Below are 69,204 nucleotides of genomic sequence, written 5' to 3' on the forward strand. Positions count from 1 at the left end.
TCGAAAGACCACGCACTTTGTCCTTTTTGAAATGGGGGGTCGCACATCTCCATCGCGGACACTTAGAACCAATAACCTGAGATAAACTTTAGCAACCGATATTAGTTCAACTAACAACATTGTCATCACACCAAAATATAGCTTAAGTGCCATTAGCACTTTTAGGTGTCCTTAGATTATCTTGGGGGTGCCATGGGCATCCCCAAGCTTAGGCTCTTTCCACTCCTTGTTCCATAATCCATCAAATCTTTACCCAAAACTTAAAAACTTCACAACACAAAACTTAAACAAGAAAATCTCATGAGCTCCGTTAGCGAAAGAAAACAAAAGACCACTTCAAGGTACTGTAATGAACTCATTTTTTATTTATATTAGTGTTAAACCTACTGTATTCCAACTTCCCTATGGTTTATAAACTATTTTACTAGCCATAGATTCATCAAAATAAGCAAACGACACACGAAAAACAGAATCTGTCAAAAACAGAACAGTCTGTAGTAATCTGTAGCTAGCACAAGATCTGGAACCCCAAAAATTCTAAAATAAATTTCTGAACGTGAGGAATTTATCTATTAATCATCTTCAAAAAGAATTAACTAAATATCACTTTTCAAACAAAAATGGCAGCAGTTCTCGTGAGCGCTAAAGTTTCTGTTTTTTACAGCAAGATTAACAAGACTTCCCCCAAGTCTTCCCAACGGTTCTACTTGGCACAAACACTAATTAAACACAAAAAACACAACCAAAACAGAGGCTAGATAAATTATTTATTACTAAAAAGGAGCAAAAAGCAAGGAATAAAAATAAAATTTGGTTGCCTCCCAACAAGCGCTATCGTTTAATGCCCCTAGCTAGGAATAACAAGCAAGGATAGATCTAGGTATTGCCATCTTTGGTAGGCAATCCATAAGTGGCTCTCATAATAGATTCATAAGGTAATTTAATTTTTTTCTAGGAAAGTGTTCCATGCCTTTCCTTAACGGAAATTGAAATCTAATATTTCCTTCCTTCATATCAATAATTGCACCAATCGTTTTAAGGAAAGGTCTACCAAGAATAATAGGACATGAAGGATTGCAATCTATATCAAGAACGACAAAATCTATGGGCACATAATTACTATTTGCAAAAATAAAAACATCATTAATTCTTCCCATAGGTTTCTTAATAGTGGAATCCACAAGGTGCAAGTTGAGAGAGCAATCATCAAAATCACGGAAACCTAACAAATCACACAAAGTCATTGGAATCGTGGAAACACTAGCACCCAAATCACACAAAGCATAGCATTCATAATCTTTAATTTTAATTTTAATAGTAGGTTCCCACTCATCATAAAGTTTTCTAGGGATAGAAACTTCCAACTCAAATTTTTCTTCATAGGATTGCATCAAAGCATCAACGATATGTTTGGTAAAAGCTTTATGTTGGATATAAGCATGAGAAGGATTTAGCATGGATTGCAACAAGGAAATACAATCTATCAAAGATAAATTATCATAATTAAATTCCTTGAAATTCAAAATAGTAGGTTCATCAATATTTAAAGTTTTGATCTCTTCAATCCCACTTTTATCAATTTTAGCATCAAGATCTAAAAACACCGAATTCTTGGAATGCCTTCTAGGTAAAGGTGGGTCATATTCAGTCCCATAATTATCAAGATTCATATTGACAAACAAAGATTTAATAGGGGCCACATCAATAACTTTTAGATCTTCATCTTTATTATCATGGAAACTAGAAGAACACGCTCTTATAAAGGAATCTTTCTTAGCATGAATCCTAGTGGTTCTTTCTTTGCACTCATCAATGGAAATTCTCATGGAATTGAGAGACTCATTGATATCATGCTTAGGTGGAATAGATCTAAGTTTCAAAGAATCAACATCAAGAGAAATTCTATCAACGTTCCTAGCCAACTCATCAATCTTAAGCAATTTTTCTTCAATCAAAGCATTGAAATTCTTTTGCAAAGTAATAAATTATTTAATATTAGATTCAAAATCAGAGGGCATCTTATTATAATTTCCATAAGAATTGTTGTAGGAATTACCATAATTATTAGAGGAATTACTAGGATAAGGCCTAGGATTAAAGTTTCCTCTATACACGTTGTTACCAAAATTGTTCCTACCAACAAAATTCACATCCATAGATTCATTATTATTCTCAATCAGAGTAGACAAAGGCATATCATTAGGATCGGAAGAAACACTTTTATTAGCAAATAATTTCATAAGTTCATCCATCTTTCCACTCAAAACATTAATTTCTTCTATAGCATGCACTTTCTTATTAGTAGATCTTTTAGTGTGCCATTAAGAATAATTAACCATAATATTATCTAGGAGTTTAGTAGCTTCTCCTAAAGTGATTTCCATAAAAGTGCCTCCCGCGGCCGAATCTAAAAGATTTCTAGAAGCAAAATTCAATCCGGCATAAAATTTTTGTATAATCATCCACAAGTTCAAACCCCGAGTAGGGCAATTATGTATCATTAATTCATCCTCTCCCAAGCTTGTGCAACATGTTCGTGATTAAGTTGCTTAAAATTCATAATATCGTTTTTAAGAGAGATGATCTTAGCGGGAGGAAAATACTTAGAGATAAAAGCATCTTTGCACTTATTCCACGAATCAATATTATTTTTAGGCAAAGATGAAAACCAAGCTTTAGCATGATCTTTAAGCGAAAAAGGAAATAGCTTCAATTTAACAATATCATTATCCACATCTTTCTTCTTTTGCATATCACACAAATCAACGAAGCTATTTAGATGGGTGGCGGCATCTTCACTAGGAAGGCCGGAAAACGGATCTTTCATGACAAGATTCAGCAAGGCAACATTAATTTCACAAGATTCGGCATCGGTAAGAGGAGCAATCGGAGTGCTAATAAAATCATTGTTGTTGGTATTGGTAAAGTCACACAATTTAGTATTATCTTGAGCCATCGAGACAAGCAAGCAATCCAACACACAAGCAAACAAGAAACGGGCAAAAGGAGGCAAATAGAGAAAGAGAGGAAGGATAGAGAGAGAGGGCGAATAAAACGGCAAGGGTGAAGAGGGGGAGAGGAAAACGAAAGGCAAATGGCAAATAATGTAATGCGGAAGATAAAGGTTTGTGATGGGTACTTGGTATGTTGACTTTTGCGTAGACCTCCCCAGCAACGGCGCCAGAAATCCTGCTTGCTACCTCTTGAGCACTTGCCTTGGTTTTTCCTTGAAGAGGAAAGAGTGGTGCAGCAAAGTAGCGTAAGTACTTCCCTTAGTTTTTGAGAACCAATGTATCAATCCAGTAGGAGGCTACGCGCGAGCCCCTCGCACCTACACAAAACAAATAAATCCTCGCAACCAACGCGATAAGGGGTTGTTAATCCCTACACAGTCACTTACGAGAGTGAGATCTGATAGATATGATAAGATAATATTTTTGGTATTTTTATGATAAAGATGCAAAGTAAAATAAAAGCAATGAGAATAACTAAGTATTGGAAGATTAATATGATGAAGATAGACCCGGGAGCCATAGGTTTCACTAGTGGCTTCTCTCAAGAGCATAGGTATTTTACGGTGGGTGAATGAATTACTGTTGAGAAATTGACAGAATTGAGCATAGTTATGAGAATATCTAGTCTAGGTATGATCATGTATATAGGCATCACGTCCGAGACAAGTAGACCGACTCCTGCCTGCATCTACTACTATTACTCCACACATCGACCGTTATCCAGCATGCATCTAGAGTATTAAGTTCAAGAGAATAGAGTAATGCTTTAAGCAAGATGACATGATGTAGAGGGATAAATTCATGCAATATGATAAAAAAACCCATCTTGTTATCCTCGATGGCAATAATACAATACGTGCCTTGCTGCCCCTACTGTCACTGGGAAAGGACACCGCAAAATTGAACCCAAAGCTAAGCACTTCTCCCATTGCAAGAAAGATCAATCTAGTAGGCCAAACCAAACTGATAATTCGAAGACTTGCAAAGATAACCAATCATACATAAAAGAATTCAGAGAAGATTCAAATATTGTTCATAGATAAACTTGATCATAAACCCACAATTCATCGGTCTCAACAAACACACCGCAAAAGAAAATTACATCGAATAGATCTCCACAAGAGAGGGGGAGAACTTTGTATTGAGATCCAAAAAGAGAGAAGAAGCCATCTTGCTAATAACTATGGACCCGTAGGTCTGAGGTAAACTACTCACACTTGATCGGAGAGGCTATGATGTTGATGTAGAAGCCCTCCGTGATCGATGCCCCCTCCGGCGGAGCTCCGGAACAGCCCCAAAATGGGATCTCGTGGATACAGAAAGTTACAGAGGTGGAATTAGGGTTTTGGCTCTGTATCTAATCGTTTGGGCGCACATAGGTATATATAGAAGGAAGAAGTACGTCGGTGGAGCAACAGGGGGCCCACGAGGGTGGAGGGCGCGCCTGGGGGGTAGGCGCGCCCCCCTACCTCGTGGCCTCCCTGTTGGTTGCTTGATGTAGGGTCCAAGTCTCCTGGATCATGTTCGGTGAGAAAATTACGTTCCCGAATGTTTCATTCGGTTTGGACTCTGTTTGATATTCCTTTTCTTCGAAACCCTAAAATAGGCAAAAAAAACAGTAATTCTGGGCTGGCCTCCGGTTAGTAGGTTAGTCCCAAAAATAATATAAAAGTGGATAATAAAGCTCAATAATGTCCAAAACAGTAGATAAATAGCATGAATCAATCAAAAATTGTAGATACGTTAAAGACGTATCACGGTGGTTCGAACAATGCAACTGCCGAGTTTGTGAATTTGTTGGACACCAACGTCGTTGACATCGATAAAGCCCCGTTCGCCGTATTCGACTACAATGAAACAGGCGCAATCTTTTGCAAGGCCCTCTTTTGTGTTTGTCATACTGAACTTGACTTTTATTTGCGCGTAAAACTGTGTCATTAGGTTTGAATTTGAACTTATTTGTGGAAACCTATGTCAAACGCGAGAATTGTCGTTTTCTGTTTGCGGGCCGTCGCCGCTGTGTCCGAGCAGAACCCGCAGAAGCCGACCCGTAAAAAAGTATATTCCGCGAATATACTTTTTTACGGGTCCGTTTGGGGGTCTGCATCTGTGACAGCCCGAGCCAGCCCGCAAATGCGGTTTTGCATGAACTGCAAACGCGTTTTGCGAGCCGGCTGGATGCGGGGTCTGCTAGAGTAGCTCTTAGAGATGGAAGAACCGCATCCCCCCCCCCCCCCCCCCCCCCCCCGCGCGGCCATTGTCACCATCGATCTAGTCATGGCGGCGATGGATCAGAGGTCCTTCTCGTGCATCTGTGGTCATCAACACATAGGACGACGACCATGGTTTCCATTCTATCTCCCATGACAGTTCAGATATGTCAAAAACTATCCGCTTTTATGTAAAATTATTCAAGTATGAATGGATATCGCTTGGGTTGTTTAAATATGCATCAAATTTGTTCAATTTCATTAAATTTTGATCGAAATACAACCGGGCATATGAGGCCAGCTTTACGGTCCGCGGACCGGTGCGGTGTGTATAACAGTGAAAGTAGAACGAGTATGTGATCACAGCAAAATAAGGAAAAAAAAGCTAGTAACCTGAACTGAATTGTCAGTTACCCGCTAAGTTCAGGCGGGCCCCCGATACGATGCTCGTCGGCGGGAACCTGCCCGCGGCAGATCGCAGAAACTAGAGCGACCGTGCGACGGCGTCGTCGGGTACCGTCTCGACCCTGCGCCTCCTTTCGCCTCCGACATGATGGCGGCCGCAGCGCATCCCGGGCAGCCGGACCTGGGCGGACTGGTGGACGCGCTCTGCGCGTCCGGCCGCTCCGCCGAGGCGCACCACCGCGTCGCGCTCCTCCTCTCCTCCGCATCCGCATCCGCGTCGCGCCGCCTCGACGCGCCCACCGCCAACGGCCTCCTCGCCCGCCTCCTCCGCGCGCGCACGCCCCTCCTCACGCTCCGCCTCGTCCAGGCCGCCCCGTTCGCGCCCTCCCTCCCCAACTACAACCGCCTCCTCGCCCTGCTCTCCTCCGCCGCCGCGCCCTGGCTCCTCCTCCTCGCCCACCGCCTCCTCCTCCGCATGCGCGTGCCTCCGAGCGCCGTCTCCTACGCCGCGCTGCTGGACGGCTACGCGTGCGCCGCGGACCCTCGCGCCGCCCAGAAGCTGCTCGACGAAATGCCCCGCTGGGGGCTCGCCCCCAGCTCCCTCGCGCGCACTTTCCTCGTCAAGGCCTTCCTCCGCAGCCGCGACGTCGGCGCGGCCATGGACCTCGTCGACAACCGGCTCTGGCCCAGCATGGAGCGCTGCCACGACGAGGACCAGGGGCTCAAGAACGCGGCCTTTGCCAACCTTGTGCAGTGCCTGTGCGTCGAGGGGTTCTTCCACATTGTCTTCCGCGTCGCCGAGGAGATGCCGCAGCGGCGCTGCCTCGTCCCGGACGAGTTTGCCTATGCCCAGATGATTGACTCTCTCTGCCGGGCTGGACAGCACCATGGCGCCTCCAGAATAGTGTACATCATGGGGAAGAGGGGCCTGTGCCCAAGCACCCTGTCCTACAACTGCATTGTTCACGGGCTATGCACCAGCCAGAAGCCCGGGGGACGCCTGAGGGCGTACCAGCTGGTGATGGAAGGTGTGCGTTCCGGGTACCGACCGAGAGAGGTAACATACAAGGTACTCGTCGAAGAGCTCTGCCGGGAGAAAGAGCTTGCCAAGGCAAAGGATGTCCTGGAGCTGATGCTGCAGCCCCAATGTGGGCATGACAAGCCTGACGAGGAGACCAGGACTAGGCTATACAATATGTTCCTTGGGGCACTGCGTGCTGTGGACAACCCAAGCGAGCAGCTCAGTGTGCTCGTGTCCATGTTGCAGGGGGACTGCAAACCGGATGTGATCACTATGAACACTGTCGTTCATGGCTTCTGCAAAGTTGGGCGTACCCAGGAGGCTAGAAAGATTTTGGACGACATGATTAATGGGCAATTCTGTGCTCCTGATGTTGTCACCTTCACCACACTCATTTCGGGATACCTGGATGTAGGTGAGCATGCAGAAGCCCTCCATGTGCTGCACACTTTGATGCCCAGGCGCCGGTGCGCCCCTAATGTTGTCACTTACAATTCTGTCCTCAAGGGATTGTTCTGCCTTGGGCTAGTTGACAGAGCAATGCAGGTCATCGATGAAATGAAATCAAGTAGCATCACTGCCGACTCTGTAACTCACACTGTGGTGATCAAAGGGTTGTGCAACGCGGGGCAGCTTGAGAAAGCAAAGGCATTCTGGGACAATGTAGTCTGGCCATCAGGGATACATGATGGTTATGTGTACAGTGCAATCTTGAGAGGCCTCTGCAAACTGGGGAAACTGGAGCAGGCATGTGATTTCCTATATGAGTTGGCAGACTGTGGGGTTTGTCCCAGTGTTGTCTGCTACAACATACTCATTGACACTGCCTGCAAGCAGGGATTGAAGAAGTTGGCCTATCAATTGGTGAAGGAGATGAGAAGGAATGGCCTTTCACCGGACGCTGTGACTTGGAGGATTCTTGAGAAATTGCACCTTTATGGCAATGAAGAGCAAGAGGAGCACCAGGTCCCCACTTATCATATCGATCAAAGTTCTGCAGATGACAGAGTAGAGCCTCTCGTCTCAACAAAAAATGAGATACCTTCGTTGTCATCGTCATCATCGTCAGAACCTTTGGATGAAGTATACAAGAATAACAACGAAGCTAAGGTTGAAGAAGCTGGAAGGTCACCAGAAAGGACTGAGAACCCATCAGATCTTACTGAGCCAGCAAAGGAGCAGAACTATCTGATAGACAGTTCAGTGGTTGGACCAACAATGGACAAGGATCATACAATCAGTGATGATGGCTTCAACAAGCAGGATGAGCAACCTCTAAGAGAACCACTTTCTGGAGTAGCCAGAAGGGTTTTTGGCTTGCTCTAGAACAAGAACAAAGTGTTGCTGGTTAGAAGGGGCACATATTAGAACATTGTGCAATGAAGGCTAAATTTTTATTGTTATTTTGGACTTGTCAATGAAGGCCGAGTTAGTGACAGCAGCAAAGCTGGTTACCTGTCCACCTATTGGAGAATAAGGCTTGAGCTTGACTGACACGACTGATTTTTAGCTGTACTTGACATAAGCTTGTCGATAATAAATCTGACATGTTTTATAAGTGCATCTCTACTCAGTACTCACCCAACAACTGAAATCCATAATTTTGCAGAAACCGATGGAGAGTAAAGAACACTGCATGTAGTGCCTTCAGATTGCTCCAGTTTTGCAATTGCTCGCCACTGTCAGGTCTTGTTGTATTTGTGATGCATATGAAGATACTTGGGAGCATGCTCTACTTTATTCTACAATGTCTAAGTGCACCTGGGCTCTTTTGGATGAAGACCTCATGGAGATGCTTGCAAGCCTGTGAATCATTGATTCAAGACATTGGGGTTTCAATATATGTAAGAGCATGTCAAAAGGTGAGACGGCCAAGGTACTTATCACTTCATGGGCGGTATTGTTGGCGCGTCGCAAGGTATGAGAGTGTTTTGACAAGGACTGATGCTACTGTCGGACTTGTTAACTGTATGCTGCTGGCCTGGAGTTCATCTATGAAGAGCGGTTGTTGGAGTCCTCGGAGCGCCTCATCTACGCCGGGATCTCTGAAGAGACCTCCCCAGCGTCGGTCGTGCTCCTGATGATTGACCGTGGGCGTACCATAGTCTACGCCAAGCCTGGCGACCAGCGGTGGGCTGTGATTGAGCATGACGAGATCGGGAGACCCAATCGCTACGCATCATATCGGCTATCGTCGGCATCAACCCTGCAGGGGCGCTTCTACTTTGCGACTCTTGAGGGGAATATAATGCATGTGAGGCTCTGCCCTGAGCCTCAGTTGGTGCCCATAGTCGTGAACCAGCCCAAAACCAGGGGAGAAGTGTCCTCCTACCTTGTCCCTCCCGACGACCACCGCTGCGGCGGCATGCTCATGGTGCGCTACTACCTCGACCTTGATCACCTCAGCGCTGACGAGCGGAGAATAATGACGCGCAGGAGGAAGCGCATGGATGTGATCAGGGTGGAGAACAGGCTGAAGGAGTGCTGGTGGAACCTGATCCAGGTGTTCGAGGTGAATGTGTCCGGAAAGAGGCTCGTCCCGGTGGAGGACATTGGCCGCCACCACGCGGTGTTTGTCGGGGAGACGGCATGCTTCTCCCTCTCTGCCAGGACGTTTCCGTGCGTGGCTGGGAACGCGGTGCACCTGGGGGCGACCGGTGCCCACTACCCTCCCGTCGGTGTGCGGTATCTGGCGGACAAGAGTGCGGATCCACCGTTTGAGTTCACCACTGACGGGCCAGCTTCTCCCGATGAACCAATGAAATAGTACCACCGACATAACAGACCAGAGCTGAATCTTTTTCTTGACACTGGACCAGAGCTGAATCTGGTGCCTCTTGCTCGCCCCTGTACACTGCAAGAGTACCTCGTCTGTTGCGCAGGCCTCCCTGGCGGCCTAAAGGACTAATCAAATCCTGAGCAAGTTAGGTATGCCGTCTGTCCGTTATTGGGTTGTGTGTTCTTGAGAAGTTTAAACATCAATCCTACCTATAGCTCCTCGGTTCATTTCTCCCTTGTGTTGCCCCAAAAAATTATGAGAGATGGGCAATAAAGTCTAGAATTATGCAATAGCAGTTGTTACCTCTAAAGTTCAAGCTGATGTATTCTTCAAATACTTGCCTCGGTTAATTTCTCGTGTGTTACTCCAGGAAATTCTGAAAGATGAGAATACAATCCAGTGTAGGATTATTTATGCAAGATCGCTTGTTTTCTTCCTTCCAAATTTTAAATGATGTGTTATTGAAATACTATGTGGTTCTGAGGATATATATAGAAATTGCATAAGAACCTATGGTGCTAATCCATACAGCAGGAACCAAAACCTACATCAGGATATAACTTTTAGCTTTTGTGTGAACTCCATGCCCATCTTTGTGTGTAAGCATCAATTGTGCAATGACTAAAGAGCGATATGCGTGCAATCTTTTTAGCTCCTCGGGGGCAACTGTTGGGTGAGGCATGAACATGTAGGAACATACAAAACTTAAGAAACCTGACACCAATACACAGAGGAACAAAATTGGATAAAAATACCAAAGGTATCCATGAAAGCTCCTTATCTTGCTAAGAACTACGTTGAATCATTTAGAGATGATGAGAAAGATGGCCATAGGCTCATTTTCAAAGACTACAAAAGAGTACAGCCCATGCAGCTCCCCTGTTTTCTTCTTTTTTCCTTTTGGCCTCTAGGCCTTTTTTCCCCTCCTTTTCATCTAGACACTCTGTTTGCTGACGATTCTCTAATTTTGATGAGAGCAGATGTTACTAATGCAAATACTTTGAGAGCAATACTAGATGAGTATTCTGCTGCATCAGGCCAAATGGTGAGTGAAGCCAAGTGTTCAACATTTTTCAGTCCTAATACCGATGTTGAGGTGAAGGCAGAGATGTGTCAAGTTCTGAATATTATGACCGGATCTCTCTTGGATAAATATTTGGGCCTCCCATCTATGATTGGGGTGGACCGGGTGGACTGTTTTAAACACCTAATAGAGACAATTCAGATTCTGGTTAATGGATGGAAAGAGAGAACTCTATCCTATGGAGGAAAAGAAGCCTTGCTGAAAGCGGTGGCCCAAGCCATCCCTACATATGCGATGAGTGTGTTCAAATTCCCAAAAAAAGTTTGTAAGGGGATCACTGATGCAATGTCGCAATATTGGTGGGGTGACGATGAAAGCCAACGCCGAATGCACTGGTTTGCATGGTGGAAAATGTGTGTCCCCAAAGATAGGGGTGGGATGGGTTTCCGAGATATTCATTGTTTTAACTTAGCCATGCTTGCTAAGCAATGTTGGAGGCTTATCGATAACTATGACTCTCTTTGTGCTAGAGTGTTGAGATCACGTTATTACCCTTCAGGAGATATTTTGAATTGCGAGTTAAAGAAAGGATCATCCTATGTATGGCAAAGCATATGGGCAGGAATCCAAACCTTCAAGAAAGGAAGCATCTGGAGAGTTGGGGATGGTACAAAGATTGATATTTGGGAGGACTGCTGGATCCCGAATAGTTCATCAAGGAAGATTTTAACAGTGAGAGGGAACAGAGTCCTTTCAAGGGTGAATGAGTTGATTGACCCCTACTTGGGTGAATGGGATGAAGATCTTATTAGAGAGAATTTCTGGCCTATTGATGCTGATCGTATCCTTCAGATTCCCTTATACCGTCAAGGGACGGTAGATTACATTGCCTGGCATTTGACAAAGAATGGTGTTTTCTCTGTTCGATCCGCGTATTACAAACAATGGGAAGAAACCTATGTTACTGCTTCGGGTTCTGTTGGTTATGGAGGATCATCATCGCATCCAGTGTGGAAGAGTTTGTGGAATCTTAAACTACCGGGGAAGGTTAAAATCTTTCTATGGCGATGCCTACACAACGCCATACCATGTTTATCTGTCCTGGCAAACCGCCACATTGGGAACAACTCACAGTACCCTGTATGCTCAAGTGGAGCTGAGGATATCATGCATGCACTCTTTAATTGCCCCCGGGCAAGAGCTATCCGGGAGGCTCTCGGGGTAGGGAAAGAAATGCAGAACGCAGTTCTGGTTGATCGAGCTGGTTCTGCAGTGATCGAATTTTTTCTATGCGACAAATCTTTCCAACGCCCGTTTATGGAACCAGTGCAAATCCCTGAATTATTAGCGACTGCATGTTGGTTTATCTGGTGGCAGAGAAGACAGCTGGTCAGAGGAGAACCAGTGCAAAATTCTGAACAAACGGCTCTATCGTTGCATGCTCTAACACTGAATTTTGTGAAAGCTCGTGGTAAGGTGGCACAACCCCAGCGAATTAACAAATGGAGACCATCTCTAGAAGGACAGCTGATCCTTAATGTAGATGCATCTTTTTCAGAGCTTGATTATACACGAGCAAGTGGAGCAGTCATTCGTGATAATCGGGGCAGATTTATCAAGGCAGCAACAGCTCGTCTGTATCATGTGCCGGACGTGGTCTCAGCTGAAGCTGCTGCACTTCTGGAAGGCCTCAAATTACTTCAGAGCACTGGTTGTAACAATGCTGTGATTAGGATGGATGGATAGTCTGACAGTGGTGGAGGCGCTGCAGAACAATGAGGGTCACTCGATGGTGGCGGCTCCCATTCTGGAAGACTGTCGAGATATAACTTCGAGATTTCGGGAAGGTGGTAGTTGAACATTGTTTTAGAGATTTAAATGTAGTAGCACATGAGCTAGCTAGATGGGGGAGTTCAAATAACCCTGAGATTTGGTTAGATATCCCTCCAGATTTTATCTTAAGACCTCTAGCAGTGGATGTAACCTTGGTGTGAGTTAATAAAGCTAGCCTTCCCGTCAAAAAAAAATGCTGCTGCTGTAACTTTTTCTCCCTCTGAAATGCATCGTCAGCACCACTGTCTTTTGCCTCAAAAGAGTATAATGCGAAGCCTAATAGGATCAAGCTAATGAGCACTGAGAGGGAGCTCTGAAGGTTGTCTATGGAGATGAGCTAAAGCAATATCGTGTGCTTTTGGACTATGGCAGGGAGCTAAGACACACCAATCATGCAATAGCTTGTATCTAAACCTAAACAGTGGTGCCTTGAGTACATTGTACTTCTTTCAAGAGGCTGTTTTCTTCATGGATGTCACAGTGAAAATAACAAGGGCCAGGCCTTGACTGCATCCAAATGATTGTATATTCCTAGTTTGCTATGGCAGTGGTTGAGTGCGGCGCAAGTGTAGCTGGAAATGGTTCTTCGACACCTTAAAGCAAGACCTTCGGATAAACAACACGGCTGGGTTGCCATTTTATTTTCTTCTTTGACTAATTTGGAATTAAGACAAAAATGGTATGTGTGCAATCTGGGGCTTACAACAATTTTGCTTCGCCCACACCGACCTGTTTCTCATATTCAAGCTTGTAGAGGTTTTTATAGTGTACATTTCTATGTAAAAATATAAAGCTACAAAATATGAAATGTGAGCTAATAGGTTTTACCATTGTATCAGGAATAACCAGATGGATTAAGGATCACGCTCTAGATCACTGATTACAATTCTACATCAGTAGCAGGTTTAGCAGGTCACTTATTACAATGCTACGTCAGTAGCAGGCTTAGCATGAACATCCAAGAAACTGAGAAAACGTTCACAATGGTACGTCAGTAGCAGGTTTAGCATGGAGGTCCAAGAAACGGATAAAAGGTTCGCAGGATTAAAGCAGGCTTATTATAAGGTGCACCTGACATCTCCTTTCGCTCTGAATCAGCTAAGCCTGCATATTCTAAAAAAGCTTCATCTGAATCAGAGAATCAGCTAAGCCTACATATTATAGAAGAGCTTCTGTATGAAGTACGATCTTGCGTTTGTGAACAGCCAACAGTGAAAAACAAACACCAAGAAGCAAATCAGTGTTGATCCACTGCCAAATCTGATGTCCTACAGTTGGCCTTAAGCCCTTAATGGTCAACATCTACTGTATCTCCTTAACTTACACTAATTTCTTCACCAGGGCACCAGCTTGTGGATTATATTCCAATGGATCTTTTTGATTCCTGCTGTTATTAACGTGTCTCTACCTAGCTTATGCACTTGCCTGTTCCCCTCTTGGAAGACACCATTACCTTAATTAAGAGCACTTCTTTTCTCTCAAACCAGAACCAAACTTGGCCATATAAGATCTGCAACATATAAGGGCTCAGCCGTGGCGACCACAGCAAAGGTGCTTGGCCATATAAATTTGCTATATGGAGACGCTTAGTAGTGGTGACCGCACGGAAGGCCTTGTATACACTATAAGTAAGGTAAGTGACGTCCGGGGCTTGCTCTAGAAGATGAACTGCGAATGAATCACCACAAATTGCCACTGTTGATGCAGCTGCATCTATTGCTGCACCTCGAGCAGAAGCTGGGCATGAACCACCCTACACATTGAGGAGATGGAAATCTGATTTAGGTTATGATGGGCAAAAGTGTGGTTATCTTTGAACATGAGTTTACTATGGATGGCAGAATGGAAGATTATTCAGTACATGTGAACAAAGTGTCCAGGTCGAGCCAGATAAGTTTTAAATTCGTACATGAACAATTCCAATCATAATGAAAGGAAAATAGTACCTCCTATTGCTGAAGTCCTTTATTCTGCATATCCAATTTTTCCTGTATGGATGAGTCTTCTCTTTCCATTTCTTCATCAACTACACCTGGAAAAGAAGGGTGCTTATTAGAGAAAGTGTCAAACACATGGTATTGTTTCAGTAACTTACTTAGCACTTTGAGTGCTCCTGCTTGACAACCTGAATCTAGATCGTCCATAAGCATGCCCTTATACAGTGAAAGTTGATCATGCAAACGATATCTGCAAACAATGTCACATGTTTGGCTCTCGAGCCTTGAGCAAGAGAAATCAAAACAGAAAACTGGGGAAAATTAACATATGGCCCATGACAATCAAGACCACAGCAATATGTATATTTGAAGTTCAAACAGATTACCTCTTTAGTACAATCTCCATCAACACTTGATCTGATGCATTTTGTGCCTGCTTTTCATCTGAAGTTTGCTCGCAGAAGGCAAGCAAAATCCCATAAACCCAACACGTTACCGATGGGGTTAAATATGCAAGTCCATGATACTGTAACTCATCTCAAAATAGAATGGCCAGGCTCAAGATTTACATAGGGAGAAGATGACAAGTCGTGTACTGAATAAATTAAACTGCTCCAGATGGAAGGGCATTAGAAAGAGTAAAAGAGTAGAGAACTTCTGTAGTGTTACTTCAGCTTCCAAGTGCTGAATCTATAATAAGATCCACAATCCGCTCAGAAAAAAAATCCACAAACCCAGCAGCTGCTGCAACGAATTTCTTTTATCATCAGTTATGGTATGCATCACGTTAAGATGTGATTCTGATTTCAAAGGGATGGTGCAGTTACAATTAGCTCCTCAATTTTCTAGTATCTCATAGCCTTGAAATTCACTAACATCCATTACTCGTAGTCTCGTACTCATACTCGTATACATATGGCAGACTTGCAAACCAGCATCTGATTAAAACAATCGACCAACCGGCAATACCCCATAATATGTTCCTCACTTTCTTAACATCATAAGAGTTAACTGGATTGTACAAAAGAGAACGGAGAGGCAAAGGATTATCTTTCTTTTTTGTACAGAACGGAGGAGGGAAAGAGAGCCTGCCGAGGGTCAGACAGCGGCACCGGATAGCGGAGATTGGCAGGAGAGCCAGAGAGCGACAAAGGCAGCGCTCTCGGCTCAATCCCTCCATGGATGCCTGCTTCTCCTGGTTGGTCTCGTGGAGCCGTGGACGTCGACGAACAAGATTGGAGCCATCCCAACCTGGCAACCTCGTCCGCACCACACCCTCAGGTCGTAGGGGGAGACGGCACATGGCGAGCCAGGCCGGGGCGCTCGGACTGCCGTGGCCGGCGGAGGCCTCGGCCGTTGTACCCGGGGTGTGGGTGGCGCACGCAGGGCCGACCTTAGGCAGCGGCGGTGCGCCCCCGCCATCGATGTTGTAGATTTTCGAGGAGAGGTCAATGGCGGCGTGAATATGGCCATGCCGGCGGGGCCGATTGACGCCAGCGCTCTCGAGGTTGGGCTGGAGCTGGGGGGTGGCAAGGGGATCGGAGCGGCTGGAGGGGAGGATGCTCTGGGCGGCAAGGGGATGGCATGGGGAGGATGTTGTAGATCATGGGGATGGCAACGGCTCATAAATATTCTAGTAGAAGTGCGGCACAAAAGTAGCTGTCTTCAACACCTTAAAGCAAAACCTTCGGATAAACAACACGGCAGCATGTACTATCATGTCATATAAGCCGATCACGCAACACAAAAAGAGTTCCTAGGTCTTGGATGTGTCTTTGACCATGATCAGCCATCGGTCTCTCAGCTTACCACCACTATCAAAGACGAGGAGCGCCTCTGGGCCAAGGCAGGTGCCGCAGGGATAAGAAATATCATCCCCGAGAGTTAGCCTTTTTTGTTTTTTGGGGATGAGCAACCCCTTTGATTTGTTTGCTCCAACACCAGCAGACTTGCCTTGCGGGTGTGTGTAACCTCATGTTGAAACTCTTCTTGTATCAATTAAAAGACACGCAACTTGTGTATTCGCGCAAAAAAAAAAAGAATTCCTAGGTTCAAAGCATCATGTTTTGTGTTACGCACTTGTACCAGAGCTTTCACTCAGTTCACAAGAGGGTTGTTCTAAAGAATTGTTTGCTGGCTTGTGCAAGGACCGGTTACCTACCACAATTTCGACGAGACGTTGATAGGCTAAACATTACGATTAAGAGGGCGATCTGAAACTAGGTCTTGGAATTTGGGGGAGAAGAATGGGGTGGTGGATGCTGCTGAGTCAGTAGCCTTTCGTCCGCAACTCCTGCCATGATGCCAGCAAAGGAAATTGCTTCTGCTTCTCTCAGAAAGAAAATTCGTGGCTTTCATGTTGTTTGTACAGGATATTAATATCATGTTAATGTTGTCGCGCATGATGAACAATGAGATGTTGGAAATTGGGACCAATGCACATATATTCATGCTGTTTGGATAAAAGCATAGCCTAATGATATCTTCCGTAGTTCCGTATCAATACTGTAAATTTGGTACGTCAATTTGACAGCAGCAGACATCATACTCAAATTCCTGGAGGGTCGGCGTTATTGAAACATGCTATCAGGATCTTAGAATGGGAGAGAACTCAGCCGTGCAGTGGCAACTGCAGACCATCACGAAAAGGTCTCTAAAATCAGACAGGAGAAAACTTCAGAATGAAAAGCAGCACCATTTCGCACAGCAGTTCAGTACTTGCCTTTGGAACCATAGTTGAGGCGGCAAAATATAAGGATTCTTCAAGCTAAACCATCAAAACTCAATCAAGCCCAACATAAAATAGGTGATAACTGGAGGTACTCAGATCGAGTATCAAAATTCAACAACCTCATGTTCCACATAACAAAGGAGCAAAGCCATCGCTGACCGGCGGCTCAAACAGTGGGAGAAGGGTCGCAGGGGCAGGGTTTTTGGGTGTGGTCGGCCGAGCCAGGGCAGGCGGAGTCAAGGGCAGCCAGCCGGTCATGCCTGCTCTGAGTCGAGGTGTTTGGAGTCCAACATTACTGGCATCCAGATTGTAGGATTTCAGAAGGTCGGACCAGTGATAGAGAAATTAGAGGTATAGCAAAAATAAGCAAGTGGCAACTGTACACATAAATCCACACTAGTGGAGTAGGTTCGAAATCAGACTGAAGAAAACTTTAGGAGTGAAAAGCACCACTGCTTCGCACCGCAGTTCGGTGGAAACAGGAACAAATCTCCATAATACTCGTCTATTAGGTTCAGACATATGGATACACAGCAGACAAAATATAAGGATTCTTCGAATTAAACCATCCATGTTCAAAGGGGCACAACATAAGATAGGTGGATAACTAGGAGGTACTCAGATCAAGTATCAAAACTCAACAAGCACTACAATATAACAATGCACTCTAATCCTCCTCCTCGCCCTCATTCTCAGCGATGTTGAAGTACCGGAGCTCGTACACGTTGCGCTCCTTGTTGGCTGCGATCACGCGAAGCCAGTCCCGCACGTTGTGCTTCTTCAAGTACTTCTTGGTCAAGTACTTGAGGTACCTGAGAAGATCAAAGAATGATGCAATTAGGCTAAATGGGAACAACCGATGTAATTTGTTGTACAGCCAGAACGAAATAGCCGATCATCTATCTTTCTTGCAAATGTTGGATAATGAATAGTATAACTGGCCTGGATGTTCAGTGTTTAGGCAAGGTAAAAATAAGTTCCAACGCCAAGGCAATGATAAGTTACAACATTCAGACAAATCAAGTTATCACGTTTAAGGTTCCAATGGTGTTATCCACAAATACCCAAGCTGCACAAACAAAATAAAGTGTAAACAATACACTTACAAGGATCACGATATATATTGTGGCATTCAAGTTTTGAATAATGTTGACGATCGAAAAATATTCAGCTAATTGAGTTAGACATTTGCATTTAGGAAAAGCTAGAGCGCTCTGTACAAAGGTGAAAGCTAGAACGCTCTGTCATGATATACTAGTTCTTCCTGCAGCTACAGACAACAACCGAAACAACAGACATATTGACCAATCGCAACTACGTCACCGCAAAATGAACCAATCCAAGCTCATGCTTAGTTCTCAGATCTATCACGCACAGGCAAAGGGATGATGGGGCGTGGAAGGGCGCGCGGGGTATACCTCTTGGAGAAGGCGCCGTCGGAGGTGACGGTGACCTTGCTCTTGTCGCGCGTGACGGTGACGGAGTCGCCGAGGTTGCCGGCCTTGCCGCCGGCGACCTTGATGCGCTCCTGGAGGAACTTCTCCAGCGACGCGATCTCCATGATCTTGTCCTCCACGGGCTTGGTGCAGTCGATCACGAAGGAGACGGACCCCTTCTTCTTGCCCTTGGCGGCCGCCGCCGCCGCCGCCGCCGCGCCGCGAGCCATCTCACCTTCTCTTCCTCCTCGGCCGGTGCTCGCTCGGGTTGGGTGGGGGGTTCGTGTGGCGGCGCGCAGGCGGCTAGGGTTAGAAGAAGGGCAAGCGAGAGAGGGGTCGCGCGCTATATATAGGCCTTGTGGGCTGCCATTCTCGTGGGGCAAGTGCTGGGCTGGCTCGTTGGGTCTCCGCGAGATTGGAATTACGGGGATAGAGAGGTTGGGCTTAGGTTGGATCTTTGAAGGTACCTAAGGCCCATATAGCAATTGAGCATTCAATGTGAGGAGGTGCTTTGGGGAGCAACTAATTAAGGGGTGCCTTTTACAAAATAATAATAATAATAATAAGGGGTGCCTTTTGAATGACTCCCGTGGAGGTCACTTTTTTTTGGATAAAAGCCAACATGGCAGTTTATATTTCATGTGTAAACATGATACATCGTTTGTCAAAACATCAACCAGAAACCCCGGAGGCTCCGATTTCCAAACAATAGTTCGAGAGACCTCTGAGTTCCTAGCTAACAAATCTGCCACCATATTGGCCTCCCTAGGACAATGAGAAAAACTATAGATATAAAATTACGAGCTAGAAAAGAGCATTCTTCGTAGATTGCCGCTGCCGAGCCAAGAGAATTCCCGCAGTTTTGCATGATGTCGATAACTTCCATGCAGTCCCCTTCCCCGTGGAGGTCACCCTTGGGATTTTAGTTTTTTTACTTTCCTGCACGCTTTTTTTGGCTTTTCGATTTTTACTTGATTTTTTCTAAGTTTTGGCGGGTTGTTTTTATTTTTCAAAAAACATTGCTTATTTGCGAGAAGAGCACAGGCTATGCTTTCGCGGGAAACTCAAATGTGCTTCCTAAAAAGGGAAAAGCAGAGTTGTGCTTCTAAAAAATAGAAAAGTATAGTTGTGCTTTCAGGTTTTTGGTTTTTGATTATTTTCTGTTTTTGTCTTTTTACCTTTTTGGAATTTTTTGCCTTTTCTAGGTTATTCTATTCCCAAATTTTGCGAAAAAAAGTTCGTTCGAACCTATTAATATGATATCTAGTTTCAAATATCTCAATACAAAAATCCAACGGTCAAAATGGTTTGTGATTTAAATGCATGGTTTTAGCGATAAAATGTTTCGGTAAACAAAATATATGGAAAAAGGGAAAACTCTAAGGTTGCAATAAGTGGCGTACAAGAAGTGCACTATTGTCAGCAACAGCGAAGGTGGGAATGACCTTTGCAAGGGGTAACACGTAATTAGTTATTTTGACAAATACACCACGACCAATCCTACCATTCCCCGCATAGTAACGCCGGAATACCACACAAACACACACCCTCCAAGGGTACTGCTGCTACATGAACTGACCCATTTGACATTTCTCTTGTGTTTTTCCATCGGAACAGGTTTCCTTCGTTGTTTCTTTCTATGATTTTCTTCGGATTCCTTTTGGTCTATTATGTTATTAATTTTTATGTATTCATTTTAAAAATTTATGAATATTTGAACATTTTGAAAATACACGAGCATTTTTTAAATTGAGTATATATTGAAAATTCAGAAAAAAATTGAATTCACAAGCATTTCTTAAGATTCATAGAAAACGAAAAATTCATAAATTATTTCTATTCATGGAATTTTCCAATTCACGATTTAAAAAAATCATGAATATGTTTGTAATTGGGAAAATTTCTAAAATTCATGTATATGTTTTGAATTCACATATATTTTTAAAATTTGAAAAGATTTTTCTTGATGCACGAACAATTTTTAAATTTTGTCAAGTTTTTTTGAGTTTGCAAACTTTTTTCAATTCATGAATTGTTTTTTAATTTGTGAACACTATTTCAATCAGCAAATATTGTTGAAATTAGGGACACCGTTGGAACTCATTTGTAAACATTTTCTCAATTTATTATTTTCCTAATTTTGAACCTTTTAAAATTCGGTAATATTTCTAAATTTTGTGAACATTATTGATTTCATTAATAATTTTTTAGTTTGCGGACTCACTAGAATTTTTCAATTCATGAACATTTTTTTTCAATTTTGCAACAATTTAAGTTTCATAGAGTATTTTTAGAATTAGAAATCATAATAGAAAACTGGCCGGAAATAATACCAGATAAAATGTTTAAAATAAATGATCTGAAAAACAAACAAAAACTAATTAGCTTACTTATATATGGGTCGGTCCTGGGGTGGGCACTTTTGCGCCGAAAACAGAATACCGAACTGAACCAAACTAAATTAACCGGGATTAAGAGTTTATTCTGTTTTTATTATTTATTAGTTGAAAACCAAATTAACCATATACACCGAACCCTCTCAGACCTACTTGTTACGAGCTAGCCCAAGGAGACTAAAATATAAGTTAGCCGAAAGGCTGAAGCCCAGCCAATCATGCTCCTGATTATTCGCACTTGAAAGTGTCAAGGCGTACACACCCTAGCCGAAAGCCCAACCTAGTGCTGTTTTCTTTTCTGTTTCAGAATGACTAATTCACATCTAGATGATATTTAAGGATGTCACATCTAAGTGTTTGTACCGTCCGATCTGTCTCTGCTTTATTATTCGTGCACGAGGAGATTTGGGCCGGCCTTCGATTTTTGTTTGTTTATTGGGCTTGCTTTAGAATCTGAACAGTCTAACTTGATCTGGAGTCCCGTCCTCACTCTCCTCGCCTCTTTTCCCCTCCTCATCCCTTGTTCTGCCACCATTGTATTCCTTCTGACTCGAATCCAAGGGAGAGACGACCTGATCTGGTGGGCTTGTGGCGACAGAGATGGCAGGGGAATCCAGCGGAGTGAGTGTTCATCCCCTCTTTCTTTTCCTCGCCTTTTTTTCCTGTTTTCCCATGCCATCTAGGGGTGTTTGTTTGTTTTGAGGGATGAACATCAAGAACCTGGGGGGGGGGGGGGGGGGGGGGGGAGTGTTTATATGAGTGGCATACATGAGGTGCTTGCTGTTTTTTCGTGATATATTAGATTCGTTTGCATCACACATTTTTTAGAGAGAAAATGAAATGTTTTTAAGTGTGGAATGTCTGAATACATGCCTATATATGCAGCTGATGAATAGTAACTAGCAATCCAACCCGGTTATGTTCATGCCCATGGCTGTAGATTTGTTTTTCTGTGTGAATCTGATTGTAGCAGCGAGCACCCCCAGTTTTGTAACTTGAGTCTGTACATCTAGGGACTTCCAGTTTTTGTGTGTGTGTGAATCTGAATGTAGCAGCGAGCACCCCAGTTTTGTAATCTGAATGTAGCAGCTAGCACCCCATTTTGTAATCTTGAGTTTGTAGCACATACTACATATAGACAACAGACAGAGTTGCCTGCCATTTTTGTCTGAAATTTAAGAGGCATAATGCGAGTGGATAAACATTTTCAGTGGCATACATTGCAATCCTTCTTTTTTCAGACAGGAATGTTTGAATTTTTGTGTGTGTCTGTTTGTAGGGAGCATGTGTAGTCTTCTTCTGAATACTTCAAACTTCTCAGACTAAGCGAGGTCTTTTTGATTTCTTAAAAGTTGTGGCATATGGCACAACTCCAGAAATTGAAAGTATAGTAGTAGCAGGCCCGAATGTATAGCTTTTGTTTTTCATATTTTTACAGATTTTCTGTTAAAATCTTTTCTTGTTTGAAGATATGTGATTTCAAAATCTAACAAGAGTATTTTCTGATCTATGAGCACTAGAGAAATTTTATGTGATAAGGTAAGTGAAACAGATGGTAACTAGGTGGATAAACTCATCTGGTGCTGAACCTTTTTTGAAATGAACTTTGTTTCAGTTATATTATAGCAACCTAAACTTTCAGTATAGTCTACTCCAGATTCAACTTATTTTATAAGTTTTTTTAGTCTATAAGAGTTTTAGATGTCCACTCCTTCCGAGCAGGATGAGAAGTGTACAATGGAGGCGGTCTTAAGTACCTCTGAACACACCTCCTAGTTTGTTTTTGTACGCCCCCTAGTTCGTTTGTGTGTGTTTGTCGGGGTCCCCAGTCCAAACCGACCATCGACTCGCAAATAGGGGGGGGGGGTGTTTTCTTAGGGCCCCCAGTTGCAAGCTGACCATCGACTCACAACTAGGAGGTGAGTGTGTTTGTCGGTGCCCCTAGTTGCATGTTGACCATCGACTCGCAACTAGTGTCGGTGCCCTCAATTGCATGTCAACCAACGACTCGCAACTAAGGTTTGCGCGTGTTTTGTCGAGGGTCCGATCCCCAGTTGCATGCCGACCATCGACTCGCAACTAGGGGTGTGTGTGTTTGTCGGGGCACCCAGTTGCAAGCCGACCATCAAGTCACAACTAGGGGTGTGTGTTTGTCAAGGGTTCCCAGTTGCAAGCCGACCATCGACTCGCCACTAGGAGTGTGTGTGTTTGTCGAGAGTCCCCAGTTGCATGTCGATCATTGACTCACAACTAAGGTGCGTGTGCGTGTGCGTGTGTGTGTGTGTGTGTGTGTCGAGAGTCCCCAGTTGCAAGCCGAGCATCGACTCGTGACTAGGGGGAGTGTGTTTTTATTTGTTGAGGCTCCCCGTTTGTAAGCCGACCAGCGACTCGCAACTAGGGGCATGTTTGTTTTTCCAGGGACCCGGTTGCAAGCCGACCATCGACTCGCAACTAAGGGTGTGTCTGTGTTTGTCGAGAGTCCCCAGTTGCATGTCGATCATCGACTCACAACTAGGAGTGTGTGTGTTTGTCGAGGGTCCCCAGTTGCATCTAGACAATCGACTCGCAACTAGGGGTGTGTGTGTGTATGTGTGTTTATCGTGATCCCCAGTTGCATACCGACCATCGACTCGCAACTAGGGGTGTGTATGTTTTCTTGGGGCCCCCACTTGTAAGCCGACCATCGACTCGCAACTAACGGTGTGAGTTTGTGTGTTGATGGTCCCCAGTTGCATGTCAACCATCAACTCACAATTAGGGGTGTGTGTTTTGTTGAGGGTCCCCAGTTGCATGTCGACCAGTGACTCGCAACTAGGGGTGTGTGTGTTTTTTCGGGGGCCCCGATTGCAAGCCGACCATCGACTCACAACTAGGGTGTGTTTGTTTTTGTTTGTCGAGGGTCCCCAATTGCAAGCCGACCATCGACACGCAAGTAGGGAGGTGTGTGTTTTGTCGAGGGCCCCACTTGTAGACCACCGACTTGCAACTAAGGGTGTGTGTGTGTGTTTGTCGAGAGTCCCCAGTTGCATGTCAACCATCGACTCGCAACTGGGTGTGTGTGTGTTTTTGTTTGTCGAGTGTCCCCAATTGCAAGCCGACCATCGACACGCAACTAGGGTGTGTGTGTGTTTTGTCAGGGACCCCACTTGTAAGCCGGCCACCGACTCGCAACTAAGGGTGTGTGTGTGTGTTTGTCGAGAGTCCCTGGTTGCATGTCAACCATCGACTCACAACTAGGGGTGTGTGTTTTGTTGAGGGTCCCCAGTTGCACGTCGACCAGTAACTCGCAACTAGGGGCGAGTGTTTTTTCGGGGCCTTTGGTTGCAAGCCGACCATCGATTCACAACTAAGGGTGTGTGTGTGTGTGTTTGTCGAGAGTCCCCAGTTGCAAGCCGAGCATCGAATCACGACTAGGGGGTGTTTGTTTTTGTTTGTCAAGGGTCCCCAATTGCATGTCAACCATCGACTCGCAACTAGGGGTGTGTGTTTTGTCATGGCCCCAGTTGCAAGCCCACCATCAACTCACAACTAAGGGTGTATGTGTGTGTGTTTGTCGAGAGTCCCCAGTTGCAAGCCGAGCATCGACTTACAACTATGGGTGTGTGTGTTTGTCGAGACTCCCTAGTTGCAAGCCGAGCATCGACTCGCAACTAGGTGTGTGTGTGTGTGTGTGTGTGTGTTGTGGGTTCCCAATTGCATGCCGAACTTCGACTCGCAACTAGGGTGTGTGTGTTTTGTCGTGGCCCCCAGTTGCAAGCCGATCATCGACTCGCAACTAAGGGTGTGTATGTGTGTTTGTCGAGAGTCCCAAGTTGTAAGCCGACCATCGACTCGCAACTAGGGGTGTGTGTGTGTTTGTTGAGAGTCCCAAGTTGCAAGCCGCCCATCGACTCATGACTAGGGGTGTGTGTTTTGTTGAGGGTCCCTAGTTGCATGTCGACCAGTGACTCGCAACTCGGGGGGTGTTTTTTTGGGATCCCCTGATTGCAAGCCGACCATCGACTCGCAACTAGGGTGTGTGTGTTTTGTCATGGCCCCCGGTTGCAAGCCCACCATCGACTCGCAACTAAGCGTGTGTGTGTTTCTCGAGAGTCCCCAGTTGCAAGCCGACCATCGACTTGCAACTAAGGGTGTGTGCGTGTTTGTCGAGACTCCCATCGACTTGCAACTAGGGTGTGTGTGTTTTGACGTGGCCCCAGTTGCAAGTTAACCATCGACTCGCAACTAAGGGTGTGTGTGTTTATCGAGGGTCCCTAGTTGCAAGCCGACCACCAGCTCGCAACTAGGGGTGTGTGTTTTGTCAAGGGTCCCCAGTTGCATATCAACCATCGACTCGTAACTAGGCGGTGTGTGTGTTTGTTTAGGGCCCCCAGTTGCAAGCTGATCGTCGACTCGCAACTAGGGGGTGTGTGTTTTGTCGTCGCCCCCAGTTTCAAGCTGACCATCGACTCGCAACTAAGGGTGTGTGTGTTTTTCGAGGGTCCCCAGTTGCATGTCCACCATCGACTCGCAAGTACGAGTGTGTGTGTGTGTTTGTTGAGGGTCCCCACTTGCATGTCGACCATCGACTCGCAACTAGGGTGTGTGTGTGTTTTGTCATGGCCCCCAGTTGCAAGTCCACCATTGACTCGCAACTAAGGGGGTGTGTGTGTGTGTGTGTGTGTGTGTGTTTGTGTTTCCCGAGACTCCCCAGTTGTAAGCCGAGCATCGACTCGCAACTAGGTGTGTGTGTGTGTGTTTTGTCGTGGCCCCAATTGCAAGGCAACCATTGACTCACAAAGGGTGTGTGTGTGTTTGCTGAGGGCCCCCATTTACAATTATTCCATTTTTTGATAGTTTTTTTTTCTTTTTTGATGTAATAAAGATTTACAAGGTACTTCTTCATGAAACCCCTAAAGAAAAAAGGATTTCTAGTTTGTTTTAATATAACTGCAATTTTGATAGAGACCGAATCTGTTACATACTCAGAATTTGTTCAGTAAGACTGAATTTGTTAGATTCAGAGTATCATAGAATTTCTGAAAATTTAAGAGCGTGGTTATGTGGCAGGGGGTGATTTAGATGTACTCCCTCCGTCCAGAAATACTTGTCGCAGAAATGGATATAAATGGATGCATCTAAAACTAAAATACGTCTAGATACATCCATTCCTCCGACAAGTATTTTCGGACGGAGGGAGTAATTAGTAACATCGTTCTAGGCTTATGTGAAACCTTTGAGCAGGGGAGACCTGGACTTCATGCAGACTGAAATTAATAGTGTGTTGGTTATACAGACTGATATTTTGTTCATTCATACTGAATTTGTGTTCATCTAAGGCTGATTTTTTTGCTTGATTGAGGTTGTAATTCTCCCCCTAGTCAGTTTGAAATTCTCAGTGGTCAATCACATACTTTTGTTTTTCCAGAAATGGATTTTGTTGTGATTCAGACATGGAACCCTAGCAGTCATACAACTCCGATTCTAGGGGATTCTATATACTTTTTCCTCTTGTTTTCATTTCTGATTCTAGACATTCAATTTTTTTCCCATTGGTTGGTTCCTCCTAATATGTCTAATTATGTACGTGCTTGTCACAATACGATTACAACAATTTTTCCGTGCCCAGTTCATACTTGACTATTCTTCAAAATTCTTTGTTTATCTATTCTTGTTTCTTTTTACAGGGGGATGTAAGCAGAGATACCAACCATCAAAATTCAGAGAGCAATATCATCATTGAAGACCTGGACCAAACTTTTCATGGCAATGTTTCTGAAGTTGAGGCCTCTAATATTGATTTAACAGAAACGGATGCATCAGATGGCATGTTGCTTGATGGTATCAGAAAATGGTAAATCATTTTTCACCGCATCAAACTTTTTTGTGTTTTCGTGCTTCTTTTTTGCCTTCATAAGTTCAGTCTTGTTTGAATATAATCTGTTCTATAAGAGCCTAATTTTCTTTTTTGTTATTTTGGTTTTTTTGTATGCAGCTGCAAAAGAGTGATGAGAGTAAACATGGGAGGAATGTTTTGAAGGAGCAAAGCAGGAAGGTAAATTGTTTTTTATTTCAATTAACATCTTTTACCTACCACGCCATCGGTTTTTTATTATAAGTAGTGTGTTATCATGCCAAGTACTTTTTTGTTTGATAGAGCTGAGTTACTAATTTTAATTTGTCTTTTTTGCTTGATTATCAGATGGGAACAACCCAAGAATGTTTGAATAAAGGAAGAGCAAGTGCGTATATCAGATTTAGCATAGGGTGTTCTTCCAAGATAGTTGACAGTGTTTGCAAAAGCAATTACAGAATGGAGCTTGTGAAGAACTCTGGATTCGGATACATGCTTGTGAAGAACTCTGGATTCAAGCAATTTTGCCAAGGCCTACATCTGGTCCCAAGCTTTTTTTTTACAACAAACAAACAAATTAAGCCCACAAACACAAGGCCTAGGCCCAGGAAACTTGCCGAGAGTGTGGGGGTGGTGGAGGGGGAGAGGGACGGCCCAGCCCTGGAAGCGTCCAACAAAAAAGGACGAGCAACGACAAACAATCGAACGACTGGGTGACAAACAATCGAACGACAGAACAAGAACAGGGGCGATCGAGAGGCTACAAATAGGATGATGTCATGTTAGATGTGACATAATTATGTCACATCTAGATGTGTCCTAGACAGACCCTTTCTGTTTCTATGGTGACTGGTGCGTAGTGTTGTTTGTTTTGTGTGGAGTCTTATTCCATGTTTTCCTTTATATTTTCTTGTACGTGTAGATATTATTCCATAGTTCCGTTCACCTACCAAAACCGAAATATATTAGTCTATCAGGTTTGGTTTCTTCTATTTAGCTGATTTTTCGGTTGTTTTTGAGAAACCGAAATCACAATTAACCGAATGCCCACTAATAGTCGGTCCATAGGCGATGTTGTGCTGGTTGCAGGGTGCACGTCTGTGTGTTACCCAGCGGCCTACGCTCGTGCATCAGTGCATGCATGGGATGGCGTAGTAGTGGTGCTCGTTCGCCAACTAGCCCACACTCTAGTGTTCTTTTTTTTCTTTCTCGCCATTTTGTTGTTGTTTTGCTCTCTAAAAACCTGTCTACCTTTTCAAATTTTGAAAATGGTGGAATAAAATTTGGTCATGGGATTATAAAATAGTTCATGAATTTGAAAAAAGATTTGTGGATTCTCAAAAGTCAGAAGTAGTTCATAAATTTGAAAATTGTTTGTGAATTAGGAAAATGTTCAAGAAATTGAAAAAATGTTCATGTATTTGAAAAGTTCATGGATTTAAAAATATTCATCGACTTGGAAAATGTTCATAAATCTAAAAAACGTTTGTGAATTTGAAAGAAAATGTTCACAGATTAAAAGGTTAGTGAGTTTGAAAATATGACTCAAATTTGGAAAGCTTGTATGAATTAAAAAAAGGAATATGGAAGAAATTCACAAATATTCATGACTATTTCTTTTTATGAAACATTAGATTAAAAAGTAGATAAAAAACACAAAAGGGAAGAAAAACAAAGCTTCCCAGAAATATGAACATTTCAAAGAGTTATGGGCCGGTGAAAGGATCAAAATGGACCTAGAGAGGGGGTGATTAGGTACAAATACAGATTTTAATTCCTCTATTACTTTGCAATTTTAGGCAATTATACGGAATGTGAAAGTGAGCATAACAATTGTAAAGTATAAGATCTTTATGATGTGAGAGTATAAGATCAAGGCTATTTATCATGTGTATGAGTGGTATATTTGCATTGAATATGAATGGATAAGCACATGATATGAGAGTGGAATATGTTCAAAACTATGAGCATGTGCTTATTTTTTTGTGATCCCCATTGATCCCCTCTTAATAGTGCAGAGTCCCTATGCCCAAGAACAAAACCGAAGAAGGCTACACCTATATGTTTATCTTCGTCTCTCCATTCTTGAGCCATATTCATTTAAATGGGTTCATTATCCACACACAATTATTTCACATGGTGATATTGACCGAACCTCGATGGCGAGATCCGATCCGTTGTTGCGGTCCGATCTTTCACGACACTCCACCTCCAATAGCAGCAACCTCTCGCCCGCGCACGCGATGTACACGAAATGGAGGGTTTGAACCTTGCGGCTCTGCACGAGAAAACCAATCTCGACGACGGTACTCACGCGCAAAACAATTTCCTCGCAGAAATCACAACACAGAGGTTTTCTAAAACTTCCTCCAAAACTTAGGGATTTTTAGACAGCTTCCCCCAAAACTCGATACATGTATTTACCCTAAAACCACATCATATTTATTCATAAAATATAACCTGATTTTTACAGCAACACACTATGGCTTTATATAGCAGCCAGAACATTTATCCTGACTTGGAAAGCAAGCTCCCTGACTAAAACTCACGGAAAACAAAGAAAGGAAACCTGGATCGGACGCCATATTTAAATAATACTAAAAGATTATATGCTTTATATTCTAGCAATATAATCCTTACAAAAGATTGACCTGGACTCTTTTGAACTTGTGCGTAGACATCTAACTGTTGTGTTGGTGGACCCCATCCAATATCACATAAGTTTAAACAGTCACGTATCTTCATGATTGGTTTGTTAAAGGGTAGACCACCCTTCTTCTTGCGTGGACGAAATAAGAAAATAATTCGAACCCTTGTTCTAGAGAATCGTGCAAAGAAATCAACAAATATATTTGTTGTTTTATCTCTGACCAACGTACGTAACCTGCATGCATATCTATCAATCCTTGGCTGGTCTCTTTCCTCCAAAAGATAAAAACAAGCTCCCTTTGTACTATACGTGCAAGTACTAGTCTGTTTTAGCATGAAGACAATGATGCATCTGGTCAGCTCCAGGCTTGCTCCTCTAGTTTGCTCGTGTGTACTTTCCTGATTGACCAATGTAATCGTTGTTTGTCTCAACTTGTTCTGATCATTGCACGATGTTGCATGCCTGGACGTAACAGCGACTAGCTCATCGACGTCTTCGTATTTCTGCCGTAGACAGGTTGAAATATGTACATCGCCCACTGTGATTTCTAATGGTGCAGCAACAACTTGATCCCGACCATTAGCTTGTGCGTCGTCATTGTAATCGGTACACTTACAACCGGTTGTATCACATGGACTAAAACATGGGATACACTTAGCAAATGTGATTAGTCCCAACATTGAAACATACTTAAAAGGCAAGATTGCACTTTCAGGCGTCCCAATTAGTAAGAGGCCTAAGAAACTCTCAGTGTACCATCTCTCAAATGAGACTAGTGACGGTGCTAGCCACCTCCAATACAAACACTTTCGACTCCGCGATGACTGATACCGCTGGAGGAACCACCGACCTGATGTGGACAGAGAGGAAGAAACAAGACCCTCGACAAGACTTTCACAGTCATCAAGGTTTTGCTTGGACACAAACGATGGCTCCTTGAAGACATCGTAGGAACACATTGAGGCGGTGACCTGAAACTTTTATTCGTGATGACTACATCGGCACCAGCCGAGCAACGTCACCTAACAAACTAATTCTGTACGTAGAGTCCATTATTAGACCATTTATATACCAGTTGAACAACAACTACTCTCTAGATCAACAACAATTAATATGGATCTGAGGGTGTAACCGTTTTTTAACTGAAAACAACAACTCCCTCTATATCGAAATATGAGACTTTTTTTGTGTAGTTGACTATAAAATCATCCTATATTACTGTTGATAATTAGGCCTTATTAAAAATAACACGACCCTAAGAAATAATGAGGTAGGATCTATTATGAGACCATCTATATACCAATCAAGTCTTGGCACGCAACAACCCTGACATCAGCGAATCGGCATGTGGTTGGATGGTTAGTAGGACGGTGGTATCCCATCTCATCAGGGTTCAAGTTCTAAACTTGACATTGGTGCTCGCATTATTTCTGAATTTATTTTAGACTTTCGGCGATGTTCGTTCAGTGCGAGTAGAAGTTCCATTGACTGCGAGGCGCCTGACTTCATAAAATCTCAAGATGCTATGCCGGCTCAGTTTTTCGGAAGTGCTCGTAGGGTAAGGCGTGCATGTGCACGTTTATAGGGATGAGTGTATGCTCGTGTACGTGAGTGACTTTGATTATACATTATACAGTGTTAAAAAAAGAAAAGCAATCCTGATCTCAAATCTTCAGAATCCAAGCCTAGGCAGCCTTTTCCGGAAGCCAACCAAACAGCCCCAACTTTCCCCAGTCCGACCGAGCCAACAACGCGGCCCGCCGGCCCCCTCCTCTCCGTCTCGGCCTCCGCCCCGCCGCCTCTACGTCATCTCCCCCCTCGTCTCCTCGCCTAGGACGCAGATCCCCTACTCGATTGCCGCCGCCTGAGCAGCCGTGCCCGAGAGCCCGCCCACCCACCGCCCCACGCCCTGACGCCGCTCCGGTTCGCCGCCGACCGCAGCAGCGGAGAAAGCGAGAGGGAAGATGCCTAAGCGGACGACCCACACGTACTCGAGCGAGGACGCGCTGCCGGAGGGCCCCGAGTCCGACCTCTTCGTCTACTACTGCAAGCACTGCGCCTCCCACGTCCTCATCACTGGTCAGTCGGCTCCTTCTCCCTCACGCCCCCCTTTCTTGGTTCCTCTTCGTTGCAGCGTGGGCTTGTATCTGGAGGCTTTCGGTTAGTTTTAACAGATCTGAGAAGTCCCTCCGGATGTTCTAGGCTAATGTTGTTCTTTCTAGCTGAAGCACCGAGTGGGGATTCTTGTCAACGAAGTGGCAGTCTTTTTTTCTTTCTTATTAGATAACCCTGCAGGAGCCCTGCCTGTGTGTTAAGAAGAGTATAATCGAGGTTAATTAGGGCCTCTTTGATTCGCAGGATCTTCAAAACACAGGAATAGGAAAACAATATAGGATTTGAGTGGCATGCTCTCTTCAATCCTACATGATTTGGAAACTATACGAATTTGGATAAAATAGTGTTTGATGCCACATCAAGAACAAAGGAATTGTAAAAGGAGGTTTCAGTGGATGGAAATTTTCCTCCAAAACCGAGGGCAAAGCAATCCTTTGGAAGTTTTCATAAGGATTCCAATCTCACGAACCAAACCTATGTAGGAAAAATTCCTAAGGATCTAAATCCTGCAAAATTTCCTATGAAATTCCTCTGGATGAAAGAAGCCCTTAGGTAAACTGCACGAAAACTAGATGCAAAGGGTACTAACCCCCAGCAACGAATGCCAACAAAAAAATGTCCCCGCCGCGTGCCCTCCCCGCAAAAACACCGAGTGAGACAGATCCAGTGTGACCTGCTCTGGGGGATTGGGGAAGACCACAGCAGACTTCAAATCAAAGAAGCATGAAAGATGCAATGTCAAGCACCGCACAACCACCCCACTATCACCACTGCCGCCAAAACTGCTGTGGGAGGAGCGGGATCAGGTCTCCCCGACTTTACCGGTGGTGAAATTGCATCTCAAGGATCCGCATCGTTCATAATCAAGAACATGAGTAGCTAAAGGGATTCAGCTTGCTAGGAGGTTTTCTTCGTTTGTGTGTCAGCATTGTGAACTTGAATTTCACCCTTGTTCTTCTGAGCTTAATTAATACTAGTAATATGAGTTTTCTCTTAGCTGAGCTTGCCATAGATGGTTCCTTGGAATAGTAGAAAGCTGTACTGACCTATGTTTGTAATTTGTCACAGATCAAACCACAATAACTTGTTTGCATTGTCCAAAAAATCCGCCTATTAACTGGCCAATTAATCCCTCCTCGGAGGGTCACCGAGTAGCTGATTAACTGATTAATCGGACTTTTCGCCTTTTTGTCCTCACTTTGAATCTTGTCATTTTTTCTTGTTTATAATTGTGTTGTTTCATATGATTAGCAGTTAAATCTAGCTAGTGATAGCAATTTTAAATTGCTAAGTTGAAATTCCTTTCTGACATTGACTACTTTCAAGATTGTTGTATTCGATGTGCCCTGTTAATACTTAAGTATCTGCTATAAAATCAGTTCTGATGTGTTTGTTATAAAGATACCCTATTGCAGAAAATGCCAAAGAGGAAGACCGACCGAGCACATGTTCTAGATAAGGCAAAGCATCTTGCGAGGTTAAATGTGAAAGATGCAGGAAAAATCTTGTTGAAACGGTATACTAATCATACCTTGTAACTTTGTTATTGTTAGGTACTTGAGTCGAATCCCATGTTTTCTAATATCATTGCACAATTGATAGACAATATTACACCTTGGTAACGCGATGTTATGTATGCTCACTACCCTGGTGAAATTTGCCACTTTATCTATTATCACGTCGTATGTACCCATGATATGAGTGCTGCGATCTTAAGTGTGCACAATTGTTTTTGAGAAGAAAATCCAGTGGTAGCTGCATCAACTCAGGGTAAACTTACACTACTTTTTATTGCATAACAGTAGCCAACTTGCAAATGAATAATTTTAATGAGGACACATTTAAAGATTGAATCTTCTATAAAAAAAATTGCCCAGAGAAAAAAGATAAGAGGAGACATGAACACAACAGATCATAGTATTTTATCTCTCAAACACCAATTAACAACACCTGCAGTAGGACCATAGGATGTACTCCCTCTGTAAACTAATATACAACTTTTTAGATCACTACTCTAGTGGTCTAAAAAGTCTTATATTAGTTTACGAGGGAGTACTACCTTTTTGCTAATTAACTAACTCATCTCTTTTAATGGCACGCCCTGCAACACATCACATGCATGTACATATCAACTCTTGCGGGTCAGTAACTATGACCTGCAATCAGTATAGAGCTAGTGCTACTGTTAGAATCAATTTTCCCTGTATCAGATTTATAGATATATTCTGTACTTTGAAATATTTGAATCCTTCTACACCATCCACAGTTTTCATGTGAATACTCATTTGTAGTAACCACCCAAGGGTCATTTGTCTTGAGTGATTCCATTGTTGCAGTGGACTACATTTTTGCTGATTATATAATGTAAGTATCTCTGACGCAGTGGAGAAGGAAAGCTCGAAAAGCAGTTTCGCATGACCTGTGTGGGATGCGACCTTTTTGTTTGCTACCGATCGGAGGAAGATTTGGAGCTTGCTCCTTATATATATGTTGTTGATGGAGCACTGAGTTCGGTGGCGGCTGAGACAAATCCACATGTAAGCGTGATGGAACTTCCTTTGATCTGTCCAATCTGTTTTATTATTTTGTAAGCTAACAGACCATGGAAACTGTAGGATGCGCCTGTACCCCCTTGCATAACACAGTTGCAAGGTGGACTTGTCCAAGTTGCCATTGAAGTAGAAGACCGAGCACAACGTTCAGCAATAACAAGTACGTTATGTTAATCTTGTAGTAAATTTGTTGTTTAAACGAATGCAACTAAGCACCGCTGCTCTCCTCTATAACATAATAAACCGGACAGTACTAAGAGGAATCAGTATCATTTCAGTTACCAAGAGAAAAGAAGACGTGACAATTGTATTTATTCTTATCAGGAGTGAACGCTGACGATGTTCGAGTAGCAGTAGCTGCCCCTGCTGCTCGGGGGGAGGCCAACAACGAGTTGCTAGAATTTATGGGAAAGGTCACTTTCTTCAATCTTAATTCTTGGCAGTATTTGAGACATTTCAATGTTGTAGTGTTTGTTTACCTTGGTACCTGTATGGGTATAGATTTTATAAGGTGATCAAACTTCTCACCTGAACATATTTGGTCTGACAATTTATGTAATCAGGTGCTTGGCTTAAGATTGAGTCAGATGACCCTTCAAAGGGGATGGAATAATAAATCAAAGCTTCTGATTGTAAGTTCCCATTTCTCATGTCTCATTTTAGGAACATATTAATGTGCCAACTTTCTGTTAGCAGTCAGTTGACTCAACATTTCACATATTAATAAGGAGTAGTTCATTATATATTTTCCAGCAATCTTCTGGTTCCATCTATTGATTGTTCTCTTGTACAAAAACACCTTGGCTTTATTTAGGTTGAGGATTTGTCTGCGCGGCAAGTTTATGAGAAGCTCCTAGAAGCTGTCCAGCCGTAGAATACCGACTTCAATTGCAGCAGCCTGTACTCTTATCCGGAAGGAAAATGACCCAAGGCCACCTGTATTAGATCTGCTGAAGAGAAGGCTCGGGCCATAGAACCAGGTGTCAGAAGATCAGAAGGTGCTAAGAAAGTCGAAAGGCTGCTCAATAGAACTATAGCTCTGACCTCAGAGCAAGCAGCCAATGTGTGCTGAATTTGCTCATTGTTTCTGTTGTGATCTTGTAACCATTACTGAGATGGAGATATACATTGAAGCAAAAGCAAAATTGTGTGAGTTGTGATGCATGTTGTTACCCATGTTTCGCATGAAACATCCAACATACACATTTGATTTTACTTTTGATTTCTCAGGTTTAATGTTTGACATGAACGATTTTGTATTTTGTGTTGTGCGTTTATTGTTCAAGATTTCACAGGAATATCACCTGTTAAGTACTACATTGGGACCTACAATAATCGTACGTATAATGCCTGGAATGTTGAGACTAATCGTGATTTGGTTTGACAGAGTTCTGTGACCTGAGCACACATTTGGAAAAGGAAAGGGAAGAACGAAAAACAACTTTTTTTTATTCGTTCAACAATAATATTATTTTCACACCAAAGACGACATTTTTTTAAGAAAGACAGGGCGACGTGCAGCGGCCCGGGCCCAGGCCCTAGCCCACGAACGGCCCGTCCATGGCAGAAACCCTACCCACCAGTCTCGCTCCACTACACCCCAAAGGCCGAAGCTCTGCCCAAACCCTCTGTTTTTCCTCTCCTGCCACTCCCCACATCGCCTCCGCTCCCCGCAGCGCAACCCAGGCGATCCGCGCCGGCTCCTCCCCGGCGCTTCAGGTCGACCCCCCCCCCCCCCCCCCTCCCTCTCTCCCTCCTTCTACCGGCCCGGCTCGCCTGGCCTCGCCTCTCCTCGCCGCCGTCGGGCCCGACCGATCCGTGGGCGGGCGTGGGTGCTTATTCTCGGCTTCTTGGGGGGCCAGGCTGCGCCGCTTCTTGATTTAGGATTCGGGGGCCGCTTTTTCTTTGTCTGTTTGGAGAGCGCGGGTTAGGATTCACTTGTGTGGATTATCTGAGAACCACAATCGGCAGGATGCTAGGGTTGCTGTGCTCTCTCTTAGTCTTATCAAGTTTATTATTGCATAACTGAAGTTCGTGCTCTCCTTGGGCAGGAAAAATGGCCGAGCATCTCTTCGAGGACATCTTCCACGTGACCAGGATCGACCCCGATGGCAAGAAGTTCGACAGAGGTAATTCGCCCTGGCTGTTATGCATGGTGAATTTACAGTTACTATTCTACTGCGCGGTGCTTTGCTCCGCCGAATCATGCTGCTCATTATGCCTGTCCGTCTCTTGGAGTTGCTGCTAGCAGTTACTACCTAGCAACATAATTTATCATGGTTCAAAAAAAGCGCTTGGCGTTAATTGTGCGCTTCGCCACCGCCTTGCGCTTTTCTGACCAAAAGCACATGCTTGTGCGCAATTATGTGCAGATTAAGTGCAAGTAAGCGCTAGGCCTTTTGAGATTTAAACCTTGGAATTTATTTATGCCTACCCAGTTCGCAGTGCTCTACAATGTTTGGAATCCTGGACTGTTAACACTTAACATCATAGCGACACTTTGTGCAACCTCGTAGCTGCAGATGATTACTGAACCGAAACATTTACCTTTCCACATCGGTGTGCAGTTAATCGCATTGAGGCTAGAAGTGAGCAGTTGGAGATGTACATGCAATTAGATATCGCAACCGATGTCTACCCAATGCATATGGGTGACAAGTTCACCATGGTTTTAGCTCCTACACTGAATCTGGACGGGACCCCAGACACTGGCTACTATACACAGGTAACATGACCTGATTCTTCTTAGAAGTTTGATCATGAAATAATTTGGCAGCTGAATGATGTGATAGTTGCCTAAAATGTTGTTATTGTCTTACATGGACTTGTCTTCGTGGAGGACGCATGTTTAGGGGCTGATACCCAGGAAGCTCATGTTATTTCTTTCCTTCTTTCAGGCTGGTAGGAAAACACTTGCTGACAAGTATGACTATGTCATGCATGGAAAGCTTTACAAGATTTCAGAGGACAATTCCAGCAAGGATAAAGGACCTACTAAAGTGTATGACTTCTCTGAACTCTAGATTAGTGATTTTGTGTGGGTTTTTAATCTTGCAGGATTTGATTTATGCGATATGTTTGAGTAATATATGATTTAATGTGGGATTGATTTCTTACCTTCATATAGCTGATGAAGAATTTGCCCTATAACCATGTTGCTGAAGCTCATGAGTTTGAGAGTACATAATGATTCTCTTATTTGCCCTTCAGCTCCTTAATCCTAGCTTCTTAATATGTTCAAAAAAAATCCTAGCTTCTTAATGCATGTCCATACAATCCTGTGTGGGTGGGGGAGGGGTGTTGAGATTGCTTGATGCGCGTATTACTGAGTAACCTGGTGAATATACTCCAATATAAGGGGTGGTGTTTGAGATTGCTTCCTTTGAGTGTTAGTGAGTAACCTGATGTATACATGGTCAAAGATAATGGGTGGGTGGGGTGGGGCAGTTCAAATTCCTTGATGTAATTGTAACCTAGTGTATATACATGGTCCAAGATAAGGGGTTGGTTTTGGGATTGCTTAATTTGATTGTTACTGAGTAGCCTGATGCTATATACACGGTCCAAGATGAAGCTCGGCTGTTTTCCCTTGAAATGTTAGTACAAATGAAATAATGCCATGGGCATTGGGCTGTTCTCATGTGGAAATCTTTGGTGCAACTCATAGTCTCATACAAAGAGCAAAGTTCCATCTGTTGAAGGGCTGATTGAAGGATTTGGTTTTACATATTTGATATTCCTCGCTTATAGTTTGTACTTACTAGAAATATTGTTAAATATCTGCAAAAGGAGCTCATTTTTCTTATGAAATGGATATAGGTGTGTTGACGGTCTTTTCTCGTTTTTGAGCCAAATATAAGCATGCTTGGCTAGTTGTATTATGTGAATCACACATTCACACCATGCAGTAGAAGTGCAACTCAGAATGCCTATTTTTATATCTCAAACCGAACCTACACCTTTTACACCTGTATATCTCAAACTCAACCAAGTGATTTGACCAATTCACTCGTGCAACTATTCTAATGATTTTACCCACCTTTTCCTCTCTCCAGGGAGATCTATGCATCTTTTGGCGGCCTCCTGATGTTGCTCAAAGGCGATCCTTCAAGTGCTGCTAACCTCGAGCTGGATCAAAGGCTGTTCCTCCTCATCCGAAAGGTGTAAGCGTGTAATCTACCGGATAACCAGTGCTTGTAGTTCACTCAGGGCTATACCAAGCCTGTGATTGTTTGGATGCTAATCGTCCTGCACCCTTATGTACTCTTTTGGCGGTAATATGACTCTAGATTGGTACCATTCTCTGTAGCACCAGTCGCTTATTCCTGTTCCCCTGGAGCGCATTATGCGTGTTACTAACTTATCTTGTCGATGTTCCGGGTAAATTACGATGCTGCGTGAATGTTATCTTTGGTAATAATTATTATCACTGTGTGAATGTGATGCTGGTGGTCCGGTTCTACTGCATCTTTGTTTGTCTGAACTTCGCGCACCCATATCTTGAACCAAACCTCCAGCAGGTGAACACGCATGGTGGATAGCTGCTGCACATGTTTGGATTGGTTTCAAAATTCACGTGCCATTTCCTTCCTGGCCTTCACGTACACGAGCAGAAGCATTTACTGGCAAATGCTATTATCTTTGCTCGTCTGAACTTTGCACAACCAAATCTTAAACAGGGTGGTGATGCACTTAACCATGAACCAGTAAGTGGGTCTCTGATTATATGAAACATTGGCCCTCCTTTGTAGCAGTAGGTAGTATAGAGATCAACTTGGAAAATTCCCAACATGATGTAAAATTAGAAGAATGCGAGCAAACGAAGCTAACTACTTCACCCATGATACATGACGCTAAGAAACTACACAGTGGATATGATGGTGTATATTCCCCGGTTTCATTCATTCATTTCCGGTATCCCTGCTGTTACTTTCACATGTTTCTTCCTCCCCCCTCAACAAATCCATCCTACATAACAAGATGATGAAATGGCAGCGCCCCGCGGCGCGGCGGTGCGTCGACGGGCGATCACTACTCGGCGCCGTCGGGTTGCTGCTGCTGCTTCTGGTCGCCGAAGATGCGGGCGCGGAAGTCCTGGACCATGAGCGGGAGGCCGTTCCGGAGCGCCACCTTGGGCTCCCACCCGAGCAGCTCCTTGGCCTTGGTGATGTCGGGCTTGCGCTTGTGCGGGTCGTCGGCGGTGTTTGCCCGGAACTCGATGCGCGCGTTGGGGTCGATGGTGTCCTGCACCACCTTGGCCAGCTCCAGCATGGTGAACTCCCCCGGGTTCCCCAGGTTGAAGGGCCCCACGTGCTCCCCCTCCATCAGCTTCATCAGACCCTCCACCTGCACCATCACACATGCATTAGACACTGTAACAAAACACTTCCTTGGTAAAACCAGAATATATTCACCCATGGATGCCATGACACTGAGCTCTGAGGTACCAATCTGGCAAGGACGACGGCATGGACGTGACATGACACGGCACTCTTGGTCGATGGAACAGTGGTGACTCGTCGTGGTTCAACGACAAAGGGGCTCGATCATGCTGTTCCCGGGAGGCAAAAAGGGTGATGGAGATGTTGCCGTGTCCATGGGCAGCAACAGTGCACCAACCAGTTTGGAAACACCTGCACCTGCGTGCGTGCGTGGTCCAGATCGATGCGTACGGTGCGCCATCTGCCTCGGCCGTCCGTTAACGACCCTTCGTTCGTGCAGTTTCATCTAAATTACACATTGCTTCCCGTCGAAGTCGAAGCAGCAACGTACGGTACGGGAGAGAGAGGCCACACTAGCGGTAGCACAGGGCACAGCGATGCAAGAGGTCCACGGCCTCGGCCGGGACAATTACCGGCGAGGCCCAGCTGATGATCTCGGTCCGTGTCAGTAGGGTACGTGGTCCAAGGCCAAATCCGAAAATGCTAGCAACTCGGCGACTCTGTACTTGAGTAGGCAAGGCAGGCACCAGCGCCAAATGGAAAATGGTTGGGACTTGGGCCACCCCGACCTAACCGACGTAGCAGCGCCACAGCCGCGTGCCGTTGGGAGCACGGACGACTGTAACAGCACCCACGTACGCATTCGCATCTCTGGACTGGAGACGCCAACACGTGTAGCTAGGTGTAGCATTGGCATGGCAGCATCAGAACATCTACATCCTGACGCTTCAAACCGGCCTCAAACGTCCATCCGATCACGACAATTTAACCCAGACGGGCCGGCGTCTCAAACATGCCTCGAACGCCCAGCAAAATGGAGAGGAAAAAGGTTGCATTGCAAAGCAAACTGTGCTACCATGATCGAGCACATGCGAATCAACCGCAACTGAATTAGCTTAGCCTCAGCTGCACGGTCGATGAACCAACCGATCGATTAATGAAAGCCGTGCTGCTGTTGGGGCTTGTATAATGGAAGGGAAAAGCATGCGGCGGAGCCACCAGCAAGGGAACGTGCGTGCGTGTGCACATGTGAATCTTGACTTGTGGCCGGCGATGTGTGCTCGTTGGTGAGAGGGAGAGCTTACCAGATCGGAGACGTACTGGAAGCTCCTCGTCTGCTTGCCGTCGCCGTACACCGTCAGGGGCTCCTTCCTCAGCGCCTGCACCAATCAATCATAAATCAACCCAGTGTCACCATATATTAGCAGTTGTTTACATCACACACGTACACCCCGTGCATATACATACAGTACACCGATGCTACCTACATCAACCAAAAATCAATCGACACAATGTCACCATTAGCAGTTGTTAACATCAAGGACAAAATCGTGCCATGCCTATGCGCTTTCACTGGCTAAGCATCGCTGGTTTCTTCATCTAGCCGTGTGGGTGCGGGTGCGCGACTGATCTTCGTGCTAATGTTATCATCTCTTCCACCACACACACACACATGTAACTTTGGCGTGTAAAGAATCGTGTCAAATTCATAATAAAGCAGGTTTTAACTAGGGGGGTGGTTCGTGTCAGCTGCTTGGGATTAAGAAAATGAGACTTGGAATTAAGAAAATGAGCTTTGGAACGTGGCGTCCACTTGTCAAAGTTTCTCCATCTAGCTTAATTTAATTCTGCGCTGCTTTTGCCACGCACAATAGCACGTGGTTTGGACCCTGGGACGAATCAACAAACCAAACACTTGGTCCGCTCATTGCGTGTGTGTCCCCCCATCAGCAAAGCCTAGCTAGCCAGAGGATAAACGAAACAAGAAATGATGAATCATGTAGGTAGAAATTTCCTAAACAAAAATCTCTACGAGTCTAGGCAAAGGGGGAGGGTTTATGTCTTCCCCGATAACCGGCACTCCTGACCAAAAGTTTGTATGCGCTACATTATGAAACAGAGGAGTATCACTGAAGACTATTTTTTGGAGTATGCGTGGTGGTGTGTTGCTCGGTACAGTGCCATCCCGCGTGTCCATCTGGCCTCGCGTGCCCGTAGTGACTTATTATTTCCATAGGCTCCATAAGCGGATGGAAATAAGCTCTTAACATGCTACACCCGCAAACCCCTGACACATGGAACACGACCTCACAAAGATACCACTAAGGCCCCAACGGAAAGCGGGAGGCTTTTAATGCCTTCGACGATAAACGTTATCATCGATGGCGACTATTTTTGGAGCATCCGTGGTGGTGTGTTGCTAGGTGCAATGCCGCCTCGATCGCGTGACGCAACTGGCCTCGCGCGACTGCAATGACTCTATTATTTCTTAACTAATGCACTGCCTTTTGAAAAAAGAGTATTTTTGAGGTAGTATGTCACAAATGAACAGCTAGAAGAAACTAAAGCTATATGATGAACAACTAGAAAACACAAGTAGAGTAATATAGAATGGTACTACTGACTCGGTAGACTTGCATGCATGTGGGGCTGCGGGTTCACCGGCGCGCTAGATGGGAATGGAAGTTTACAAATTACAAGATCGAGGTAGCATACCACTAATCAATTCCTATCGTAGATCTAGATCGAAAAAAATGATAGTATTAGACTAGTGCTAGTGGGAGAAGCCTAGCTACGACTAAGTCAAGTAAAGCGGGAAAAAAGGGAAGTTACGTGGAAGCGTGCATGCTTGTGCATGGGTAATTAGTTACAGCAGTCGCAGTAGGTTACTCTTTCTCACCTGAGCGACGAAGTTGCTGACGACCCGGCCATCGTCGATGCACATGCGCGGCCCGTAGGTGTTGAAGATCCGAGCGATCCTCACCTGCCAGCACTCACAAATATTAGTTACAGTCAGTTAACCTTGCTAAATTACCCTAATTATCTTTGTTTAATCTCTACATTTGCATGATGATCCGATGCTAGTAATAGCTGCCATGATTATCATTTTTTGCCTACTAATAAAGGAAAGAAAAGGTGCAGAGGATGCTTTCGTTTCCAGCAAAGTCGAGGTTGCTGAGTGAGTGGTGAATGATTAAAGCAGGGCCGGGCACGAACCTCGAGGTTGGCGCCGCGGTGGTAGTCCATGGTCAGCGTCTCCGCCGTCCTCTTGCCCTCGTCGTAGCAACTCCGCACGCCTGCACAAATACTTCTGTTCAGAAAGAGGAGAGGACGACGGCAGCATTTCTGTCTTTTTCCCATGCATCCCGTGTGCTCCCACAGATAGACGAGGACGGCGGTGATGGCGGCGGCGGCTCTAGATAGGATAGGATAGGATAGGAGAGAAAATAGATGTGGTGACGTACCGATGGGGTTGACGTTGCCCCAGTAGGTCTCGACCTGGGGGTGCTGGAGGGGGTCGCCGTAGACCTCGCTGGTGCTGGTGAGGAGGAAGCGCGCGCCGACGCGCTTGGCGAGGCCGAGCATGTTGAGCGTGCCCACCACGTTGGTCTTGATGGTCTTGACGGGGTTGAACTTGTAGTGCACGGGGGAGGCCGGGCAGGCGAGGTGGTAGATCTGGTCCACCTCCAGCAGGATCGGCTCGACGACGTCGTGCCGGATCATCTCGAAGTTGGGGTTCCCGGCGTGGTGCGCCACGTTCTCCTTGCGCCCCGTGAAGAAGTTGTCGACCACGATCACGCTGTCCCCGCGCGCCAGCAGCCGGTCCACCAGGTGGCTGCCCACGAACCCGGCCCCGCCGGTCACCACCACCCGCAGGCCCTTGCGCTTCAGCCCCAGCGGCACGCGGCCGTGGCGCCCGCCGGTGCCGGACTCCTCGAACGCCATCCGTCCCCCGCCGCCCGACTGGTACTGCCGCGACGCCAGCCCCACCGCCGCCAGGTGCGCCACGCTGGTGGACGGGGTGGTGGTGGTGGTGGAGGGGGAGAGGAGGAGGAAGAGGAGGGTGGCGAGGGCCATGCCGACCAGGGAGAAGACGAGACGCTGCTCGCCCAGCACGTACCGGAGCGGCTGCGGCAGCTGCTGCCTGGTCCGCGGCTTGCTCTCGGCCGCGCCGTGCGCGCCGTAGGCAGCCGCCGCCGCCTGCTGGCCGCGGTAGGTGAGCTCGGAGGACGCCATTGGCCTCGGCCGATGGGAACGCGTGATCTCTCGGCTCCTGAGCTGTGTGCGCGCGGGGAGGGGGGGGGGGGGGTGTGCGGGGGAGAAGAGGGAGAGGAGTGGCGCGTATTTGAGGAGGAGGTTGAGGTTAGGTGGGCTGGCCGCGGGCGGCGCGTGGGCCGTGCGATCGGATCGCGGGCTCGGCCGGAGCCGCCCACGTGGCTCCGCGATCGGCGCCGTCTCGCGGGAGTCAGGCGAGTGTACAGACCACCCCTCGATGTGGCCGGATTTACCCGGCCCTGCCACCGTTCGTGTTTGACTGAGAGCATGTGTGCATTCACCGACCGAGTCCTGCTAATTTTCTTTATCTCACGATGAAAGGATCGGCAGCAAGTGTGCACATTCTCAACGGCTTAGTCACGTGCTGGCTGCAGGCTTCGAGGCAATGAGACTCGAGTGGCGAGAAAACAAAGGAGAAAGTGCTGGTTGCCGGGTAAACGCACACACGGAAAGGACCATTTCGTTCGAAAACCGGCTGAGTACGACTGAACCTGGGTATATATGCTTGATAACGCGTCAATGGTATGGCCGTATGGGGGCGGTGTCAAGCGTTATCAAGCATATATACCCAGGTTCAGTGGTTCACTCGACCGGACCAGGTTCCCGTTTGAACCGGCAAATTGATGGCCGCGTCGTAGCCTCAGGATACGCTACGGTGCACGTGTCATGGTCCGTTGCAGGGCATAGCGTCGTGTGCGCTGCGTGGGAACGTGCTCTCTCGTACTACGTGTGGGTCTTTGTCGGCTGGCTATGGCTAGTAGGCAGTCTCGTTTGGATCGGCATGGCACCAAAAGTCTGAGCTTCCACCGGCTAGACCAGGCTAACGAACTCGTGCTGCGCTCGCGCGGGATGCACATTTGACCGGCCGTCCGTCGGTGCGTGCGCGGCCAGCGCGGCTGACGGGCGACGAAGTTGGTCCGTCGGATCCATCCGCACCGCACCGCACGCGCACGTCCCGACGTGGCCTTCCGGTGGGCCGATCGTGGATCCATCCTGGCGTTGGTGCGCGTTCGGCCTGGCCTGGCCTCTTCACCGCCCAAAATTGTACGTAGTTTTCTTTTTCTCTTCTCTGATGTTGTCTCTGCTTCACGCTACACTTCGTAAAGTCTCGATTTTTTTTTTTATGTTATGACAAATGAAGCGCAGCTGGATCTTGTTTCAGCGGGTGGCCGGAGTTTTGTGTCTGAAGATGCACGCAGCCGCAAGTAAAGTCACGATGAGTCTGGTGAACAGTTGGGGCGGCGAGAGTGACGCCCCAACAGGCCAACAGTTTTTTTTTCTGTTCTCAAAAAGGCCCCAACAGCAACAGAGTCGGTCGGTCAGCTGGCAAAAGATGGAATGGAAATATCGAAGGCGCAGCGACGTGAAAACGGGCGCTGATTACTCTGGACAGAAGTACAACAGTGTTTTTCTCTCTTAATCAGAGGTCGGTCTCTTCTTCGCTCCTGTCAAGGAAAATTCGGCACCCGAAATTAGGTCGACGCGACGGCGACTCCATCGTCTGTCGACGAGTGCTGCGTGCGCCCGACTTGCAGGGGGAGGCGAAGACAAAATAGGCCCTGTGGCCAGAAAATTGTTTCGGTGAACGGAACAGAGAGCGGCTCGTCACCTCGAAACGGGCGTCAGTACTGAAAACTAGAGCTGGTTAGGGATGATTAGACGTTTTTATTTAATTCGCATATTAGCTTTGGTCAAAGTCAAGCTTTACAAACTTTAACCAAGTTTATATAAAAAATATTAAGATACACAATAACAAATCAACAACATTAGATTTACTATTAAATGTACTTTCATATTGTATAGATTTATTATGATAAATGTCTATATTGTTTTCTATAAACTTGGTCAAACTTTACAAAGTTTGATTTCAGTTAACTCTAATATGCAGAGTAAATAAAAACGGAGGGAGTACCTGATAGCGACTGAACTCGAGCCGCATCGTAGAGTCTCACTAATCAAAGTACTCTTGGGTGCTGACTTTTTCTACCAACCTTGAAAACAGAGCCCGGGCACACATGATTGTCAGAGTATATATTTTTTCACATCACGATAGATGGCATATGTTCACAAAAGTTTTGCACACAGTTAGACAACGGGAAATATGTATATTTTCAAAAGGGAAAAAATTGCCGTCTACTAATTTACTGTTCACCTCTGCCCTTTTCCCGTGCCTCTTTGATTCGAAGGATTTCAAAAACAAAGGATTACGATGTCATGGCTACACGAATCCTACAAGGTGGTTAATTTGATTTTTTAGCCAAGCTGTTGATTTGTTTTATTGCTTCTCAGGGAGAACAAAGGATGCGGTTTTTTATTTTTTATTGTTGATTAATTTTTTTCCGCAAAAGAAAAACAAAGGATGCGAATATGGTGGGAAGGTTCCCTCCCAGTGGATCTGGGAGCAAATGAACGTCCGCGTAGAGATGATCAAACACGCAGACAGCAACGTTCGTCCAAGACCCCTGCATGCTCCACACGCAGACATGAACGTTCGTCCAAGACCCCTGACTGAGAACCCCTACGTCTGAACCCAACCCCCTTTCCCATACCCCACCTTCTGGAGCAAAGGAACCCCTCATCTCTCCTCGCTATAACCACCTGATATTCTCCTTCCCTCTTCCTCTGCATCATCGAGATGGCAAAAATCAGCCGCCCAAAGCTTGTTCTCTCTGGAATCTACCATCGGCCACGAGAATTGATGTAAGCACGTACAACAGAAGAACAACCCCCCTCGATTCCCCTCTGAATCGCAAGAGAGAGAAAACCGCGTGCAAGATTTAGATGCAATTTCAGGGATTTGTCATGGCAAAGAACTGGATGGTGCTGAAGATATTATGTAGGTAGTGACGATTTGCCATGCGAAATCTCGCAATTTTGCTATGATTTTGAGGAAGAATATGGACTTTGCGTGGGGTGATGTGAAGGGAAGCAGAGCAATGGTATGTGGAAAATTGCTATGGGGAATATCACAGAAAAAAAGATGAACTTTACAGGGGGAGAAGATAAAACTAGTGATTTTGAATCCCTCCCACAGATCCCCATAACCACACCATCTGAATGTCAAGCATTGAGTACTAGGAAACACACACAAAAAAAAGGCATAACTTGATATGATACGATTATGTTAAGCAATGCATTCATATAAAGTTGTCATGCATATATGTATGTATTTACCATGTAGAGGAATGCATGTCATGATGTGCTACTGAAAATGTTTTTGAAAATCTGATTGTTTGTGTTTGGGATAATATTTGCCATGGCAACAACTTGTGATTTGCCATGTAGTGGAATGTGAATATGCCATGTAGATTAATGTGTGAGTATTTGCCATGTTTGTGTTTGGACTGACATTTGCCATGGCATCAAAATGTGAGTTGCCAAAAAGTAGTGCAGTGTGAACATGATATGTAATTACATTTGAAAATTTCCTTGTGCATATGTATGTAGGTGCCATGTAGAAGAATGTATGGCATGATGTGCTGTTGAAAATGATTTTGAAAATCAGATTATCTTGGGTTTTTTGAAACTCACATTTGCCATCTAAGAAATAGTCATTTTTCTATACTGGCATATGGTAAATTATGGCAAACATATCATCAGTTGATATAGAAAATTCCATGACAAAAAATTAAAGAATTGCTAACTTGGAAAGATATAGTTAAGCCTAATTTGCCATTAAGCTCTTGTTTATAGCTGCCCACCATTGGTTCATTACACAAAACTAATTAAAATGCCATGAATTTGAAGAATTACCATGAACAAATGGATATAAACTCATGAAAATTTGCCATTTAGCTCTTGTTTATATGTGACTTGGCACTGCCAGGAAATGGTGAACAAGCGGACCCTCAAACTGCCTGCATACATCCGGACCACGTGGTTCGGATGTGGTGTGCTATCCAGCGCGTGCCTGTATCGGTCCGCTTAGCAGTCCGCATGCACTTTTTCCCCGCAAACTGGAGACAAACTAGGGAGGCTTTGCGGGAGTCCGGACTGCAGGCACGATCACATTTGACTGCCCTGGCCCACCAAAAAACCTACTTCCTCGGCTGCGTGCGTTCCCGCCCGACGCTAGCTGCCCGCATTCATGCCACTGTAGAGCGGCCGCTCCGCATTGACGCTGGCCCAGAGCAGACACGACCTCTTACTAGCGGCGACATTGAAGCTGCTTGCCGGCCGAGAGAGCGCCGCCCGCCGCACGCCTGGCTGAACATGCCTCTTCGCCTCATTCAACCAGATTCAAACTGCCCCGCCTATCTTCATTGAACCCATGCGTGTGCTGAGAAATCTACTCTGGCCACATGTTCGTCCGCGAGCCTTCCGGCATTAAACACAATGCCGGTTGGCTCCTTGTGTCTGCCCGCTATTTAAACGAGTCCAGACGCCGGACAAGAACTGCATCATGCCTCCACTCCCTGTCTCCTCCTTGCATCATATTCTGCACACTCTCCATGGCATCCGGCGAGCGGGAAGAAGGGTTCTCCGGCATAAAAGCCGGCTGGGTGGCTTGCTGAGTCTACCTGATATGAGCTAGGCAAGCGGAGGAGCAAGCCGCGGCTTCAAGCTGGCCCCTGTTGCAGCAACTCGCCGCTCCAACCCAGCTCGTATAGGAGTGGCCAGTTGCTCCACACCGGCATGCGGGGGAGCACGGTGGCACGGGCACAATGGCTACCGTGTCGTCACACTCCTTCCGTGCCTATGGCCGCTCCTTCTGCCACAAACGTTGACGTAAACGTGCCCTGCCGGTGGAGGCAGCCAACACGTCCGCGTCACCACCGACACCGAGGAAAAGCAGACCATGGGAGGCCATCGCTGCTTGGGTCCCATGGTGGCCACCGCCACCGCGTCGCCGGTATACACAACCGATGTCTTGCCTGATTCAGCGCAGTCCATCGTCGACCCTGCCTCAGCTTCACGGAAGCGGAGGAGCCACTCGTCCCCTCCGGCTGAAGCATGGCCACTCCGATGAGCGGCGCAACCGGACATAGGGAAGGTATGGCGGAGGCCACAGAGTCGAAATTATACCTCCAGAGTCGGGCGAGCTCCACTTTTTTGACAATGAGAATATATTAATATCACGAAAACACCAATTACACCCAGTCTCTGCAACAACGCAACATCGTAAAGACATTATGGATGCATAGAGCCAAAAGACAAAAATACGAAGAAGAACAAAGAAAGATCCCGCTATAGTGATCAATTCCTTGTACCTGCAGCACGAACCACCACCTAGACAACACCCGAAGTCCAAATTCTTCAAAAGCGACGCCTCCAAGAAGAAACCAATGCACAAGCAGCCCGATCATAGACCATAGGTTTTCACCCTGTAGAAGATCCGCGCTCTCAAAACAATGCCTTCAACGACGTCACTGCCAGGCACAACCAATTAAGGCCATGCCTTGGGTTTTCACCCTGAAAGCTAAGACTCTGTACTCCATCTGTGCTGCCGCTCTCACCGCCGATGTCGGTGCTACGAGTCACGAATCACCAAGCAAAGTCCCCATTGCCATGAAGACTCGATCCACCATTACAAGGCCTTAGGCCTCAACCATCACGACGTTCTCCGTCACTCTCTTCACCATAAAAATCGAAATACCGATGTATACCTTAATGTCAACAAATACCAAAATGCAATGAATCTCGTCCGATTTATATGAAATCTGCTGTGTTTGCATGAATTTCATCCGGTTAGTTCAAACAGTGGTTAAAATGTATGTGTAGAGCGTTGGATGGCCGGCTCCTGCATCGGTGTCCGCGGACGGAGCAAATTAACGGGTCATCGTTGGAGATGCCCTAATTAATCCGTACAGAAGTAGAGCAGTTTTTCTGTGAAAGGTCGGTCTCTTCTTCACATCTGTCAAGAAAATTCGGCATCCGAAATTAGGTCGACACGACGGCGACTCGACCTGTCGATGAGTGCTGCGTACGCCCAACTTGCAGGGGGAGGCAAGACAAAACAGGCCCCATGGCCAGAAAAATGTTTCGGTGAACGGAACAGAGAGCGGCTCATCACCTCAAAACGAGCATCATTATACTGAAAATATAGCTGGTTAGGGATGATTAGGCGGTTGGTTTATGGAGTACTTACCGGATAAAGACCGGACTCAAGCCGCATCGTACAATGAATCTCAGTGCTCAACTATCAAAGTATACTCTGGAATCTTGACTCTTTCTACTGATCTTGAAAACGCAGCCCGGGCACACATGATATTCAGAGTGATTTTTTTCTCACTTCACAAAATATAACACTTGTTCACGAAGTTTTGCATGCAGTTAGACGATGGGAACATGAATATTTTAAAAGAATAAAGTCTGCTAATTTACTGTTCATCTTTGCCCTTTTTAGGTGGCTCTTTTTCGGTGAACAGGGAGGCCTCTCCCCGGTTCCATTAACAAGAATGAAACCATACAGCGTCTGTTTCTTACATCCCAGCTATTGCTCCGAGAGGTTCATGCTCGTTTGATTCGTAGGACTTTAAAAACAAAGGATCGCAATGTCATGGCTATATGAATCCTACGAAAAAGAACCCTGCCATGGTAAACAAACCGACAGACAAGTTAACCTGTTCTTCAACACAGTGTCTGCCCATAAGCAGCTAGGCCAAGGCCAGAAAGACGAAAGCCGGTGCCACCAACATCGACATGAGCACTTGAACAGCCCAGATCGTATTGTACTTGACTACTTGTACAACTCCTTTCTGGTAGACCCAGGGTGTAAAGAAGCCGAGCCATGGGCAGATCACGCGCGCACAACCAACCTCATGTGTCATGTGTTTTGCTTTCTTTGCGACTGCAATTGGTTTGGCCATGTCCGTTAGGTGCAGTGTCCTCCTCCTCCTCCGGTCCTGGACCTGCCCAACCTCTTGCGCTGGATCTTTCGTCGGAGGTTCGGCCCAGGTTGCGTGCACAGCTTGACCGAGAGCGAGGTATCAGGAGCTGAACAATGGCGTGTGGATCCCCGGTTCGCTGGAATCAGAGCGGGCTCGTATGGTGCACATCACTTTCAGGCTTGGTAGCCGGAGGAAGTATCATTTTCTTCAGAACTTCGGTTCAGCTTTGACCAGTGCCCCGGCTAGCCGCTGCTGCAAAATGCCTAACTGACCGATGATTGCGGAACCGACAGCGGGAGTCATTCCAAGCTGGGAAAGACTTGTAACTTTCAAACTTGGAAAGGTGCTTCATTTTCCATGGGTTTTTTATTACAAGGAAAGGAAGTGGTCATTTTGTGATGGTGTCAGTTCAGATTCTTTATTGTTTTCTCTTCTGTATTTTTGTAGCAGCTAGCTTGGCATAGCATGTGTGGCCTTGTGAGTTTTGCTTCATGATTAGACCACACTGCGCCAAGAAAAGGCGTGGGCAAGTTGAGGAAGAGACAAGGGGGTTAGTAGGTCGTTACGGGCTGGCGGTGAGTAACAGTGGGGGTGACCTGCTCGAGGCCGTGGATGCTCCTCAATTATTTCTTGATTCGTGATTCATTACTACTACGCCTGATCACGCTGAATTAGATTAAACCGGATTGTCCGAAACAATCGGTGCCACCACTAGGCCGCTGAAGAAGAGCTACGAAGACTTTGTATTGTATAAAACGGTGTGGTGTGGTTTCGAGGAGATTCGATTACTCAGAGATCTCCCAAGTTCCTAGATGGTGATCACAGTCGAGGTCAACGCCATGCCATATTTGCAGTAAAGAAATCTTGCTGTGATAATCCAAGAAGATGAGAGACACGCCTTCATCAGATTTGTGTATGGCATTCTTTTCCCTGCCTTCCTTTTTTCTGCTAACCTAAGGCTTTCATCAGTCCAGTCATGCTCGTTACTTACAGACACGCTTGGGCACCGGGCCGCATAAAAGTGTTCGTCTGGCTCCTCCTCCAAAACCGGCTATGGTGCAATGATCGCTTACAGAGACGCGGATGGCCAAACCATTATTTCTGCCAATGCTGCCTTCGAAACCTGGAATCCTCTGCCCATCTATTTTGGCAGTGCGATGTGGCTCATGCTGTCTGGACAAGGGCAGCCACCTGGGTTGGATGCCAAGCGTTTAGCAAGCACAACCAACACCCCAATGCAAAATCAAGTGACATCTTCTTGGCCATGATCGAAGCGACACCACCGATCTTCAGGAAGGCCATGAAAACGCCTGGCCATGTTTGCAGTAAAGAAATCTTTCGGTGATAATCCAAGAAGATGAAGACACATCTACATCAGATCTGCGCATGACGTTCTTTTCCTTCTCTTCCTTTTTTTCTGCTAACCTAAGGCTCTGATGAGTCCAGTCATGCTCATTACTTAATAATACTCCCCCCAAAGTTGTACTAAAGCAGCGTCAATTAATTGGAAGCGGAAGGAGTAACTCATAATTTTTTGTTTGTTGCTGAAACTGGTGTTTCTTTCACACCCTTATGTCCAGCCAAAAAATAAAAAAACTTAACGCTTGTCATGTGTATGTGTGGCATCTTGCAAGTTGCCAGCTCCAGAAATTCAGATTCGAAGAAAGATTCATGAGCCTGGCACGGGCCATGCAGCTAGCTTAGGTTTAGTCCAAAGTCCAGACTAAACAATGCAACTCGGGAAAGTATGAACTAATCACCCAATAGGAGACCATAAACTAACCGGCCACCAGATCCACCAGAAGGCACCCAGTGCAGGAAGCAACACTGATGTTTCACCCATCATCTCCACAGCAGCATATTAGCACGTGATTAATTAATGCCTCCCAGTACTATATATTTCAAACAGAGGAAGGAATCTCATCATATGGGGCTGTGGGTCCAATGGAAGGGGGCGTCCAAAGCAGGAAATGAAATTTTACTGTCTTGAGCAGAAGCTTCTGCACATCAACTTAATTAGGAGGCATGTAATATGGAATTTTCTTGGTAGTTTACTTACTTCATCAGTGGTAAGAGGGAAACATTTCATTCATTACTTTCATGTGTGGTTAAGGAAAGTACATATTTCCGTTACCACGCATCTGCATATGGCTGCATCTGAATGCTGGTTCAGTAGCTTATACAGAAAACAGGCAGCCTGAAGAATTTCGATAACGGCGCACAGGATGCCGCATTGTTTGCTCAGAAAATAACATCAAGAAATTCCTAATCAGCTGATGTGGGTGCCTATAAGTTGCTGCCGCTTCTACAGTGTATCCTATGTATTTTTGGGGGTTTCTGTCGGATGGAAAGAACTTTTGATCCTGAACCTGACTGATGATCTTAGTACTACTCCACCAGTGCAGAACAGCCCAAGGCAGCCAGGGTAAGGACCTGTGCATGTAGCCTGCCAAGGTAGAAAGATAAAACAAAAGTAAGTATGTGTAGCTTTATCGTGCAGCCGCGATAAACACGCACTTTCCAGGTATCTGTGAAGTCAAAACATGTATGATTCAACTGCACAGAAAGGCCATGTGAACCATACGAGCAAAGAGTGCAGATGTAATAACCCGAGATATTACTCTACCGAATGAAAAAAAACTGAATGCTGCCTATGCCTTAACGCAAACATGCCACAAAATACATCAATAAGACATCAGTTAACAAATACGATGACTCGAGCCCGCAGGGTGCGTTTCTTCTTAATAAGACATCAGTTAACAAATGCTGCCTATGGCTGGGTTGTTTCTTCTCAATAAAAATGCCACGAGGCTATTCCCTATTGGTCTATTTTTTTCTTTTCTTTGAAACACCGGGAAGTGTCTGAAATGGTTCCAAGTTCCAACTATACTGTAATCCTGTACTGGATTTCTCTCGGGGCGTCCGGATGCAACTCACTCTGTGCCCGAACGGAATTTTGAATGACACGGAGTCGGAGGTATCGGAGAAATATCACTGGTACCAAACGTGAATAGCATATGTAGCATCCTGGATCCACCAAACAACTCGCTCGGAGGGTCCGAGCTGCACAAAGTGCGACTGACAACTCTCTGGATGGAATCCATATACACAGAAGGTAAGCAAACTCTGGACATAATCTGCATCATGTCCAGAACTGCATTAAAGTGCAACTGACTAACTCTCTGGATGGAAAAAATTGAACTGCATTATCTAAACTCTGGAAATAACATGACCTACTATCATGAACTGAAACCAAAGGGTGGAACTTGGAGACGCATAGTCGCCTTCAGCCTGTAACAAAGGCGCAAAGGAGCGAACGACTCAATTCAGAATCGTGTCGATTCAACAAGATTTAGTTCCTCTATAGCTCTGGAGCAAAACTGGCTGAATAACCACGCACTGTCTGAAGCACAACACGTTGGTCTTGTGGCATCACAAAAGAAACCACAAAACAAAACGAATTCCTTGGAACGTACATATTACAATGAAAAAAAATTTGTAGCCAAACCCAGCAAGGTCGCATATTCAAATCTATGAGCAAATCAGTGTCTGCCGACGCGCCCTGAATTCTGATGGAGCAACATATGCTGGCTAAGAGGTGGAGTTCCGAAATACAAAGTGCATTGCTGTAGCTGCAGAGTATTTCTGGCTAGTGTATCAAGGAAGTTTTGAATAAGCTTCTTGTGGCCAACTTGTGATGAACAGCACAACACATCCTGGAAATTGTGTCTTGGAGTTCCTTCAGATGTCAAGGAAAAGAAAAATAATAATCTTTGTCAGTTCACAAGACTCAATGAATATCAAACAGCTAAACAGACTGGTTACCTGTTGATATGGCAGCAAAACAAATCACAAGAGGATGAGGTTCTGAAGTGAAAACAAACCTGTCGAGGAACTGGCATAAGGTCAGTTTTCTATACTTATATACAAAAAAAAAATAGCACGTCTGTACATAACACGATCTATGGTAGAAGTATACCTCAAAAGCAGTACAAGTTTACAACTGTATCTGTTGTGCATGTGTGCATAACAAGCCACGAGTAATCAGCTCACATATTGGTCGTCAATTTTGACCTTTAACTTGCTTGACACTAGCGATTTGGATTGACGTTTCAGCTCCTCACTGCCCCGGAAGACTTTCAACTCCTCTAGAAAAGGCGGGAGGTCCGGCAATCCTGAGATGCTCGGACAAAATGAAATATCCAACACCTGGAGGGAGCGAAGTCTGTACAGGCCTGCAGGAAGATATTTGAGAGGCCTGTAATATGCAAATTGGAGCTCTGTGAGGGAACCGAGGAGCAGAAGCCCTCTCTCTTCCTCATCTGTCAGTCCTTCTGCTGTTGTTTTTTCTGCAAAACCACTAATAACTAGCCGCTGGAGTGATGTGAGTTGCTTGCAGAACGATGTGGCAAGGAAAGAGAAATCACTGATTTCAAGAAATTCCAGTCGAGGGCATAATTCGTAGTCCTGCTCTGGCAAACCCTCCAAACATGAATGCAAGCCACAGCAATCATGTAGAATCAAACGCCTGAGGCTGCCAAGGGATTGAAAGCCCACTAGTGTAGAGAGTGATGCACACCTCCAAATATCCAACTCTTGCAGTGCCGTGCAGGAGCACAGGTGTAGAGATTCCAAATACTGGCTTGCATGGAGTCGCAACTGCCTGAGTGATTGCGAGCCCCTTAGCATGCAGACTGCAGCTCCACGGATGACCAACTCTTCCATTGCCGTGCAAGAGTGCAGCTGTAGGGATTTCAATTTTGGGACATGATATACTTCCATATCCCTGAGGGAACGGGATTGCAAGACCTCTAGTGTGCCGAGCGATTCACAGTTATATACCCTCAACTTTTGCAGTGTCGTGCAGGAGTTCAGTTGTAGAGATTCCAGTTCTGGGCAGTTCTTTAAATTCAATTCCGTTAGTGCTGGCGCATGTTGTAGAATCACAGATAGCCACTGCCACGTTATTCCACATGAAAAAATCTCTAAATATTCAAGAGATGGGAGGGCATTCCAATTTGCAGCTGTCAAATCTTCATGGGTATCAGCTTCAAATAAATCTTCATGGGTATGGTCTGGTGGAACATTGAAACCAAAAGGTTCTGGACAGTCCACTATTTCCAGTCTCTTTAAGGATACAAGTTGACTTAATCCTTTGAATGAAATATACATTAGATTTCGGCAACGACTTATTGTCAACTTTGTCAGGAACCTTGGATTATGGAATGCCAAAATATTTCCATCTAACACTGATAGATTATCAGAGAACTTGTCAAAACGATCCTCACCAGAACCATATTCATCATCAGAATCAGACATCTCAGGATCCTCGCCGATGGTTAAACTTCCGCAGGACCGTGAATCTATTCTTGGAAATTTTGGAATTCCGCTCATGGAAATCCTAGAAACAGTACTTGAAGATGGTAAAGGGTGTGATACCAGCAAAAGAGGACAGTTGTGGATAATGAGTTCCCAAATACGTGGCAACCATGACTTCAGCTCAATTTTAAATTCATGGCTGTTCCCAAACAGATCAAACTCCTTCAGTACAGTGCAATTCTTAATTTTCAGAACCCTTAAACAAGAGTTCAACTCCCTCATAGAAGTGCAGGAGCATGTCTCCAACTTTGGCATTTCAATTAACAGCAGCTCCTCTAATGAAGGAACTGATATTTTTACTAATCTTGGCATACCTCTTAACTTCAATTTTCTAAGAAGCGGAAGCCTTTGCAGAGATGGAAGTATCCGCCATTTTCTACAGCTATCCAAATACAGAGTCTGTAAAGAGGTATTGCTAGCAAGCCAAGAAGGAGAGGTAACACCATTATATCCAGATATCTCAAGATGCTTTAGGTTGTTGTATGGTCTAAGACCCTCAAGCACCTCTGCCGGAGAGCACCCCTCATTTTCTATGCTGGTAGAAGGTTCAAGAACCTCATTCATCTGTGTTAGCAAGCGTTCCTCCATTTCCACGATGCTGGTAGAACTTGCAAGACCCATATGCACCTCTGTTGGCAAGCACTCCTCTGTTTCTATGCCGGTAGAAGGTTCAGAGCTCATGACATTCTCGCATTCATTGCTGTCATCCGAGTCAGATTCATTGTTGTCATCCGAGTCAGATTCATTGCTGCCATCCGAGTCAGATTCAACATCTGACATATTCCAGGACAAGTGCAGCTTTTCCAAGTGTCGTTTATATCTCAGTCCTGCCCCACAAGCCTCCTCCCGAGTTTTAACATTTTGAAGTTGAGAAATCCTAAGCTGGGCAAGATCGTTCATGGATTGAAGTTCTATAATCCGAAAGCCATCAGAATCATCTACGCTGAAATTGTTTAGTGTCTGAAGTGAGGCCAACTTGCCAATTCTAGCAATGGAAACTGCCACAAGATGGCGCAAACTGACAAGATTATTCATGCTATGAGGTACATTAAGGTAATTTGAGCCAACATCTAATACTTGAAGGTGGCAAAAATTGCTCAAAAACTGAGGCAAATCTCCTTGCAGCTCCTTGGCCGTTAGTTTTAGGTAGCGAAGATGAGTAGGATTTACAGAACTGTGCATGAGCGAATTAAAATCTTTATATGTTTTTTCTTCTTGAAATGTTGCAGATATCTGTAGCAGACGTATATCATGTGCCTTTTGGAATATGCCTTTGAAGGATTGGAAGAAGGAACAGTCATATTGCCCAATTAACAGTAATGTCCTCAGTTTTCTCACGGATGTAACTGTATTTCGCAAATGTTCTTTAAAGTTGTTACTCCAAGACACGTTTCCATGCTGCTGATATTTGTTGTATACCATTATCAAATGCTGTACAGTTGGCAATATATCATTGCATTGTAGACCATCTATAATTGCGCAGTCAGCTCTTGAAGCCATCTTTGCAAAATCATACATAAGACCAGACACAACATATGAATTTTGACTGACTAGAAAGGAGTCTTTTTGAACTTGCTGAAAATATCCCAGGTTCACCAAATCAGCCAGATAGTCCATTCCTATCTCCTCTAATTTCTTACTTGGATGGTGGCTCTGTTTGACAAATCCTTGTGAAATCCAAATACGGACCAACTCCTCGCCAAGAAACCAATAACTGTCAGGGAATATAGAACAATATGAGAAACATTGGTGTAGATGGTACGGCAACTGATCATAGCTAAGTTTCAAAGCAGCCATGATGCCTCCACTGAGCCCCACCAATTTCCAGTCTTCGTCCTTGAGAATATTAATCCAATGATCAACAGTAAGATCAACTCTTAATAGTTGCCCTGCAGTTACTGCTGCTAATGGGTTGCCTTTTAGCTCGCATGCTATTATTCGTCCAATGTTTGTTAGATTTCCATGCCCTTCGTAGTTCTCATCACCAAATGCTCGTTCTTTGAACAATAACCATAAATCGTCATCTTCCAGAGCACCTAACACAACTGGTTCAGTCGTTCCTATCCTTTCTGCAACAGAGAGATATCTAGTCGTCACAAGGATCACACTGCCATTTGCATTGTTTGACTTGAAAGGAGCAAGTATTAGGTTAAATCTGCAATCATTCAGGTCATCCCAGACATCATCTAAAATAACCAGAACCCTCTTTGATTCAATATGAGTTTTCAAGACCAGCTGAAGTCTGTCAAGGCTGCATAACCCTTTGTGCTTTTCTCGAGGGACAATATCTAACATCTCTCTTGTGATTCTCATTTCATCAAAGCTGTTAGACACCCAGACCCATGTGCTGTGGTCAAATTGGTTTTGCACTTTCGGATCATTATATACAAATTGTGCGAGAGCTGTCTTCCCAGCACCTCCAATGCCTACAATAGGCACGACAGTCACACTGTCAGATTTCCCAGCAGTCATCACCTTTATGATTGTGTTCTTCTCTTTGTCTCTCCCATACACTTTGCCTTGAAGAAGACTTGATGTTCTTCGGCATGGATCTGAGGCTGTACTTTGATGGAGAACTGAACTTGCACCAGAGTATAACCCGAGCATGTTTATATTCATTGTCACATCCTCTCGGATGTCATGCAACTGACGTGTTATTTCCTGCATCCTGCTGGAAAATTCGTCCTTATTCCAAGGGTGAGCAATAGCTGAGGTAATTTGTGTTGGCTCTTGATTCGTTCCTATTATTGGTATGCTGGAAGAATTAATGACAGCAACGGGGGTGGCATTTTCAGCAGCAGCATCTATGCTGTGAGAAGAAGAAAAATGGAGGATCGGCTATTAGAACGACAAGGGATTGTTACGCAGATGCAAATAAAAGCTTTCAAAGAATAAAACGAGATGCAGAATAAGATGTGCGTCGTGTTTTGAGTTTCAAATCGTACATTCGTACCTTGAATGGCTTGGCGGCTGGGGACGTGCTCCTCGCGTATTCTTACACTTGGCACTATTGGAGTGAGTCATCAAGACTCTTGGCCCTTGTTTACCGTCGTATTTAAGTTTCTTTTTACAGTGTCTACATTCTGCCCCCACGGTTTTTCCATCAGTGTCATATATTTCCTCAAAATCAACCCAATGTGGGGACCTTTTTTTGCCACGACCTCTTCTCGGCAGTATATTATCACCATCGTCCATCGATGTGCCATGATCTACTCGCGCTGCTTCATGCATGCCTTCGGGCTCCTGCAAAGTAACTGCGCCAAAAGAAGAGGGCTATTAGCATGGTCCTGCTAGACCAGAAAAGATTTTACCGAGGTGGAGGTGGAGCAGAGGTCGTTGTGGCGGCTAACCGGCAGTAGTCGTTGCGGCTGCGGTGCAAGGCTGGGTAACACCGTCAGAGGCGTGGCGATTGTACGCATTGGACGAAGATGGCAGCGGGTCTTGGGAAATAGAAACCGTGTTGGCGACTGAAATAGGGGTAATTTGATGCTTGATGTGATCAACCACGTCAAAAGTTTGAATTCTAACTAGTACCATAAATCAAATTTTAACAGGAATTTGAAATACAATCGATTTCCAATATTCAAATTCAATACCTCCTTCGACTTGGTGCCGCAGCCTCCAGTAGTCGAGCTCGTCGACCAGGTCGTCGGCGTCGTACAGAAACCTTTTGAGATCGGCGAGAGATTTATCCAGCCGCGCGCTCTGGAGCGTCCTCCCCTTCGCATCGGAGGCCACCGCCTGGAGTACCTCGAGCTCGGACTTGAGGTTCTCGGTGTCATCCTGAAGCCCGGCTTGACGGATCCACGAATCCAGCTCACGGATTCCGAGGGTGCCGAGGATGGTTTGCAGCAGCCACAAGATCGCCGGCACAAGGTAAGCGTCCTCCATGGCTTCAGCTGTTTGTGAGCCACTCAATGATCGCGCGGGGGTGTGGAGTAGCAGAGGACACGCGGTAAGGAAGAAGAGTCTGCTGTTTGCTCGGGTCTGAGCAGAATGGGCTGGGCCGCACAGCTAAGAGAAATGGGCTGCCAATGACAGGCCGGAGGGGCCGCGATGCAGGACCAGCCGAACCCGCCGCGCAGGACAGCACCTTCCTCCGCTGGATCGTCGGCGGCGTGGACGACGGCTCCGCCAACGCCGGCGACCCACCGGATCTTGACGCTGACCGCATGCTCCCTCGCCAGTCGCCACCACCCGTACCCGCCGCTCATTGGGAACGGGGCACGGCCTCCCGTTCACGCTCGCCGGCGAGGACGCAAGCAGCCCTTCTCAGTCCCTCGCCGGGCGCTGCCCTGCATCAGCAGCACCACCACCACCATCACCCGACGCACGCATTCCGCGGCGTCGGTTCCCCTCCTTCGACGCGGCGGCGTGCCGTCCCCCAACGAAGCTGCCCTGTTTCACCCGACGCACGCGTTCCCCTCCTTCGACGCGGCGGCAACAGCAGGAGCAGCACCCGATGCGCGGCGCGCCGTCCCCCAAGCTGCCCCCTTTCGCCGGCCCGGCTGCTGCGGCCGCCCTAGCCCAGCGGTGCGGCTCGACCAGGTTGGTGCGGTGCGGCTCTACAGGTTGGTGCGGCGCGGTGCGTCCGGTTCTACTCGGTTCGGTGCGAATAACCAGAGAAAACAAACCAGCCGATGTGGCAGGCGCAATCAGCACCGAAACGTGGGTAAAATTGGTAAAATGTGAAAAAAAAACTGCTAAATAAGGTAAAATGTTGTCACAAACATGGAAAAAGGGGGTAAAAATGAAATTCATTGTACTAGAAATGTGGAGATAAATAAAATTAGGAAAACACTCACATCGAGCCGACTGATCCACATGCAACGTCCGTTGAGGGTGCAAGTGTCAGATGAAGCTTGTCGTGCACCCAATGTTAGCCACATCCCCGCAGCCACCCGCATGTCGTCAAACCTTATTCATATACCAGCCCACTTGATATGGAGCACCCTAGAGCCATCACCATGAACTTGGCTTCGTTACCAAGGAACATGCGCATCACATATATTAAAGTGAATCTTCTCATTTTCATGAGTTTACTTGTCCCATTCGAGGACACTACTTGACTCTATCTTATTCACACATGACGAGGAGTGCAATCACAAGAAAGCAACAACACCATATGCAGGGGAAGCTTGAAAGTGGAGACAAAACTTCCTTTGTAGTATCTTACTTTTCTTTATTATTGTTGAATGCTTGAGATCCATCAGTTTGCCCTCTGATTTATGTACTTGTGTGTGGTTCTTGTTCAATAGTGTTTTCCTCTTGTGTTTCTTCTCAATTTTTCCTTGGGTTCATTGTGTATTTTGTGGTCTTTTTCAAAATTCACCTATAATTTGTGAACATCGGACCATAGGTTTGGTCTTACATCACCACCCATCAATATCTTTTCCACTAAGCCACGAGGTCTCTGCTTAGCTCAATCATGTCGTAGCACAAAAAATCCTCTCGCCTGTTTGCTACTCCGTTCAACGCCCTCCATGGCTCATCCCACATGACTCCCACACAAAATCCTACTTGCACAATCTTTTCATTACCATCTGTTATGTCGACAAAATGATCCCATGCCCTGGACCATTTTTACCACGACCACTTCTCGGCGCTATACCATAATCGCGCCTCGATGAGCCATGATCTGCTCGCACTGCTTCATTCCTTCAGGCTCCAGCAAAGTAACTGCGCCAAAGAAAAGAGGAAATATTCCTGGCAAAAAAAAGAGGGAATACTAGCATGGTCTGTTGGGGATCGTAGCAGAAATTAAATTTTTTTTACGCATCACCAAGATCAATCTATGGAGTATTCTAGCAACAAGGGGAACAGGAGTACATCTACGTACCCTTGTAGATCGCGAGCGGAAGCGTTCAAGAGAACGGGGATGATGGAGTCGTACTCGCCGTGATCCAAATCACCGATGACCAAGTGCCGAACGGACAGCACCTTCGCGTTCAACACACGTACGGTCGGGAAGATGTCTCCTCCTTCTTGATCCAGCAAGGGAGAAGGAGAGGTTGATGAAGATCCAGCAGCACGACGGCGTGGCGGTGGATGCAGCAGGATCCCGGCAGGGCTTTGCCAAGCGCAAGCGGGGAGGAGAGGTGTTACGGAGGGAAAGGGAGGCGCCTGGAGCAAGGATGCGGCTGCCCTCCCTTCCCCCTCTTTATATAGGGGCCTTGGGGGGGCGCCGACCCTAGGAGATGCAATCTCCAAGGGGGGCGGCGGCCAAGGGGTGGCTTCCCCCCCAAGCCAAGTGAGGGGCGCCCCCACCCCTAGGGTTTCCCAACCCTAGGCGCAGAGGGGGCCAAGGGGGGGGGGGGGGGGCGCACCAGCCCACCAGGGGCTGGTCCCCCTCCCACTTCAGCCCATGGGGCCCTCCGGGATAGGTGGCCCCACCCGGTGGACCCCCGGGACCCTTCCGGTGGTCCCGGTACAATACCGGTAACCCCCGAAACCTTCCCGATGGCCGAAACTGGACTTCCTATATATAAATCTTTACCTCCGGACCATTCCGGAACTCCTCGTGACGTCCGGGATCTCATCCGGGACTCCGAACAACTTTCGGGTTACTGCATACTAATATCTCTACAACCCTAGCGTCACCGAACCTTAAGTGTGTAGACCCTACGGGTTCGGGAGACATGCAGACATGACCGAGACGCCTCTCCGGTCAATAACCAACAGCGGGATCTGGATACCCATGTTGGCTCCCACATGCTCCACGATGATCTCATCGGATGAACCACGATGTCGAGGATTCAATCAATCCCGTATACAATTCCCTTTGTCAATCGGTACGTTACTTGCCCGAGACTCGATCGTTGGTATCCCAATACCTTGTTCAATCTCGTTACCGGCAAGTCACTTTACTCATACCGTAATGCATGATCTCATGACCAACCCCTTGGTCACATTGAGCTCATTATGATGATGCATTATCGAGTGGGCCCAGAGATACCTCTCCGTCATACGGAGTGACAAATCCCAGTCTCGATTTGTGCCAACCCAACAGACACTTTCGGAGATTCCCGTAGTGCACCTTTATAGTCACCCAGTTACGTTGTGACGTTTGGCACACCCAAAGCACTCCTACGGTATCCGGGAGTTACACAATCTCATGGTCTAAGGAAATGATACTTGACATTGGAAAAGCTCTAGCAAACGAACTACACGATCTTTGTGCTATGCTTAGGTTTGGGTCTTGTCCATCACATCATTCTCCTAATTATGTGATCCCGTTATCAATGACATCCAATGTCCATAGTCAGGAAACCATGACTATCTTTTGATCAACGAGCTAGTCAACTAGAGGCTCACTAGGGACGTGTTGTGGTCTATGTATTCACACATGTATTACGATTTCCGGATAACACAATTATAGCATGAATAATAGACAATTATCATGAACAAGGAAATATAATAATCATTTTATTATTGCCTCTAGGGCATATTTCCAACAGTCTCCCACTTGCACTAGAGTCAATCATCTAGTTACATTGTGATGAATCAAACACCCATGGAATTTTGGTGTTGATCATGTTTTGCTCTAGGGAGAGGTTTAGTCAATGGATCTGCTACATTCAGGTCCGTATGTACTTTACAAATTTCTATGTCTCCATTTTGAACACTTTCACGAATGGAGTTGAAGCGACGCTTGATATGCCTGGTCTTCCTGTGAAGCCTGAAGGAAATATGCCCTAGAGGCAATAATAAAGTTATTATTTATTTCCTTATATCATGATAAATGTTTATTATTCATGCTAGAATTGTATTAACCGGAAACATAATACATGTGTGAATACATAGACAAACAGAGTGTCACTAGTATGCCTCTACTTGACTAGCTCGTTAATCAAAGATGGTTATGTTTCCTAACCATAGACAAAGAAGTTGTTATTTGATTAACGGGATCACATCATTAGTTGAATGATCTGATTGACATGACCCATTCCATTAGCTTAGCACCCGATCGTTTAGTATGTTGCTATTGCTTTCTTCATGACTTATACATGTTCCTATGACTATGAGATTATGCAACTCCCGTTTGCCGGAGGAACACTTTGTGTGCTACCAAACGTCACAACGTAAATGGGTGATTATAAAGGTGCTCTACAGGTGTCTCCAAAGGTAGATGTTGAGTTGGCGTATTTCGAGATTAGGATTTGCCACTCCGATTGTCGGAGAGGTATCTCTGGGCCCTCTCGGTAATACACATCACATAAGCCTTGCAAGCATTGCAACTAATGAGTTAGTTGCGAGATGATGTATTACGGAACGAGTAAAGAGACTTGCCGGTAACGAGATTGAACTAGGTATTGGATACTGACGATCGAATCTCGGGCAAGTAACATACCGATGACAAAGGTAACAATGTATGTTGTTATGCGGTCTGACCGATAAAGATCTTCGTAGAATATGTAGGAGCCAATATGGGCATCCAGGTCCCGCTATTGGTTATTGACCAGAGAGGTGTCTTGGTCATGTCTACATAGTTCTCGAACCCGTAGGGTCCGCACGCTTAACGTTCGTTGACGATATAGTACTTTGTGAGTTATGTATGTTGGTGACCGAATGTTGTTCAGAGTCCGAGATGAGATCACGGACATGACGAGGAACTCCGGAATGGTCCGGAGATAAAGTTTGATATATATGATAATAGTGTTTGGTCACCGGAAGGGTTCCGGAAATCACCGGAAGGGGTTCCGGATGTTTCCCGAACTGTTTGGGTACGAGAACACTTTATTTGGGCCAAAGGGGAAAGCCCACAAGGTTTTTGGAAAGCGCAAAAGGAAGTTTTGTGGAGTCCAGGGGCCAGACGCCAGGGTCCCTGGCGTCTGGGGCCAGACGCCGGGAACCCTGGCGTCTGGCCCTGGAGTCCGAGAAGGACTCTTGCCTTTCGGGTGAAACCAACTTTGTGGAGGCTTTTACTCCAAGTTTCGACCCCAGGGCTCAAAAATAAATAGAGGGGCAGGGCTAGCACCAAAGAGACATCAAGAAACACCAAGCCGTGTGCCGGTAACCCTGTCTCCTCTAGTTTATCCTCTGTCATAGTTTTCGTAGTGCTTAGGCGAAGCCCTGCGGAGATTGTTCTTCACCAACACCGTCACCACGCCGTGGTGCTGCCGGAACTCATCTACTACTTCGCCCCTCTTGCTGGATCGAGAAGGCGAGGACGTCACCGAGCCGAACGTGTGCAGAACTCGGAGGTGCCGTGCTTTCGGTACTTGGATCGGTCGGACGTGAAGACGTACGACTACATCAACCGCGTTGATATAACGCTTCCGCGAACAGTCTACGAGGGTACGTAGACAACACTCTCCCCTCTCGTTGCTATGCATCACCATGATCTTGTGTGTGCGTAGGAATTTTTTTGAAATTACTACGTTCCCCAACAGTGGCATCCGAGCCTAGGTTTTATGGTTTGATGTTATTTGCACGAGTAGAACACAAGTGAGTTGTGGGCGGTATAAGTCATACTGCCTACCAGCATGTCATACTTTGGTTGGGCAGTATTGTTGGACGAGATGACCCGGACCAACATTACGCGTACGCTTACGCGAGACCGGTTCCCCCGACGTGATTTGCACATAGGTGGCTTGCGGGCGACTGTCTCTCCAACTTTAGTTGAACCAAGTGTGGCTACGCCCGGTCCTTGCGAAGGTTAAAACGGAGTCAAATTGACAAACTATCGTTGTGGTTTTGATGCGTAGGTGAGATTGGTTCTTGCTTAAGCCCGTAGCAGCCACGTAAAACTTGCAACAACAAAGTAGAGGACGTCTAACTTGTTTTTACAGGGCATGTTGTGATGTAATATGGTCAAGACATGATGCTAAATTTTATTGTATGAGATGATCATGTTTTGTAACCGAGTTATCGGCAACTGGCAGGAGCCATATGGTTGTCGCTTTATTGTATGCAATGCAATCACGATGTAATGCTTTACTTTATTACTAAGCGGTAGTGATAGTCGTGGAAGCATAAGATTGGCGAGACGACAACGATGCTACGATGGAGATCAAGGTGTCGCGCCGGTGACAATGGTGATCATAACGGTGCTTCGGAGATGGAGATCACAGGCACAAGATGATGATGGCCATATCATATCACTTATATTGATTGCATGTGATGTTTATCTTTTATGCATCTTATCTTGCTTTGATTGACGGTAGCATTATAAGATGATCTCTCACTAAATTATCAAGTGTTCTCCCTGAGTATGCACCATTGCCAAAGTTCGTCGTGCCCAGACACCACGTGATGATCGGGTGTGATAAGCTCTACGTCCATCTACAACGGGTGCAAGCCAGTTTTTGCACACGCAGAATACTCAGGTTAAATTTGACGAGCCTAGCATATGCAGATATGGCCTCGGAACACGGAGACCGAAAGGTCGAGCGTGAATCATATAGTAGATATGATCAACATAATGATGTTCACCATTGAAAACTAATCCATTTCACGTGATGATCGGTTATGGTTTAGGTGATCTGGATCACGTGATCCCTTGGAGGATTAGAGGGATGTCTATCTAAGTGGGAGTTCTTAAGTAATATGATTAATTGAACTTAAATTTATCATGAACTTAGTCCTGGTAGTATTTTGCAAATTATGTTGTAGATCAATAGCTTGCGTTGTTGCTTCCCAGTGTTTATTTTGATATGTTCCTAGAGAAAATTGTGTTGAAAGATGTTAGTAGCAATGATGCGGATTGGATCCGTGATCTGAGGTTTATCCTCATTGCTGCACAGAAGAATTATGTCTTTGATGCACCGCTAGGTGACAGACCTATTGCAGGAGCAGATGCAGACGTTATGAACGTTTGGCTAGCTCAATATGATGACTACTTGATAGTTTAGTGCACCATGCTTAACGGCTTAGAATCGGGACTTCAAAGACGTTTTGAACGTTATGGACCATATGAGATGTTCCAGCAGTTGAAGTTAATATTTCAAGCAAATACCCGAGTTGAGATATATGAAGTCTCCAACAAGTTCTATAGCTAAAAGATGGAGGAGAATCGCTCAACTAGTGAGCATGTGCTCAGATTGTCTGGGTACTACAATCGCTTGAATCAAGTGGAAGTTAATCTTCCAGATAAGATAGTGATTGACAGAATTCTCTAGTCACCATCACCAAGTTAGTAGAACTTCGTGATGAACTATAATATGCAAGGGATAACGGAAACAACTCCCAAGGTCTTCGTGATGCTGAAATCGACGAAGGTAGAAATCAAGAAAAACATCAAGTGTTGATGGTTAACAAGACCACTAGTTTCAAGAAAAGGGCAAAGGAAAAAAGGGGAACTTCAAGAAGAACATCAAGCAAGTTGCTGCTCAAGTGAAGAAGCCCAAGTCTGGTCCTAAGCCTGAGACTAAGTGCTTCTACTGCAAAGGGACTGGTCACTGGAAGCGGAACTACCCCAAGTGATTGGCGGATAAAAAGGATGGCAAAGTGAACATAAGTATATTTGATATACATATTATTGATGTGTACTTTACTAGAGTTTATAGCAACCCCTCAGTATTTGATGCTAGTTCAGTTGCTAAGAGTAGTAACTCGAAACGGGAGTTGCAGAATGAACAGAGACTAGTTAAGGGTGAAGTGACGATGTGTGTTGGAAGTGGTTCCAAGATTGATATGATCATCATCGCACACTCCCTATACTTTCGGGATTAGTGTTGAAACTAAATAAGTGTTATTTGGTATTTGCGTTGAGCATGAATATGATTTGATCATGTTTATTGTAATACGGCTATTCATTTAAGTAAAAGAATAAATTGTTGTTCTGTTTACATGAATAAAACCTTATATGGTTACACACCCAATGAAAATAGTTCATTGGATCTTGATCTTAGTGATACACATATTCATAATATTGAAACCAAAATATGTAAAGTTAATAATGATAGTGCAACTTATTTGTGGCACTGCCGTTTAGGTCATATTGGTGTAAAGCGCATGAAGAAACTCCATGCTGATGGGATTTTGGAATCACTTGATTATGAATCACTTGATGCTTGCGAACCATGCCTTATGGGCAAGATGACTAAAACGCCGTTCTCCGGAACAATGAAGCAAGCAACAGATTTGTTGGAAATCATACATACTGATGTATGTGGTCCGATGAATATTAAGGCTTACAACAAGTATCATTATTTTCTGACCTTCACAAGATGATTTGAGCAGATATGGGGATATCTACTTGATGAAACATAAGTCTGAAACATTTGAACAGTTCAAAGAATTTCAGAGTGAAGTGGAAAATCATCGTGACAAGAAAATAAAAGTTTCTACGATATGATCGCAAAGGTAAAATATTTGAGTTACGAGTTTGGTCTTCAGTTAAAACAATGTGAAATAGTTTCACTACTCACGCCACCTGAAACACCACAGCATAATGGTATGTCCGAACGTCATAACCGTACTTTATTGGATATAGTGCAATCTATGATGTATCTTACCGATCTACCACTATCGTTTTGGGGTTATGCATTAGAGACAGCTGCATTCACGTTAAATAGGGCACCATAAAAATCCGTTGAGACGACGCCTTATGAACTGTGGTTTGGCAAGAAACCAAAGTTGTCGTTTCTTAAAGTTTGGGGTTGTGATGCTTATGTGAAAAAAAAATTCATCCAGATAAGCTCAAACCCAAATCGGAAAAGTGCGTCTTCATAGGATACCCTAAATAAAATGTTGGGTACACCTTCTATCACAGATCCGAAGGCAAAATATTCGTTGCTGAGAATGGATCCTTTCCAGAGAAGGAGTTTCTCTTGAAAGAAGTGAGTAGGAGGAAAGTAGAAAACTTGATAAGGTAATTGTACCTTCTCCCTTATTGGAAAGTAGTTCATCACAAAAATCTGTTCTTGTGACTACTACACCAATTAGTGAGGAAGCTAATGATGATGATCATGTAACTTCAGATCAAGTTACTACCGAATCTCGTAGGTAAACCAGAGTGAGATCCGCACCAGAGTGGTACGGCAATCCTGTTCTGGAGGTCATGTTACTTGACCATGACGAACCTACGAACTATGAGGAAGCGATGATGAGCCCAGATTCCGCGAAATGGTTTGAGGCCATGAAATCTGAGATATGATCCATGTATGAGAACAAAGTTTGGACTTTGGTTGACTTGCCCGATGATCGACAAGCAATTGAGAATAAATGGATCTTCAAGAGAAAGACGGACGCTGATAGTAGTGTTACTATCTACAAAGCTAGAATTGTCGCAAAAGGTTTTTCGACAAGTTCAAGGTGTTGACTACGATGAGAGCTTCTCACTCGTATCTATGCTTGAGTCTGTTCGAATCATGTTAGTAATTGCCGCGTTTTATGAAATCTGGCAAATGGATAAACAAAACTGCATTCCTGAATGGATTTCTGGAAGAAGAGTTGTATATGATGCAACTGGAAGGTTTTGTCGATCCAAAGGGAGCTAACAAAGTGTGCAAGCTCTAGCATTCCATTTATGGACTGGTGCAAGCCTCTCGGAGTTGGAATAAACGCTTTGATAGTGTGATCAAAGCATTTGGGTTTATACAGACTTTTGGAGAAGCCTG

At 45.3% G+C, this 69,204-nt stretch overlaps 6 protein-coding genes and 2 long non-coding RNA genes across 10 annotated transcripts; 4 read left to right on the forward strand and 4 right to left on the reverse strand.

The window, feature by feature from the left end:
- Positions 1-5,605: 5,605 nt before the first annotated feature.
- On the forward strand, positions 5,606-8,144 carry LOC123187515 (pentatricopeptide repeat-containing protein At3g18020-like). The gene has a single exon (XM_044599387.1). It carries the CDS (start codon positions 5,775-5,777, stop codon positions 7,974-7,976), a length of 2,202 nt encoding a protein of 733 aa, XP_044455322.1. The 5' UTR covers positions 5,606-5,774; the 3' UTR covers positions 7,977-8,144.
- A 4,939-nt stretch (positions 8,145-13,083) lies between these two features.
- LOC123184753 (uncharacterized) lies at positions 13,084-16,144 on the reverse strand. Its single transcript, XR_006493071.1, has 3 exons — positions 14,412-16,144; positions 14,233-14,318; positions 13,084-14,039 (listed from the first exon to the last, which is right to left on the reverse strand). It is a non-coding gene; the product is annotated as an uncharacterized lncRNA (long non-coding RNA).
- Positions 16,145-17,394: 1,250 nt separating this feature from the next.
- Positions 17,395-18,734, reverse strand: LOC123187517 (60S ribosomal protein L22-2). The gene is made up of 2 exons (XM_044599388.1): positions 18,373-18,734; positions 17,395-17,766 (listed from the first exon to the last, which is right to left on the reverse strand). The coding sequence occupies exons 1-2, from the start codon at positions 18,618-18,620 to the stop codon at positions 17,622-17,624; spliced, it is 393 nt and encodes a 130-aa protein (XP_044455323.1). The 5' UTR covers positions 18,621-18,734; the 3' UTR covers positions 17,395-17,621.
- Positions 18,735-21,258: 2,524 nt separating this feature from the next.
- LOC123184754 (uncharacterized) lies at positions 21,259-27,611 on the forward strand. The gene is made up of 4 exons (XR_006493072.1): positions 21,259-21,407; positions 26,453-26,619; positions 26,761-26,820; positions 26,968-27,611. It is a non-coding gene; the product is annotated as an uncharacterized lncRNA (long non-coding RNA).
- A 3,374-nt stretch (positions 27,612-30,985) lies between these two features.
- LOC123187518 (UPF0235 protein At5g63440) lies at positions 30,986-35,096 on the forward strand. Of its 2 annotated transcripts, none has more exons than XM_044599390.1 (7): positions 30,986-31,348; positions 32,800-32,900; positions 33,768-33,921; positions 34,000-34,096; positions 34,261-34,349; positions 34,500-34,568; positions 34,751-35,096. In XM_044599390.1, exons 2-7 carry the CDS (start codon positions 32,803-32,805, stop codon positions 34,808-34,810), a joined length of 567 nt encoding a protein of 188 aa, XP_044455325.1. In that variant the 5' UTR covers positions 30,986-31,348; positions 32,800-32,802; the 3' UTR covers positions 34,811-35,096. The 2 variants fall into 2 exon arrangements, with proteins under 2 accessions (XP_044455325.1, XP_044455324.1); XM_044599389.1 differs by having other exon boundaries at positions 30,988-31,348; positions 32,786-32,900.
- A 430-nt stretch (positions 35,097-35,526) lies between these two features.
- On the forward strand, positions 35,527-38,374 carry LOC123187520 (DNA-directed RNA polymerases II, IV and V subunit 8B). The gene is made up of 5 exons (XM_044599392.1): positions 35,527-35,655; positions 35,988-36,065; positions 36,504-36,661; positions 36,834-36,937; positions 37,992-38,374. The coding sequence occupies exons 2-5, from the start codon at positions 35,993-35,995 to the stop codon at positions 38,101-38,103; spliced, it is 447 nt and encodes a 148-aa protein (XP_044455327.1). The 5' UTR covers positions 35,527-35,655; positions 35,988-35,992; the 3' UTR covers positions 38,104-38,374.
- Positions 38,375-38,710: 336 nt separating this feature from the next.
- Positions 38,711-43,466, reverse strand: LOC542964 (UDP-glucuronic acid decarboxylase 4). Its single transcript, XM_044599391.1, has 5 exons — positions 42,623-43,466; positions 42,375-42,454; positions 42,058-42,141; positions 40,463-40,537; positions 38,711-39,282 (listed from the first exon to the last, which is right to left on the reverse strand). Exons 1-5 carry the CDS (start codon positions 43,392-43,394, stop codon positions 38,968-38,970), a joined length of 1,326 nt encoding a protein of 441 aa, XP_044455326.1. The 5' UTR covers positions 43,395-43,466; the 3' UTR covers positions 38,711-38,967.
- Positions 43,467-53,633: 10,167 nt separating this feature from the next.
- On the reverse strand, positions 53,634-60,209 carry LOC123187521 (putative disease resistance protein At3g14460). Of its 2 annotated transcripts, none has more exons than XM_044599394.1 (6): positions 59,239-60,209; positions 58,993-59,109; positions 58,596-58,896; positions 54,243-58,451; positions 54,089-54,147; positions 53,634-54,002 (listed from the first exon to the last, which is right to left on the reverse strand). In XM_044599394.1, the coding sequence occupies exons 1-4, from the start codon at positions 59,531-59,533 to the stop codon at positions 54,308-54,310; spliced, it is 4,857 nt and encodes a 1,618-aa protein (XP_044455329.1). In that variant the 5' UTR covers positions 59,534-60,209; the 3' UTR covers positions 53,634-54,002; positions 54,089-54,147; positions 54,243-54,307. The 2 variants fall into 2 exon arrangements, with proteins under 2 accessions (XP_044455329.1, XP_044455330.1); XM_044599395.1 differs by having other exon boundaries at positions 54,089-54,158.
- Positions 60,210-69,204: the final 8,995 nt, after the last annotated feature.

This window comes from Triticum aestivum, chromosome 2A (assembly GCF_018294505.1).
Source record: "Triticum aestivum cultivar Chinese Spring chromosome 2A, IWGSC CS RefSeq v2.1, whole genome shotgun sequence".
Lineage (NCBI taxonomy): Eukaryota > Viridiplantae > Streptophyta > Magnoliopsida > Poales > Poaceae > Triticum > Triticum aestivum.

What these genes read in the sequence shown, in the direction of transcription:
- LOC123187517 (XM_044599388.1), bottom strand. Translation starts at nt 18,620, where the DNA reads ATGGCTCGCGGCGCGGCGGCGGCGGCGGCGGCGGCCGCCAAGGGCAAG. An exon ending in GACGGCGCCTTCTCCAAGAG is followed by an intron (nt 17,767 to 18,372) that starts GTATACCCCGCG and finishes TGATCTTCTCAG; the next exon opens with GTACCTCAAGTACTTGACCA.
- LOC123187521 (XM_044599394.1), bottom strand. Translation starts at nt 59,533, where the DNA reads ATGGAGGACGCTTACCTTGTGCCGGCGATCTTGTGGCTGCTGCAAACC. An exon ending in GCGGCACCAAGTCGAAGGAG is followed by an intron (nt 59,110 to 59,238) that starts GTATTGAATTTG and finishes CCCCTATTTCAG; the next exon opens with TCGCCAACACGGTTTCTATT. An exon ending in AGCCGCAACGACTACTGCCG is followed by an intron (nt 58,897 to 58,992) that starts GTTAGCCGCCAC and finishes CTTTTGGCGCAG; the next exon opens with TTACTTTGCAGGAGCCCGAA.
- LOC123187520 (XM_044599392.1), top strand. Translation starts at nt 35,993, where the DNA reads ATGGCCGAGCATCTCTTCGAGGACATCTTCCACGTGACCAGGATCGAC. An exon ending in ACACTGGCTACTATACACAG is followed by an intron (nt 36,662 to 36,833) that starts GTAACATGACCT and finishes TCCTTCTTTCAG; the next exon opens with GCTGGTAGGAAAACACTTGC. An exon ending in GATAAAGGACCTACTAAAGT is followed by an intron (nt 36,938 to 37,991) that starts GTATGACTTCTC and finishes TCCTCTCTCCAG; the next exon opens with GGAGATCTATGCATCTTTTG.
- LOC123187515 (XM_044599387.1), top strand. Translation starts at nt 5,775, where the DNA reads ATGATGGCGGCCGCAGCGCATCCCGGGCAGCCGGACCTGGGCGGACTG.
- LOC542964 (XM_044599391.1), bottom strand. Translation starts at nt 43,394, where the DNA reads ATGGCGTCCTCCGAGCTCACCTACCGCGGCCAGCAGGCGGCGGCGGCT. An exon ending in GGGCAACGTCAACCCCATCG is followed by an intron (nt 42,455 to 42,622) that starts GTACGTCACCAC and finishes GTATTTGTGCAG; the next exon opens with GCGTGCGGAGTTGCTACGAC. An exon ending in ACCGCGGCGCCAACCTCGAG is followed by an intron (nt 42,142 to 42,374) that starts GTTCGTGCCCGG and finishes GAGTGCTGGCAG; the next exon opens with GTGAGGATCGCTCGGATCTT.
- LOC123187518 (XM_044599389.1), top strand. Translation starts at nt 31,234, where the DNA reads ATGCCTAAGCGGACGACCCACACGTACTCGAGCGAGGACGCGCTGCCG. An exon ending in GGAAAAATCTTGTTGAAACG is followed by an intron (nt 32,901 to 33,767) that starts GTATACTAATCA and finishes TCTCTGACGCAG; the next exon opens with TGGAGAAGGAAAGCTCGAAA. An exon ending in TGCTAGAATTTATGGGAAAG is followed by an intron (nt 34,350 to 34,499) that starts GTCACTTTCTTC and finishes TTATGTAATCAG; the next exon opens with GTGCTTGGCTTAAGATTGAG.